General features: G+C 41.4%; 3 protein-coding genes across 3 annotated transcripts; 1 reads left to right on the top strand and 2 right to left on the bottom strand.

Annotated features, from left to right (window-relative positions):
• Nucleotides 1–4,713: 4,713 nt before the first annotated feature.
• TIGAR (TP53 induced glycolysis regulatory phosphatase) lies at nucleotides 4,714–24,984 on the top strand. The gene is made up of 6 exons (XM_045554562.1): nucleotides 4,714–4,797; nucleotides 12,364–12,401; nucleotides 17,602–17,723; nucleotides 20,891–20,968; nucleotides 22,289–22,399; nucleotides 23,248–24,984. The coding sequence occupies exons 1-6, from the start codon at nucleotides 4,766–4,768 to the stop codon at nucleotides 23,677–23,679; spliced, it is 813 nt and encodes a 270-aa protein (XP_045410518.1). The 5' UTR covers nucleotides 4,714–4,765; the 3' UTR covers nucleotides 23,680–24,984.
• Nucleotides 24,985–35,724: 10,740 nt separating this feature from the next.
• LOC123640149 (receptor of activated protein C kinase 1-like) lies at nucleotides 35,725–36,160 on the bottom strand. Its single transcript, XM_045554561.1, has one exon. It carries the CDS (start codon nucleotides 36,089–36,091, stop codon nucleotides 35,783–35,785), a length of 309 nt encoding a protein of 102 aa, XP_045410517.1. The 5' UTR covers nucleotides 36,092–36,160; the 3' UTR covers nucleotides 35,725–35,782.
• A 4,345-nt stretch (nucleotides 36,161–40,505) lies between these two features.
• FGF23 (fibroblast growth factor 23) lies at nucleotides 40,506–50,176 on the bottom strand. Its single transcript, XM_045554560.1, has 3 exons — nucleotides 49,865–50,176; nucleotides 44,151–44,254; nucleotides 40,506–42,851 (listed from the first exon to the last, which is right to left on the bottom strand). The coding sequence occupies exons 1-3, from the start codon at nucleotides 50,073–50,075 to the stop codon at nucleotides 42,411–42,413; spliced, it is 756 nt and encodes a 251-aa protein (XP_045410516.1). The 5' UTR covers nucleotides 50,076–50,176; the 3' UTR covers nucleotides 40,506–42,410.
• Between the last annotated feature and the right edge of the window lie 9,911 nt (nucleotides 50,177–60,087).

The following is a 60,087-nucleotide window of genomic DNA, read 5'->3' as shown; positions in this document are numbered from 1 at the left end:
AATGATATCTCTTTGGATCTAAGTGCTTTGAAATAGGATGATAGACAGGACTGGGCAGGTTACCTTGCTTGCAGGAAGCTCTCTTGAGAATGGGACTTTTGAGTTGATGCCTGAGGCTAAGAAGGAGACAGTCACACAACTATCTTGGGAGAAAGAGCTTTGCAAGCAGAAGGAACAGAAAACTCAGAGACTCTGAGATAGGAATGAACATGACTTGGTCTGGGTACAGCCCTGATGGCTGGAGCTAGATGAGGAGGGGGAGTGAAGAGAGAAATGAGACTGGAGACCCAGGGAGGGGCCACATCACATAGGCCTTGCAGGAACCTGGATCTTATTCTAATTGCAGTGAGAATCCACTAGAGAAGTTTTTTGAAAGGGAGGGACATGATGTGATTATAGGGACATCACTTTGATGGCTGAGTCCCAGAGTAGAGGCAGCAGAGCTATGTCAACAGGCTGCCACAGTCATCTCCGGACAGAGGTGATGGCGGCTCAGCCTAGGATGTTGGAAGGCCAAGAAGCAGTGGCAGCCTCAGGACATAATTTGGTGATAGAGCTCATGGAAACTTTTTTTTTAGGGTTTCAGATAGATAGCTTTTTTATTTATTTCCTATTAAAGATGTGGACAACACAATGAATATGCTTGCTTCAGACATATGGAGAACTCTGCATCCTGTAACGAATCAGTCCACGTTATTCACAAGCACACACAAAACATTTATACGAAATGACTATGGATCAGTCCACAAAGCAAGTGTCCATAAATTTCAAAGATGTAAACCTTTAAAAATCTTTGAAGTTCTAGAGATTTAAGTCTACAACTATTTTCATATTAGTATCAGAAAACTCCTAAGGAAAAAAAACTTTCAACTTTAAAAAATGATAAACAATAAGAATGCAAATTTCACTGACTCTGACTAATAGCAGGCCAGCTTTTGGTCACAATGTGATTAATTTCATTCTTAATGCTATTGTTGAAAGTATTTAAAGGCCCGGGGAACTGACCCCAACCCACATTCTCCTCCAACATTCCAAGTAGATCAGACTTTTTACACTTGTCTCATCCTCAGTGAAAACTAAATTTAGTGTAGTTAAATCTTTATTTGAAAACAAGAGTATGCAGTACTCACTGCACTATTAAGCCTGCAGAAATCTAGGACAAATTTGATCAGGAATGTAAGGTTGAGGTAAAGAATCAAGGATTACATGAGCAACCATGTATGAATAGATGGTGTTACCATTTACTGAGATGAGAAAGACTTGAAGAGAAGCTGTCTTTGGAGGTTAAAATCAAAGATTCTTTGTGGACAAAGTTGGCTTGAGAAGTCTATTAGAGATCCAAGTGGAGATGTTGAGTAAGTAACTGGATAAATGAATGAGGAGCTCAGGGGGAGTCCAAGCTGGGGGAATACACAAGCCTATACCCCAGGTAGGATCATCCAGGAGAATGCATGGTTGAGGAGAAAGAGGGCCAAGGGCAGAATCCTGAGATACTCCAACATGCATGGTCCTCATGGCATTGCCTCCTCACTAAACATTCATATGTACTCCCACATTTCCCATCACCCTTACAGTTAGGTAGGGCCATGTGTGTAGCTCTGGACAATGAATGAAGGAAGCAACTAAGAACTGGTTCAAGACCCTCAATTTTTCTCATCTCCTGCCTCAGCAATCATGAATTCTTATGTTAAGGTCAACATGTCTGTCAACTCTGGTACCTGAATGTGGCCCAAAGATTCTTTCTGATCCATGTCATACACATAGCATTAAAGAGAAATAAACCTTTATGTGTTAAGCCACAGAAATTCTAGGGTTCATTTGTTATCTCAGCGTAACTTGGCCTATCCTGATTAATTCATAATTCCATTATGTGATGTGCCTCCAGAAAGCATCGTTTTTCATTGACAAAAAAGGCATATGTGATTTGATAGGTTGTCAGCAAAAGTATATCAGTAGTTATTTCTAGCTTCTATCTAAAGTTTAAGTGAACTCCCTGTTCATTTTATAAGATGAAGGGCAATCCCTGAACTGTTGCATGAATAATTCAGGACAATGTCTGTTCTTTCAAAGATGCCTCATTTCTCAACCTGTTTTTCCCCCTGATTCTTAAAGTTATGAATACATTGGTTTTTAAAATGTATTTCTTGGATAATTTTAAAAATTAATATTGGTGTGTGCCTTATAACATTCTTTCTCCTTAAACAATAATCCTCTCCTGTATGTCAGCTTTTTGTAGATGTATGAGTCATTTGACTATTGATCAAAATATATATTCCTCATTCATTCATTCATTTGACAGATTTTAACTGAGCCTCTACTTAGGAGCCATGGAAGTAATGAAATAGAGCTAGCACTTACTCTAATGGTTTATAAGTTTTGATACTACCTGGAGTACACTTTACCTGGTGTCAAACTCAGTTCTGAGATTTTAAGAGATGGGAAATTAGTTAATCTCTTTGTATCTTAATTCTTCATCTGTAAAACAGAAATAATAACTCTTACCTTGCAGAGTTATCGTGAGTATTAAATGAGACAAAGTGGAAGGCTATTTTTATTCAGGCTTTAGAAATGCACTTAGACCACCTGAAAGAAAAAGGAGTTTTACTGTAAAAACTAAAATTTACCAGGCATGTGGTACCATGGCAGCTCAAGGGACTAGTGACCAAGTACTCTTTGCATTAATTACTTATGTCTGTGTCTGTGTATCTACTTTGTTCTTATATTACTGTTGCTTGTTCTTACCCTCTCCTCTGTAAACGTTTCTCAAACTTATTTATGGTTTCTGTTTCTTCATCACTTCAGTCTATATGCCCCTCTCATAGTCCTAACTTTATTTTATCTTTCTCCCATCCAAGTACTAACCAGGCCCAACCCTGCTTAGCTTTTGAGATCAGACGAGATCCAGCACATTCAGGGTGGTATAGCCACAGTCTATCTTATTGTTGCTTTCTGCGTCCACCCTCACAGATAACTACCTAGTTAATTTCATCTTTCAGTTGAAATTTACAGGAGGATTTGTTGTACTGATCCATTCATAACACATATTTGGAGTTTCTACTATATACAGGCAATGTACCCCCATTGTAATGTGGGCCCCACTATTAGGGACCTGTGAATTATCTCTCCACTGTCATTCTGAAAATGCTTCCTGTTTAGCTGGAAGCTGTTAGAGATGCTGAATTTGGCTCTCACTTCAGACTTACTAAATTAAGAATCTGCACTTTAACAAGATCCCCAGGTGACTTGTATGTACATTTAAGTTTGAGAAGCAATGCTTTAAACTTCCAGCTCTCAAAACTGCTGCCTGCATATTGGAAACAGCTGGGGATTTAAAAAACCACACATACTTATGCTTGGATCTTTCCCCTAGAAGTTAAGATTTAAGTTAAGAAGTTAAGACCTCTGAACTAGTCCTGTGTCACCACTGACCAGCTGTGTGATCCTAGACAAATTGCTTAGTTTCTCTCTAGGCCAGATTTCTCATTTAAATGAAGATATTATGGCCTACCTTGCCTACCTCAGAATTGTTCTGAAGGCCAAATGTGATAATACATGTGAAACTGTTCTGAAATGTGTGCCAATGAATCTAAGTATCTCATGTATCACTTAACTTCTCTAAACCTATCTTCTGATGTATAAGTGAGGATTCAAGGAAACAAATGCATTATCATCAAATATGAGAATTTAGGTAAAAATGCCTGGAAGACAATGCTATCTAGCTAACATTATTAAGTTTTATCTATGTCATTGCTAGGTACTGTTATCCCACATTTGCCTATCATAATAGCTAAAGATTAGAGGTTAAGTAATTCTCTCAAGGCTCTGAAAGCTGGTAAAGAGAAATTATTCACCTGACACTTGTTAACAATGTCAAGGAAGATTTTATTCAAGACTATTGAAATAGGGGCAAGGGGTTGAATTTGACTCCAGAATAAAACTGGGACCAGTGGAAATTTATGGCTGGGGGCAGGATGGAAGGGGTGAGGGAGAAGATGGAAAATCACTAAAAGGAGCTTGGTGAGATATTGAGGGTGAGGGGGAAGGGGAACTTGAGTAGGTATCAGGGGTGTTGGAAGAGGAGCTTGACTGTATCAGGAGTGAGGGGACCCTTGATAAACTGGCTTAGCAGGATTCTTTGGTAAAATCGGGCTCAGGGTGAAGCCTAGTTTAGAAGAAGGCTCAAAAGAGCCTGACTAAAGTCTCGTCAAGGAAGGAGTCTTTGTCAAAGCGCAGTTGGGACTAAAACTGGGTAGGTTAAAGTGTATAGACATTGCTGTCCCTGTTTCCCCAACGTGAGGGATTAATTGCTAAGCCCCACAGAACGCAGTTTGACGCTGTACACCTGTGAGGTTTCATCCACTGGCCAGCTATAAGACTACCGTCTGCATTCCAGCCTCAAATCGGATCAACCACAAATCAGAGCGTTAGCTTTCTTATCTACCCTGAGTCTGCAGGCTACCAGCTCGCCCGGGCAAGAATCCCAGCACTGACTCCGGGGGCGGGGCCCGCACGCACCTGCTGTGCGCCAATCACAGGCCCGCGCGCAGAGGCGCATGCGCCATATCTCTGGGCGGGACCTCATCTCTCCCCAGTCTCCTCCGACCTGTCGGCCTCCCACCGCCCTGATTGGCCTTCGGGAGATGACGCACCTGGCCGCCTCGGCCTATGGCGGCGGAGCCGGCCGGCGGGTTGGCGGAAGTGGTGTGGGGGAGGTGGTCCCGGGTGCAGGCGCGGCGAGGCCGGACGCGGGCGCAGGCGCTGGAAGATGACTCGCTTCGCCCTGACCGTTGTCCGGCAGTGAGTACTGCTGTCGCAGGGTGCCTTTCTCTCTCTTTCCTTTGTGCTTCGGAGTGGAGGGAACACTGATCTGTCGTGCCCTCTCGTCCCCGCTTGCTCGACCCTCGGAGGATTGGCTTGGAAAGGGCTCTTTTCGGGGCGCTTTGGTTTGGGCTGCCTCATGTCGACCCCTGCTCTTGCCCCAACAGCCCCTGGTGAGGACGGGGGTGCTTAGATACCGTCACTCTCGTGTTTTCAGATGAGGAAAGTGAGTTCCAGAGGAGGAAATGATCAAGGTTCTCAGTCACTTGGTGGCAGAGCAAAAACTGAAGAAAGACAACCGTGTCTCCAGAGTGCTCTGGGCACCGTTTTTGCTCCCCAGCAGATTCTAAAGAGTTTGCAGAATTTTTTGCTCGTCCTTGGCTAGTTCTGATGCTGGCTGCCTTGAGCTCTCCCCTTTCTCCGTCTCTGCTGTTCCCCCTCGTTTCCCCAGGCAGCCCCACAGGCATATGTTTCAGATTTATTTCTTCCCCCAAGAGGTCACAATTCTGGGAGAGAAAAAAACGGCCTCCGCCCTCGGCTCAGCAGAACGCATCACGCCGAATGTTTTTATTATCATAACATTACATGGAGCTGAATGCTGATAGGTCTTTATGCCTCTTATCTTTCTCCTCAGCACGTTATTTGCCAAGTGTTAATGGGAGGTGAAATTCAGAGTGGTTAAGAGTACAGATTTTTTTAAGCCCGATACACCTGGGTTGGAATCTGGGCTCCAGTTAAGGAGCCAGGTAGTCCAGGGCTCAGTTAACCGACTTAATCTTTTTGACCTCAGTTTCCTGATACACAAAACGAAGATAATGATAGTACCTATCTCATCGCGTTATTGTGAGAATTAAAAGGGGGAAAGGTAAATTGCATGGCACAACAGAGGGGAAGAAATATATCTGAAGATTAAATAATTTGTATTTCGGTAAAGACAGCTCTAATAAAAATGCAGTTGATTCTCAAATATGTATGCATAGTTTGTCAGACCAGCACTTTGAGTAGGTACTGTGTGCCAGTGGACTGGATCATACAGATAAATGAGACACCCTTTCTGCCTTCATGGAGTTCACAAAGAACACTAATTGATTTAACCTTGTCAAGGTGACTTTAACTGCTATCTTTTCTGTCCTCTCCTTCCTCTGTAGGAATATAATTTTGGAAATCATCTGAAATTGTCCTTTTAGGAGTCACAAGATGGTCATGACTAAATTAGAAATCTAGTTTCGTCCTATCTTTTTTCTCCCCCAACCCTGCTCGACTTTATAGAATGCTTTGGGAGAATTCTGGACTGACTTAAGGTTATACAGAAAATTGGTAGCAGAACAGGAACTAGAGTCCAGAGAGTTCTTTCTTCCAGGCTTAGAGCACTTCCTGGATGCCTGCCCCAGCCAGCACCGTGTCACACGTTTTACTGAAACTCGGGAGTTGTGGGGAATCTGGGTTAAGGCACCCCTTGAAAAGTCAAGCAATTCCTATTTAGATTCTTAATAGACAACAGTAACAAATATGAATATTTCATTCTCTTCCTGCTGCTTAACAAGGCTTGACTTGGAGGCCCTCATAGGAATAATTTAAAAAAGAAGTCTTAATAAGCGATTATGTGCCAGGCACTGTTGTGAGGTGAGGACTAATATCCTCAATTTGCAGATGAGGCAATGAGAAAGGCCATGTAACTTGCTGAAAGTCACAGGGCAAGTTGAAGAGGTAGGATCTGAACCAAAGCAACTTAACCACTCACTGTCTTTTGCCTTCTATTTTATTGTGTTAAAACCTAGTATTTGTATTAATAGATTATTGAATATCACCAAACATTTTTGAGGCTACTGGTTTTTTTTTCTTTTGTGACAGAATCTCTCTCTATTGCCCAAGTTAGAGTGCAGTGACCAGATCACACCTCACAGCAACCTCAACTCCTGGGCTCAAGGGATCCTCCTCTCAGCCTCCCGAGTAGCTGGGACTACAGACATGTGCCTCCACACCCAGCTAATTTTTCTATTCTTGTAGAGACAAGTCTCCCTGTGTTGCCCAAGCTGGTCTCCTGGTCCCAAACTCCTGGGCTCAAGCGATCCTCCCACCTTGTCCTCCCAAAGTGCTGGGATTACAGACATGAGCCACCACACCCTGCTCAAGGCGTCTTTTTATTCTCCTAATATAATTGTGAGGAGTGATAAGAATGGTTTGCTTTGTACTGTTTCATATGTAGGAAAATGGAGTGAAAGTGTCTAAATGACCAGTAGGGCCATGGTTTGCTGCTTTCCTGTCTGAGCTGTCCCCTTCTAGCCTTCAGAGCTCTCAAAGCTAAAAGCTGGAAGCTGGTGTTTCTTTCAGGGAAGGAAATGATTTCAGATTTGATTGATAATCACCATAGTTAACTATAATGACTTTTCGAAGAGTTGGATAATTTTACCTCTTCAGATAATGCAAGAAAGCTTTAAAGGAATTTAAGTTCAACAAAATCCTTTGAGTCTTGTGCTATTACTGTGTGTTTATCTTTCTTCATCATACTTTGAAGTGAAAGTGCCAGTGTGTATTATTTTTGGAACAGAATGCCAAGATTCCAAAATTCAAGTGTATCGTCGTCATCATTAAACTGTAATTCTCGTAATCTCATGGCATAGCATCATGGAAAACTCCAGCATAGGTAGCTTGCCATTACCATCAACTACAAAACACCATCAAAGGCCCTGGTTCCTTGAAAGATTATTTGAAGGTGTTTGCAATCAGTCACCTGTGAAATCATCCATTCACTTCCATTTTAACTAGCTCTTAAAACTTTACATTTTTTTTTGTAAACTAAATTTATTTTACTTTTAATGATTTAAAGATGATGAATTAGTATAGTTATTGATAGCAAAACTGATTTGTTTTTCTTACTGTACCTCTGTGGGTAGTTACTGGCTTTTTGTAAGATGGTAGTCATTGTTCTGGACATTAATAAAGCAAGCAAAATAATATTGGATTATCTGTAATTTAATACTTTCTTAAAGATATATGTAATTATTAAGTTACTATGATATTTGTTTTCTGGATATGGGGTTGATCAATTGGAGAGAGCCTTTGCAACTAGGACTAATCTATATTTAAACAAAGATATGTCATGAGTTGGGTATCTTACAAGTTTTTTTTCTCCCAAACCATCTAGTAAAAGTCTTGGCATTGCTAGCCCTTGAAATCTTCTGTATTTGCAAATGAATTAATTGGTGTTAAGCAATAAGAATTAAGCTGTAGTCATGATTAATATCAGGTGAAGCTTTACATTTTCATGTACACTAAAGAATATCTACTTTGAAAACTTGCCCCAAATGTATACTGGTTTCCCACGATTTGTCTCCCTTATGTGGCAAGCTGTGTATTGTCTGTTGAATTTGAATTCCTTGAAAGGATGTAATAGGGAAATTAAGCTTTCTATGTGATTTCTAAAGAAATGCCCCAGAATATAAATCCAAACTAACAAAATAAAATGTATCTGTTAAGTGAAGAGCAATATGGTAACCAACAAAATGAACGATGCATATTTGTAGGGCCTATAAATGGCTGGTCATAAGACAACTTCTTGGCATAAGCATTTGGATTCCTGCAGAGTCGGGCTTTCTGTTTTGGAAATGGATCACATCTCAGATTTTGAAAATGAGTGGTGTTATTCTTGACTCTTTCAAAATATATCCTTCTGACCTTTCAGTTTCCTCCACCTTCTCTGCTGCTATCACAAGTCAAACTTGGTTAAGGGAAATATATTAATAGTAAAACTGTTTTAGCCATCTACTTTCCTTTCCCACTCCCAAAACAAATTAAACACTTTCAAGGATTTATATAAACCTCTCCCATAAAGCTGATAAAAGCTATTAAAGTTTTTGGAAAAAAATTCTATTTTTGGATTCCTACTCTATAATATTTATAAAGTGATTTGAAGGCAAAAATACCGGGTAGAACTAAAAGTGAATGCCAGTGGTTGTTAATAATACTATCATATCTGCAGCAGTCTGTATTGACTTACAGTTAAATGGAATCCTTCATTATATCACAGCTATTTTTCTACTTTTGCTGAAAATCATTAGGTGGTGGGGCATTGCCTTTACAAAACTATCAAATTACTGAGATTCCATTTTTGATAAAATGACATTTTGACAGTCTAATCTTTTATTTTAATCTGAATCTTCCATCAAATCAGCTATTGGGGTTAAATTAAAATCCTGAACTAATCTTTTCAGCACATATACTAAAAGCAATCATCTCTGTTGAATTTGTGTGATTTGTAAAGACCTGAACTCTTTGCTGGCTCATACATGATTTTTTGGATAGCAAAATTATTAAATTTCTCCTCACTGCTCTCATTTTTTTTTTTTTTTTTTTAAGAAACTGGTCCAGTTTTTTTAAGAAACTGGTCCAGTTTTTAAGAAACTGCTCTGTCATCCAGGCTAGAGTGCAGTGACACAATCATAGCTCGGTACAGCCTCTCACTCCTGGGCTCAAGCCATCCTTCTGCCTCAGCCTCCAGAGGAGCTAGGACTACAGGCATGTGCCACCATGCCCAGCTAATTTTTCTATTTTTTGTGGAAATGAGGTCTCACTGTGTTGCTCAAGCTGGTGTGGAACTCCTGGCCTCAAGCAATCCTGCCTTGGCCTCCCAAAGTGCTGGGCTTGTAGGTGTGAGCCATCATGCCCAGCTGATTTTAAATTTATAAAGTGAGCATACTTCTTTGGCTTTTGCTGGAAATTGAATTGGATATGTTAAAAGGAAAACTTTATAGAAATTAAACTTAGCAGAGTTTGAGGAAAGAAATGATCCATGAATTGGGCAGCACTGAAAGCTTCACCCAGCAAGATGGGCAGGCGCTATTTAAAGACAGAAAAAGGAAGTGACGTACAGAAATAGCCTGATTGGTTACAGCTCTGTGTTTGCATTATTTGGACATCTCTGAGCAGTTTTCAGCCTGTAATTGGCTGAAAGCTGGGCTGCTATGATTGACTGAGACTTGGTTTCTTATTACACGAATATACTATCAAATTAGGTTGTGGTTTGTTTGTATATTAAGTTAGGTTACAGCTTGCTGTGTATGGAGGCAGCTTTAGACCAAATTTAATTTAAGAACTACAAAGGCACTGTCTAAAGAGGATGTTACTTTATATTTAAACAGCAGTTTTTTTTATTCTTGGTCTCAGAAAGATTATGAGGCTGAGACAAGAAGTGAATCTAATACATGGTAACTGGTTTCAAGATTAGAAATGAGAGATTCCCAGTTATTGCCCTGTAGGCTGCTGCTTTATCCATCTGAATGGTAGAGGTTAATGTTCTCTTTCATGTCCATTTTATAAGATTATGAATGAATTTTGGAGTGTAAAAATCTTTTATTAATATTAACAACAATGATAATAATGGCAAATCAGTGGTATTGGTTTTTACCAAGGCTTAAATACTTCTGTAATTTCTATTACACATTTATTTTTTTTAAGATAATGTATCCACGTATGAGAAATCAAAATAATTCTCCCTAGTCTCCCTGTTCCTCTTACCCTACCCCACAGGTGACTATGTTTGTTTTATGCCTGTCAGTCCACTGTTCCTTCGTGCAGATCCAAATGTTTATTATTTCCCTCCTTTATACAAAGGTAGCATTCTTTATATTATTCTACACCTTGCTTTTTCTACTTAATCATATATCTTAGTGATCTTTCCTTGTGTTGACATACCGACTCCTTTAAAGGGCACATTTATATAGTATTCCATTAGGGAGCTATACCACTGTTTATCTGTTAATGTAACTGTTAACAAGTGGTTATTTTGGCCATGATTAAGGAAATGAGTTCTCTATTAATGGACATTTGGGTTATTTACAATCTGTTGCTATTAGATATAATACTGTAGCAAATATTCTTTTAAATATAAGTAGACGTAGGTATTCCCAGTAACAGGGTTATTGGCTAAAAGGGTAAACCCATTTGTCCTTTTGATAGTTATTTCCAGATGGCCTTCTGTAGGCAAAGTACATTCACCAAAGTTTTATTATTTAATATTTCCCAGGATTTTCTCCAGGCACTGACCATGTTAAGGTGATATCTGGCTGTGCCTTTAAGGAACTGGAGCCAGGACAGACACACAAGTAAAAAGTCAACTAGCATATGGACTATAACTTTTGTTGGTAGTGCCAGGTTAAATGGGAGCCCAGAGTTGGGGTATTTATCATAAATGCAATGGGTAGATGGGGAATGGTACAGGGAGGGAAGACTACCTAAAAGAGCCAGACTTGTATTAGTTCTTAAAGAATAAGAATATATTAGCCAAGCCCAGTGATCTGTTTTGATAGGTACACCAGGTGATTCTCATGCACACTCCAGTTCGAAAACCATCGCTCGAGGCAGAGGTTGACAAATAATTGTTTTTATAAACAAGAGGCAAGGTCCTAGGCAGAGACTCAAGTTTGTGAAGTTTGTGAGTCTGACTTTAAGGTCTGATGGAGTTTCTTTCTGGATCTGAGCCAGTCAGTCCCATGTGAGATTTTAATTATTGTTTTAAACTAATGTTTCACTTAGAAACAAAGGAGCCATTGTAACCAAGGAAATGCAAATTGAAATCAAAGTGAGATGAATTGTTCAGATACCCAATTGGCACAAATGGAAAACTCTTACATGACTTGAGTGTTGGTGAGGGTGGTGCACCTGAGAGGTGGCACAAGTTGGTGTAACCACTTCGGCATTACCTGACAAAGCTGAATATTTACATACTCGTGGCCCAGCAATTCTAGTGCTAGGCATGGTTTGGCAAACATTTAATTAGAGCTCAAAAAAATTGAGCTCTAAATTCAACTCAATTCTCCTTGATTCTCCTTTGGCGGTTGCTTTTTGTAGGTCTACCCTGTTGTCCAGTCCTGCCCAGGGACCTTCCCCCTCCAGCCTCAGTTGCCCCAAGTGTTTTGTGACAAAGTTTCCAGTCCTTTCACCCTTCTGGTTGCTTCAGATTGTTTTGGTCTGTTTTGGTTTTTTAATTTTTGAAAGTGTAGTATCCAAACCTTGGTTCAGTTGGTCTGCAGCACAGCTTTCACTACTACAAAACATAACAGCTTAAGAAGATCTGGGAACTAGGAGAAGGAAGGGGCGTTCCGAAGGTTTGTGCACCTCCCTCCTACTTCTTCACATTCCCTTCCACTTGCTCAGTTAGTCCAGCAAGAACGCACTGGCTTCCACGTTTTGGTTCTGCTGCCTATGAAAGTAGTTTTGATCAATGTATTTATTTTAACAAGATTATTTGACTAAAATAGTATATGTATTTATATTTTTTAGTAGGATTTTCTACCTGCAATTCACTTAAGAGTGATTCCTGATCTATGCATCTTAATTTGAGGCAGTTTGAAATCCTTAGCTCATCATTAGAGTAGACAATTGCAAATATTAGTTTAGAATAAATTGTATTTTACAGGTTAGATTATGAAGTATGTTATGAAATTCATATATCTTTACGAATATCATTACCCTTCATTGCTGATGTGTTTTCACCTCTCAAAATAACATAATTTGGTAATTAAGTTTTTCTCCCTCTTTCTATTTTAGTGGAGAAACAAGATTTAACAAGGAGAAAATAATTCAAGGTTGGTATAATCCGATTGTTATTTTAGCTCTCTCCCCTAGTGTGATGTATGAGTTAATCGGATTTGCCAGGGTGGAGAGGGCTCTGCTGTGGATTGGGACTGCAGAATTAAACCATCATAACCACAGAATATGATCAGAGCAGTTGGTAACCAAGAGGAACAAATCTCGTAAGTGAACTGGATGTAACAAACAGTCTCCAAGTTATCCTTTATGTGTGGCTTCAAAGTGCCCAGTCAGCTGATTAAAGAATTATATTGGCTCTAGATGTCTTAAAATATAACTGTCTGGATTTAAAGTGATTTCATATTTGGATACATAGAGTTTACTGGCTGGTATTAATGGTATTTTTCTGCTAAGATAGTTCTTTTAATTTTAGTACTAAAAAAGAAGAGGTTTAAAAAGAGAACATTTATTTTCACACAAGATTATTTATTCTGAAGAGATTCTTCCTTTGTTCTGTTAACTTGAACTCAGCTTTCCATTGCCCTGGGATCCAGCTAGTCTGGCTTTTTAAGAATATCTCGGGTGAACTTTTGGCTAGATACCCTCTTTCAGTGCTGTGATTGTAAAAGCATCTAGTTTTGCTTTTTTTGGTTAAGAACTTCTGGGATTTACAGAAACTGATTTTCACACCCAGTGTGCTTGACTTGCTTTTCTGGAGATGAGCTGGTCTGATGCTTAAGTGTACTTTTTTTTTTTTTTTTCTTTTTTTTTTCTGAGACACAGTCTCGCTTTGTTGCCCGGGCTAGAGTGAGTGCCGTGGCGTCAGCCTAGCTCACAGCAACCTCAGACTCCTGGGCTTAAGCGATCCTACTGCCTTGGCCTCCTGAGTAGCTGGGACTACAGGCATGCGCCACCATGCCCGGCTAATTTTTTTTCTATATATATTTTAGTTGGCCAGATAATTTCTTTCTTTTTTAGTAGAGACGGGGTCTCGCTTTTGCTGGTCTCGAACTCCTGACCTCAAGCGATCCACCCGCCTCGGCCTCCCAGAGTGCTGGGATTACAGGCGTGAGCCACCGCGCCCGGCCTTAAGTGAACTTTTTATTTTAGATGTGTGCCCCACCCACATCACCCTTGGTACTGAAGCCCCTTACCACCTGTCCTTTGGTATTTATTGCTCTTGTGTCTTATTTCATGAGAAGCTGACAATGGAGCGTAAATAAATGTTTTTGTGTTTACACTTGTTTTTAGGTTTGTTTTATGTGCTTTTCCTGACCTTGTAGTTCTTGATGTTGTTTTGTTTTTTAAGCTTTCAAGGTTTATATATTTCTAAGTACCATTTTTACAGCATAGTCACAGTTTTCGTGTGTGGTAATTTCATAAGCATTCAACACCAAGTATTTTAAATTTCCATTGTGATTGACTTCCAATTTAATTGCTTTGTGCTCTGACAATATGGTTTATTTGATAATACTTTGAAATTTGTTAACGTGGTCAGTTTTTATAATTTTTCCATTATGTGCGTAAGAAAAATTTACTTTCTCTAATTGTTGGGATTGGAGTTATATATCAAATAACCTTATTGATTTTGTTTATCAAATCTACACTTTGCTAATTTTTAAAATTTACTAATTTTCTTGCATGATCAAGCAAATATCAATTTTTGAGTGAGATATCTTGAATTTCTTACTGTGGTACCCAGTTTATCCTTTAGTACTTGAAATTCTATCAATTTTATTTATACAGTCTGCTTTTATATGCATTGAGTCTATTTTATAGGCATATGCAAATTCAAAATTGTTACATCCTCTAAGTGAATTGTATCTTTATTTATATTGATCCCACAATCCTATTAAGACTTTTGTCATAAAGTCATGCTTTTCTCATAGTGAGATAGCTACTCCAGCTGTTTTGGGATTGGAATTTTCCTGGCATATATTTTTCCATCCCATTCCTTTCAGCCTTTCTGTGTACTCATGTTTTAAGTGTTATCTCATAAGTAGTATTTAGCTGAATTTTGGTTCTTCTTTTTTAAAAAAATTCGATCTTTTAATTGGCAATAGTAGTCTGTTTACTTTTGTTCTGGTTCCTGATATGTTTGGATTCTTTTTGTTGCTTTTTTCCCCCCTTTTTTCTAGTCTTCCTTTTTCTTCTTACTTTCTTTTACTTCTTAAGTGTTTTTCTTTTTTTCCTTATTCAGCCTTCTCTTACCTTCCTTACTGGCTTTGAAATGATACACCATTTTTATTCTTTTAATGGTTACCTTTAAATTTTTACCGTTTATACTTGTCACAGTCAGTTTGGGCTGCTGTAACATGTTACCTATAGATGGAGTGTTTTAAACAACACATATATTTCTTATGGTCTTGGAGGCTGGGAGTCCAAGATCAGGGTGCTGGCAGATCTGGGGTTTGGTGAGGGCCTGCTTTCTGCTTTGCAGACTATTGTCTGCTGGTTATATCCTGACATGACAGTTAATGTCAGAGAGAAAGGTCACTTTTTTTTTTTTGAGACGCACTTGCTCTGTTGCCCCTCAAGAGGGTCATGGTGTCAGCCTAGCTCACAGCAACCTCAAACTCCTGGGCTGAAGCGATCCTCCTGCCTCAGCCTCCCAAGTAGCTGGGACTATAGATGTGCACCACCACACCCGGCTAATTTTTCTATTTTTAGTAGAGACAGGTCTTGATCTTGCTCAGGCGGGTCTTGAACTCCTGACCTCAAGCAATCCTCCTGCCTCGGCCTCCCAGAGTGTTAGGATTACAGGCATGAGCGTGCCTGGCCTGGCCTGGCCTGGCCGTGACAATGGGCACTTGAAAGGACATGAATTCCATTCCCAAAGGCTCTATGCTGTGATCTAATCACCCCCAAAGGCCCCACCTCCAAATACCAGCACATTGTCGGGTAGGATTTTAACACATGAATTTTGGGGAGACACAAACATTCATTCTAACAATACCTAATGAAATATAATATTAATATCCCCTCTCCTGAAAACTTTGAAGAACTAAGATCTGTCTAGTATCTTAGTCCTGTCCTTTTTTTAACCAGCTTACATAGGCGTTATTGTCTTCATTTGTTAGACAATGTTTGTTTAGATTTGCATATATATGCCAGTTTCTCTGCTCATCATTTTTTTTTTTTTTTTGCATCTCAGACCTTCATTTCTCAAGTACATTCTTTGAAAGATCCCCTAGTATACATAGCTTGGCCAGTGGTAAAGATGGTTTTGATTAGTACACAGTTGTAGACTGATGGTTCTCTCAGCACTTGGAAGATGATTCTCTGTTGTTTGGTTTCTGTTCCTGTTAAGAAGTCTCTGTCAGCCACATGGTTTCCGTGGTAGGTAATCTGTCTTTTTCTGTAACTGCTTTTAAAATATTCACTTTGATTTCGGTATTCTTCAGTTTCCCTTAATATATCTAGGAGGGATTTTTTTTTTTAAATTATCCTGCTTGATGTACATTGTATTTCCTTTATCTGTAGACTTTTGTCTTTCCTCATTTCTAGAAAATTCTCTCTTCATTATCTCGTCATATTTCTCTCTTCCATTTCCTCTATTCTTTCTGGAGTTCCAGTTGGGTGTATGATATGGACTGAATATTTGTGTCTTCCCCAAATACATAGGTTAGAATCCTGACCCCTGGTGTGATGGTGTTAGGAAGTAAGGTCTTTGGAAGGTGATGTGGTCATGAGGGTGCAGGCCTTATGAATGGACTTACATTAATAAAAAGGATCCCAGAGAATACTCTTGCCTTTTTTCTGTCATGTGAGTTTACAAGGCGAAGTTGACAGTCTGCAGCCTAGCAGAGGGTCCTCACCAGCACCCACCCGTGCTATAACCTGATTCCAGACTTCTAGCCTTCAGAGCTGTGAGACATGTCTGTTGCTGAGAAGCCACCCAAGCTGTAGTGCTTTGTTCTGGCAGCCTGATTTAAGACAGTGCATGCTGGGAATTCACATTTTTTCTTTATATCTCTAATCTATCTGAGCGATGTCCCATCTCCTCATATCTGTGCTGCATTCTGGATAATGTCTTCAGCCCTGTCTTTAGTTCGTTAAACCTCCCCTCACCCAGGTCTCCCTCTATCCATTGAGGGTTTCCCCTCAGCAATTCTGTTTTTCATTACTAAAACATCTATTTGGTTCTTGTAGAAAACTGTCTTCTTGTTTTTGATGCTTCCTGTTAATTTCTTACTTTCGTGATTCTATCTTTATGTTTTATTTATAGTTATTTTATAATCCGTTTGCTGGTTTCAATGTCTGAACTCTTAATGGTTCTAAATCTATTATTTGTTATTTCTGCTGACTTTCATTCATGATGGATTATTTTCTTGTGTGTTGAATCTTTGGCTAAAGTATTATTTGCTCTAAATCAGTAGAAAATTTGTTAGCTTTTGTTGAGAATGATTTGCTCTGACTAGGATTTGCATTTGATTTGACCACTGGCCTGAGACTCCATTAGCCTTCTTACAGGATCCCTTGCTTCCAAGAGCATGAGTTCAGTCCTTCCACCTTGCTGTCCCATGCAGCAGGCCTCCTCCCCACCCCATAGCTTGTGCTGATACCACAGCAACCCTACTTCTCTTGTGTCAGTATTCACGTTCCAGCTCAGGGTGTTTTGGCTGCTTTGCCCCTTGGAGGTCTCCCTTACATCCTGTAAGCCCAGCGGTGCAACACACACACACACACACACACACACACACACACACACACACACAATTTGATTCTTTTGTAGTATATAGAAGGCCCCTTCACGGTGCTGAATCAGCCTTCCTCCTAGAAATGAAGATTCAAGAGCATTTTTTAAAATGAAGAAAGAGAACGAGAAGGAGAGAGGAAAGAAGAGTAATACCATTATAATACTGAACATTTGGACAATGCGGATAAGGCAGGAGAACCTTCTAGGTGATGACGCTACCACCCTGACATACCACCGGAAGATCAGAGCCAGCTTTTGTAAAATACAACTGGTGAAGAGTTGGGCAAACATGAAAAGGGAAAGGCTAAGACATGTATTCTCATCATCACCTAGTTCCCACTAGGCAAGCATTCTTTTGGAAAACATTTGAATACCTGCACCTTTATAGAGTTATATTGATAGCTTAGTATTACTTGCTATTGGCTCTCTGAAAAGTACTCAAGAAGATCTGTCATTAAAACATAGATAAATGTAACTTATATTCTCTTAAATGTGATTTACTTTGCATCCCTTATATATATTTTTGAATATTATTGTTGCTCTTTTTAATACCACAGGACAAGGAATAGATGAACCTCTTTCAGAAACTGGATTTAAACAAGCAGCTGCTGCTGGTATATTTCTGAGTAATGTAAGATTTACTCATGCTTTCTCCAGTGACCTCATGAGGACAAAACAGGTAAGTTTAGAGTCAAGGCTCATGGGTCAAAAGTCTTAACAATTGTGTACTCTTGAAAAATCTACCAGCTTCTGTAGGGAATTAAATCACAAACAGACATCACCCCTAACCCCCATCACTCTCAAACAGAACTTTCTTTTTTTTCCGTTTCTTTTTACTTTGTCCTTGTTTTTTTCCTATAATTTCTAAATTAGAGTAGCTTAGAAGAAAAGGTCTAACGAGAATACAGATAAGGTATCATGAGAGAAAGCCAGCAGAAACAATGGACAGTAGAAGTTAACCCACAAAGACATCAGATGTTCAGAATTATCAGATACAGTAAAAACAAACAAACAAAAACACTCTATGTTACTGTTACTATAAAGAAATAGAAGACATGTTAGAAATATCTTTAGGGAACAGATCACTATAAAAATGACCCCACAGACTCAGAAAAGAACCAAATCAATTTCTAAAAACTCAATGGATGGAGACTTTTTTGACCAACCAAGAGGGAATAATAGGGCTGGCATTTTGCAACCCCCCCCCCTGCCCCCCACCATAAACAAACTTAAAATTTGTGAGAGCCCTGGACAGAGACAGAGCTCTAGCAGTATGTATAAGGATCCCCTTAAATCTTTGGTGGATTATTAATCTGTACATGTATAGGGTGAAACTGCACGAGGCCAGGCCAAACTCAAATTCAATGTAGAGAACAATTACTGGGGCACTATAAACAAAACATTTCCTAAAGCTTACATAGGGTAGGGAATCGTTTGATTTCCCGCCAGCCAAAGTAGAGAGATTTTGTTGAATACATATAGCATATAGTAGAGATTCCAGAAAGATCACACCTTAATAGTAAGGCTGAACTAACCATAGGGGAAAATAATGAGGAGAGAAATAGAAGATACAAAAAAAAAAAATTTTTTTTTTTTAAAGAACCAAATTGATCGAGAGATGAAAAATAAAATATTCTGTAATGAAATTGTACAAGATAGGATTAACAGCTGATTAGACATTGTAGAAGAAGAGGTCAGTGAATGTGAAGACATAGCAACAGAACATTCTAAAATTAGCTATGGAAAGAAAAAAGGCTAAAATGGGACAAACAGAGTCTCAGTGAAGTATGGGACAATATCAAGCAATCTAATATACATGTAGTTGAAATCCCAAAAAGAAAATGGAGAAGTGGAGATGGGGGTGAGTGTGAAGATTTAAAAACTGTTTTTGAAGAAGTAATAACTGAGAATTTTCCAAATCTATACCCAGTGAAAATACTTTTAAAAAATTATCTGAAATAAAGAATTTTTTTTAAGTAAAAGTTGAGGGACCAGAAATAGAACCACAACATGGTCACTTGTTATTTTCTTTTTGTTTTTTTTTTGTTTTTTTTTTTTTGTCAAATTAAATTTTGACAGAGGTGCCAAGGTAATTCAGTGGAGAAAGGGTAGTCTTTTCAATAAGTGGTGATGAAACATGGGATAGCCATGTGGGAAAACAAGAACTTTCAGCCTTACCTCATACCACATACGTAAACTAACTCAAAATTGATTATGAAACAAATCTAAAAGCTAAATTTCTTTGAAGAAGCACTGGAGAAAAACCTTGTGACCTTGAGTTGGCCAAAGATTTCTTAGGGCAAAACATGAACCATAAAAGAAAACTTTGATAAATTGGATTTTATCCAAATTAAAATTTCCTGTTCTTTGAAGGATTAAGAAATTGAAAAGGCAAGCCACAGATTGGGAGAAAATTATAAATAAGTGTATTATATTATAATATATATAATATATGTCATCTATGAGCATGTGTATATATTTGACAGTGTGTGTGTGTGTGTGTGTAAATTTTTTAATCTGTAATTAGACAAACACCCCACTTGAAAGTGGGCAAAAGATTTGAATTTGACCGGATACTTGACAAAAGAAACTGTATGGAAGGCGAGTAAACAGGTGAAAAGATGCTCAAGCAGCACTGATCATCACAGAAATGCAAATTAAAGCCACAGTGAAATACTTTTGCACACACATTTGAATGGCTAAAGTTAACTGCATAAAAGGATGTGGAGCATCTAGAAGTCATACATTGCTAATGAGCATGTAAAATGAACCAACTGCTTTGGGAAATAGTTTGACAGTTTGCCATACACTTCCTTATCATTCAGCAGTTTCAGTTCTAGAACTTCATTCAGGAGAAGTAAGGATATATGTCCACACAAAGACTTGTACACAATTGTTTAATAGCAGCTTTATTTGTAATAGCCAGAACAACCCATGTATCCATCAGTAGGTGAATGGATAAATGAGCCATGGCATATTCGTACGATGGAATATAACTCAGCAATGAAGACTGAATTACTGATACATACATCAACATGGATGAGTCTCAGAAACATGCTAAGCAGAAGAAGCCAGACACGAAAGAGTACATACTGCATGATTCCTTTTATATGGAACTCTAGAAAAGACAAGGCTGTAGTTAGTTATGTAAAGCAGATTGGTGGTTGCTTGGGACCAGAAGTGGGAGGGATTTACAGGAGTTATCTGATTACTGGGGTTATCAGACATGGACTTTAAAAATAACCATTTAATACATAGGTGGAAGACAACATCAAGAATTTTAGCAGAGAACTGTAAATAATAAACTGTAAATAAGAACCAAATGCAAATTCTAGACTAAAAGTATAACTGAAATTAAGGCTTAATGGATGGGCTTAATGGCAATTTAGACACATTTACATGGAGAATTAAGGAGCTAGAACAGTGGTTAGTAAACCTTTTGTGAAAGGAGCCATATAATAAATATTTTAGGTCTTATGGTATGTATGGTCTCTGTCACAGCTGTTCCGTTCTGCAGGTATAGTGGGCAAGCAGCCACAGGCAATACATAAATGAGTGGTGTGGCTGTATTCTAATACTTCATTGACAAAAGTAGATGAGGGTCTAGATTTGGCCTGTGGGCTGTAGTTTGCTGACCTCAGAACTAGAGGATAGGTTAGAAGAGAATATCAAAATCAGGCATGAAGAGACAAAAGGCTGAGCAGTCTAGAAGAGAGGCAATTTTTGCAAAGTAAAATTATTGCTAGTTCTTTTTTATTCAATTAGATGACGTGTATTATTTCAATGTTTCAGCCAGAATGGTGGCTATTTTTATAAGAAAAGAAACAGTTGTCTTTCGATTTTCAGACCATGCTTGGAATTCTGGAGAAAAGCAAATTTTGCAAAGATATGACAGTAATGTATGATTCAAGACTTCGGGAAAGAGTAAGTAACTTATTTACATACTGTTCTTTACTATAAATTTTCAGCAAGCCACCTCAGCTGATTACATGGCTGAAAATTAAATGCATTCCTGCTAGGAGTGCTGGGGATTTGGAATCAGCAAGCATGTTAAGAATCTACCCTGTGACACTCACTGTTACATACTCTCATATATAGCATCTTATTTAATTATTAAAATTATGAGATAAGTATCTTAAATTATAAAAGTAAGTATCCTTGTAAGAACTTAACACAGTATGGAAGACTTTAAAGTAAAAGCGAAAATTATGGATATTGTATAATTTATGTAACTCAGTTACTACTAATGGACATGTAGGTTGTGACTAGATTTCCCACTGATGTAAAAAATGTTAAAATAAATGTCTTTGCAGTTAATTCTTTTTAAATCTATTTAATACATTTCTAGAAATGGACGTCGCTGAGTATGTACATTTTTTAAGGCCTTTATCCATACTGCAAAATTGCCTTCTAGAAAAGCTGTGTCAACTTATAGTCCCTTAAATGATCTAGGAGAAAGCTTTGTTTTTTTCCCATCAACACTTGATATTATTACTGTCTCTTTGATCTTCCAATTTGATAGCTTAAAAATGGTGCCATATTAATTTTTACATTATTGATTCCTAACAAAAGATCTCCATGTTTCCTGGCCATTTATATTTCTTTTGTGATGTAGTGTCCTTTGCTTGGGTGGAGTCTTAATGACTCTAGGAAGCTAATGAGCTTTGAAGTCACAAAGATCTGGGTTTAAATTTGAACTTTGCTAATTACTGGCTGTGAGAAAGGGCCAAGATGTGATGGCTCACCCCTGTAATCCTAGCACTTTGGGAGACTGAGGTAGGAAGATCGCTTGAGGCCAGGAGTTCGAGACCAGCCTGAGCAACATAGTAAGACCCCATCTCTACAAAAAATAGAAAGATTAGCCAGACGTGGTGGTGCACGCCTGCAGTCCCAGCTACTCGGGAGGCTGAGGAGCTAGGATCGCTTGAGCCCAGGAGTTGGAGGTTGCAGTTAGCTATCATAACGCCTCTGCACTCAAGCCTGGGTGACAGAGCGAGGCTCTGTCTCAAAAACAAAAACAAAAAAGATTTCAGCTGCATTTCCTAGGTCTGTGGCCCTCTACTGAGTATATTTCCATTATCAGGTCAGAGGAGGTATGATAATGTAAGTGGAGGAAACTAAGCTTATTCCTGGATTGATTGTTCGGAATTTGATTGCTATTACAAATACATTGTAAATACGCATGCATTTAATTGTTGCATTGCAAATTCATTTGAGGCACTTTTATCTCTTGGACCGTTGCAGAGATACGGGGTTGTAGAAGGCAAGGCACTGAGTGAGCTGCGGGCCATGGCCAAAGCGGCTGGGGAAGAGTGTCCTGCGTTCACACCGCCCGGAGGAGAGACGTTAGACCAGGTGTGTAGTACTGCCCGTGTCGCAGTGGCTGAAATCGGACTCATTTTGTTAATTAGATGTTTCTGAATTTTAGCCAACCAGTGTGAAAAATTGCTTGTGTAATAAAATAATACGGCACATACCATTTCTCCTTTTTAAATTATCCTTTCTCATTTATTGTTAAGTTGGCCGTCATTACTGATAATGGACTTAAGGAAATGTGTTATCAGATTGTAATTCTAAGAAAAATCTTTGACTGTGAAGCACTGGGGTTGGCAGTGGTAGTGGTGTTCAAGGAGGGTGATAGGCAAGTCACCCAAGAAGCAAAATAATTTAACACATGAAATCTTCAAGCCTCTACTGCTTCTTCAGCTCTGTTAGTGACATCACACTGTGCTTGTATTTGTTTGGAGTGTTGTGCTTTGAATTGCGTTATTGGTGTTTTTTCCCTCTGGTCTTTATTTTCATAATTTTCTTGTAAAGAGTTTGTATTACTTTTTAATAAGGGAAAGATCTGTTGCTGTTGTGTTCCAGCTGCACTGAAGGACCAGTGTAGTTTCCTGGTTGCCGTTACTTTGTGGGTTTCAGTTTATTTGCAGATTTCCCTACCTACACTGTGCGTGCTTTGAAGTCAGGAATGGGAATTGTGTCTTACTCATCTGTTGTGCCCAGTGTGAGTCCATAGTACAGCAGTGTGGTGGGTACTTACTTACACCTGTGAAACCGGGGTTTGGATGATTAGAAACAGATGAGTATCTGCTTATGAAGTACTTATGTTGACACAGTTGAAAAAACATCCAGTCAGTTATGTTTTAAGGAAATCATTAATGTCCCTTTCTTTATTGCACCTTTTCTTTCTTTCCTTACAGGTAAAAATGCGTGGAAAAGACTTTTTTGAATTTCTTTGCCAACTAATTCTGAAAGAATCAGCTCAAAAAGAACGCTTTTCCCAAGGAGCTCCAAGCAACTGTCTGGAAACTTCTTTGGCAGAGAGATTCCCTTTAGGAAAAAACCATGGCTCTGAGTTGAATTCAGGCGGCGGTGCGCGAGGGTTAGTAGCCAGCGTCCTAGTTGTGAGTCATGGCGCTTACATGAGAAGCCTGTTCGATTATTTTCTGACTGACTTTATGTGTTCCTTACCAGCAACCGTGAGCAAATCCGAACTTGTATCAGTCACTCCCAATACAGGGATTAGTGTCTTTGTCATAAACTTTGAGGAAGGAAGAGAAGTTAAACCAACAATTCAGTGTATTTGTAGGAGCCTACAGGATCATCTAAGTGGAACAGCTGAAACTCGCTAAGTTTAAAGTTACAACAAAATCTAAGAATTTTGAGCCCCTGAAGGAAATGCCTTTGGCTTTATTTACTTCTGTTCTCGGCTAACACTGATTTGGAAACCATTAAAAGCCAATTATAAAGTTCAAGTGGACTCACAGGCACATAAAACTTTAATGGAAAACCATTTAGAATTGACTTATTTTGTCTGAGTAGAGTTAGGCGTTTTCCAGGGTAATTTTACCACCCTGCTCAGTTACAGTACAGGATTACAAATGGATGAAGGAACTCAGTATTGCAAGTGGGGGATTAATAACTTTGTTACCATGCTTTTTTTCCATGTTGATATTTTTCTTTAATTTCTGAAAAATCTAGCATATCTTATTGATAGTTGGTAAAATACTGTGTTTTTTACTGTCTCTTCCAGTGCTTGGAAGGAACACTTTATAATTCACACTGCATATTTATGATGACTACGTTATTAAGAAAATCCTTCAAAGGAAAGAGTGTTACCATCATAAGTTTATGAAAAGTAAAATGACACTAAAATGCTTTACATATAAATCAACTGTTGGAGTTTGTCATTATGGAGGGCTTGAAGTATGGAAATGTGGAGGAATACAGTTAATGTTCGCAGAATTGTCTGGGAGAAAGAAATTAAAATATCATTTGATTAAAAAACATAAGGAATCTTTGAGCAGAAAATAAAAGAATATCCTTTTCTAAACAATTCCTTCAAAAGGGAAACCCGGAAAGCCAAAGAAAAAGTTTGACTAAGAAGAGAATGAAGAAAAATATCCACTTGCTTCTTATCTAACCTGTAGGCTAAAGAATTTCCAGTTTGAGGCAGGCTTTAAAGGAAGTAAATACTTAATAGTACACTCCATAGTAACGTAAGAATAAAAGAGGGAGTTTCCTTATGAAGAATGGTGCTCTGACCACATCTGTGGTTATTTTGTGGAAGGTACAGGTGGAGGCTGCCTTTTCTTTCCACCAGATGGCACTGGAGGAAAGGGATTTTGGTTAATTTAATTTTGTGCATAAGATTGGTCCTCCAAAAGTCCTTATCTAGATGAAGAAAGTATTTTACATGTAGTTGCTTTTAAGTCACCATGTTGATGAAGCTGTGTGAGTCTCAGCTTCTAAGAGGATTAATGCCAAGGTTGTCAGTTAAGGCTAAAATCACACATAGTCAACATTTACTTTAAGCATCATGTGAATCGTATGTAATGTTCAATATCGTACTGCTTTCGATGTGTCCAGCACAGCCAGTTTTCTACCAGCACTGGAACGGTGCCTGTGTTTGAGCACCAGAGGAAGTATACTCTAAATAAAAACTTGAAAAATAACTGAGAAGGACAAACAATAAATATCCCACTGCACATTCCTACCAAACAGAAGTAATCTTTCTTTCTTTCTTTCTTTTTTTTTAAAGAAACAAAATATTATTAATAAGATGTAAGTAGAGTTCCCTTTACCTAGTTCTCAGTGCTGTTCTCCTGCAGAGGCAATCACGGCAATGAATCTGTTCTTTACATTTTCACTTAGTATCTGTAAGGAAGTGTATGGTTTGGTGTTTTAAAGATGTACCTAAACATCATCAAGCTGTATGTGTTCTTTATTTTATTATGTCTTCGGCTATGTGTTGATATGTATAGATCTAGTTAATTATAAACCGTAGATTGAATAAATATAGCACATTTTGTTTATTTTTCTATTAGTGGGCATTTAGGTATATTCAATATTTTCTTATAGAAACAATGCTATAGAGAACAGTCTTTTGCATCACTCCTTGTGCTGTGTTAAAAGATCTACATCTCCAAGTTTCACAGGAGCCAAATGGCTCTGCAAAGTGGGTTTACTATTTTTCAGTCCCACTAGCAGTATTCAGAGTTCCTGTTTTCCACATCTTTGTCAACGCTTGATACTGTCTGACTAGTTTTTGCTAATCTGATAAGTAAAAAATGTCTCATTTTAATAAGCTTTTCTGTGATTGTTAATGAATCTGGGCATTTTTTTCATATGTATATTGACAATTCTGGTGTTTCCTCACTGGTGAATCACTGTTACATAGTCACTACCTACTGTTCCATCAAGCTGTTTATTTATTTCTTAGTGAGTTGCAGGAGTAGTTTGACTATTCTGGATACTAGTCCTCCCTCTGTTATATACATGGCAAATATCTTCCAGTTTGTTACTTGTCTTTTAGACCTGTGTATGATGCATTTTTTGTGTTTTTAATTTTTGAGACAAACCAATATATCTTGTTCTTTATGGGTTGTATTGCTTTTGGGTTATTTTTTTTTTCTGGTGTGTATCTTTAAGAAGACTTCTCTATCATGAGGTCATACAATAATCTTCCATTTTTTTTTACAGTTTTAGAGGACTTTTGAATGTCAAATCTTGAAATTATCTGGATTTTATTTTTTATAGTATAAAATAAAAGGTATATAGTATAAAATAAAAGGTGAGAATTTAATTTTCTGGAGTTTTTTTCCACGTGGGTGAAACAGTTATCACAACGTCATCGTTAAGACTCTGTCCTTTCCCAGTTGATTTGTGATTCTGCACTGTCACATCCTCACGCACTCATATTTGCTGGAGTCCGTGGACTCTGTTCTGTTTTAGTTAACTTTGTAGTCCCAGATCAGTGTCATACGTAGTTACTGTGGCTTCACAACTAACTATCCATAGGGTCAGTACTTCTTGTTCATTTTAATAGTTATCTTAGCTATTTATGCGTCTTTATTCCATATAAATTTTGGAATTCATGGTCAATTTCCAGAAAAATTCTGTTGCACCTTTTATTGGAGTCACATGTATTTATTCAATGATTAGTCATTCAATACGTATTTTTTGAGCTTGGCACACATGCCAGGCTACTATAAGAACTATTAGAACTAGTATAAGAACTGTGAATACATAGCAATGAACAAAAAATGGACTAAGTCCCCATGCTTGTGGGATTTATATTCTATCCGGGAAGACAGTATAACGGGTCAGGTTGTGGTCAGTGCTGTTGAGCAAACTAAGGCAGGGGCAGGGGAACAGACTTGCGGGAGGGATGTGGCTGTATTGGGCTAGCGGGGCAGGACAGTCAGAGCACTGTAGGGAATGAGATCTGATGTCAGGAGAGAAAAGAGGCGGAAGGGGCAGGGAGTGTCCTGAGGCGGGATCAGGCTTGACCCCTTTGAGCAAGAGGGATGGGAAAGTGACAGGAGGACAGAGCTGAGGGGAAGAAGCACACGGGCATGCATGCCCTGGCCACCTGTGCTAAGGATCTGGGCTTTGACCCAAGCGAGATGGGTTGCCTTTGGTCAGTTTGGGGCAGAAAAGTGAAATAACCAGACTTGTTTCCATAAGACCACCCTGGTTGCACTGTAGGGGGCATGGTAGGCGCACCATGCTGGAGGCAGGGACAGTGGCAGCCAGCTTCCTGGCTACTTGAAGAAAGGAGAGGTTGGCAGGGACCTGGCCAGACTAAGGAGCCTGGACGTGGAATTTCTAGGTTAGCTTAGGGAGGAATGCCATCTTTCCATCTATGAACATCATAGATCTCTCCATTTTTTCTGAGTCTTTTGTCTAATGAAGTTTTGTCATTTCCTTTGTAATGTTTTCCCTGCTTTTTGTTTTTTAAGACTTAATTTGTATAGAGAAGTTAGATTTCCAGCAAAACTGAGAGGAAGATATGAGTATTTCTCACATACCCTCTGCCCTACACAAGCACGGCCTTCCCCACTGTCAGCATTCCCCATGGAGTGGTGCATGTGTTGCAATGCATGAACCCATTATCATCGAAGGTCCACAGCTTACATGAGGATTTGCTATTGGTGGCGTGCATTCTGTGGGTTTGAACAAATGTATAATGACATGTACTCACCATTAAGGTGTCATGCAGAGTATTTCCACTGCCCTAATCCTCTGTGCTCCCCCACTCATCCCCCCTCCCCCTAGTCTTGCCTGTTTCTGTTGGGTTTAGTCCAAGGCCCAGCAGGAGGAATGGGCAGAAGTTTCCACTTCCAGGCTGCACTCCAGGCTCAGAGCTTCTAGCACAGCCTGTCCCTTGGGCTCCCTCCTGCCTGGAGTTCAAACCACTGTTTCCAATCGCCTGTTTCCTACCTTCATGTCCTTCCCACTACTCATCTACTCATCTTCATTTTCTTGTTTTTTTTAATGAATAATTGCTCATATTCAACATCTTCATTTTTGAATGCAGATTCCCCTTTATTGCTTTTTAACGTAAACTTTCTTGTGAAAAACATACTTTGCCTAACATCTTTCTTTTGACTAATTTCTGTAAGGGCCATGTCATTACTAAGCAGTGACATGCTCACATTAAGTATACTAAAAATTAGGTATACATAAAGTCAGGTATACTGAGAGTACAGTACGTTCATGTTTTCATCTCATGTTCATTCTGTGGCTCAGGCCTGTGCAGGAGATGCAATATTTGTCCATACTATTTAGGGTAGGTAAATATGTTTATTTTATATTATGTATACTTGCATGTATATATGTATTTACATTTACACATTGGGCTGGGAGCAGTGGCTCAGGCCTGTAATCCTAGCACTCTGGGAGTCTGAGGCAGTAGGATCTCTTGAGCTCCGGACTTTGAGACCAGCCTGAGCAAAGAGTGAGACCCCGTCTCTACTAAAAATAGAAAAAATTAGCCAGGAGCAGTGATGTGTGCCAGTAGTCCCAGCTACTAGGGAGGCTGAGGCAGGAGGATCACTTGAGCCCAGGAGTTTGAGGTTGCAGCGAGCTATGATGATGCCACTGCACTCTACTTGAGGTGACAGAGTGAGATTCTGTCTCAAAAAAACAAAAAATAAATACATTTACACATAATTGTATTTGTGTAGTTAAATGCTTCTGTTACGTATCTCTGCTGTATTAAGGTGAGTCGTAGCCTAATTGAAATCATCCTAGGTGAATACACTTAGACATAATTATCAGCTCCATTAAGCACAGGCAGAGGAGATGGAAGGGAAAGTATTCAGCACAGTGGTGCTGTAGGCCGAGCATCTAGAGTCAGACGCGGCACTCACCTGCCTGGACACTGAATGGGGCTCCTGTAAAATTTTCTTGAATTGTGCAAATGATGCTTTTTACCCATCTTTCTTTGGGTCCCCATCATTTTGGAAGTATAGCTTTCAAATTAAAGTATATTAAGACATTAGTTCCTTTCTCTTAAAACAGAGTGGCCAAGTAGATCATCCTAACAGGCAACTAATTACCAGTCCTTAAAAAACTTCAGATTTTCCCCCCAGTCTTCAGTCAGTTGGTTTATTATTCAGCAGTATGGACCGTGTGGGTAATTTGTTCATTGATTAATGTCTAATGAGACAAGGCGGTGACACTGAAAAGGTCTATTGTCAGAAGGCCTGGATTCAAGTTCAAGGCCTGGCTCTTAATAATTTTGTGGCTGACCAGGTCTCTCAATATCCCTGAGCTGCTCTATCCCCACATTAGAGAATAATTACAATAATGCGTGTATGTACATGTGTTTTGGTAACCTTTTATTTTTGATATATCAAACCTACAGAAAAGTTGTAAGAAAAGTGCAAGGAACTCCTGTATACCCTGTACCCACATTCACCACTTGCTTACATTTTGCCCCATTTGCCAAATTTGTCATTTGTGCTCCCTCTCCCTCCCTCTAACCACCTTTCCCCTGACTGATTCATTTGAGAATAACCCAGACACATCATACTCTTTTCCCCTGCAAAATTTCAGTGTGTATTTCCTAAGATCAAGGATGTTCTTACGTATAACACAGAATAAACATCAAAATCGGGAAATTTGACACTGATGTGATCTATTATCTAATCCACACACCATATTTAAAGTTGGAGTCATTGTGGCTGTTTTCTTTTTCTGAGTCCAGGATCCAATTCAGGACAATGTGTTGCATTTAGTTTTCAGGTCTCTTCATGCTGCTTTAATCCGAACTGTGTCTTTCTTGACCTTGTTATTAAAAAAAAAAAATAGGCCCGGTTTTGTGTTGTTGCATTATTAGATTTAAGGTGTATATTTTGTCAGAAGCACCCCAGAAAGGATGTGTGAGCGCTTGGGTCATGTCAGGAGGCACTTGGTGTTGTATCTACTAGTCTGTCCACTGTAAAATTACTATTTATCTGGTTTCTTATTAAACTTGCACTCACTCTCTCAGCCTCCATTGATTATTTTCTGATTCTATTTTTGCTTCCATGTTTATTAGTTCGCATTCTACACTAAGAGAGCTGTCCCTTCTCCCCTACTTATTTATATCAGTATGAACTCAGAGGTTCTTATTTAGTGGCTTATAATACAGTATTGTCATCATTTATTTTACACTTACATTGTCCCAAATTTATCCTTTGGGATCCCTTTCAGGCTGCCTCTTATGTTCTGTTGACATAGTCTCATCATCCGGTAAGCACTTCCTTACTTTCTGGCATAACAGGGTATTCCAGGCTCATCTCATTCTTTCCCAGCCCCAGCCCCAGAATCAGCTTTTTCTCCAAAGAGCCCTAGGATTTTGGAAATGAAATGAAAGAGCCTTGGTAGACATGGCAGTTAGAAACCAAAATCTGGGCACTAGCTATGCTCATTGCTAATTTGGCATTCCTTATTATTACTGCATAATCCAATGCATAAATATGCCACAGTTTGTTTATTCTTCCGTTGAACACATGGACTGTTTCCAGTTTAGGTCTATTATGAATAAAGCTGCTATGAATGTTTTTTGCAAGGCTTTTTGTGAGCATATGTTTTCACTTCTCTTGGGAAAGTAATCTTAAGAGTGGAATTGCTGAGTTACAGGGTGGGTGTAGGTACATTTTAGTTTTACAAGAAAGGTGGCAGACTTTTTCCCACAATGGTTATACTTTTTTATGCTCACCAACCTTGAGTTCTGGGTGTTCCACATCCTTACCAACATTTGATGATGTCAGTCTTTTTAATTTTAGCCATTCTACAGTTTTAACTTTTATTTCCTTTTAACTAATGATATAGAGCACTTTTTAATATACAGTACTTATTGGTTATTTATACAGCTTCCTTTGTAAAATGCCCATTAAAAAATTGTGTTGTCTTTTTATTGTTGAGTTGTAGGAGTTCTTTATATATTTTCATATATAAGTCCTTAGCTGTTTGTATATATATATGTGTTATGTGTGCATCTATACACACATATATATAGTTACATATAATTTTATTCCAGTCCATATATTTATCATAAAATATAATTTTATTTCATCATTTTTAATGTTTTTTTAAAATAAGAAGTTACTGATTTTCATAAGACTGATTTACCATTGTGTTTGTTTTATAGTTATTGCTTTGTCTGTCTAAGAAATCTTTGCCTACCCCCTGGTTATGGAGAAATTCTGTTTCTAGAAGATTTGTAATTTTTAACTTTTATATTTACATCTAGATCCATCTGGAATTTTTGTGTGTGGTGTGAGGTAAGTAGGTCAAGGTTCATGGTTATATTTACCTGGATATCCAATTGTTCCAGCAGCATCTGTTGAAAAGATTTTTTTCCTCTGAATTTCTTTGGCCCTATTGTCAAAAATCAATTTACCATGTAAGTGTCAGTCTATTTCTGGGCTCTTATTTTGTCCCATTTATCTGTTCGTCTATTCATATTCAAATAGCATACTGTCCTGGTCACTGTACATTTATAGCAAGTCTTGAAATCAAGTGTACAAGTTACCTATATACTTGTTCTTTTTCTAGTTTTTGGTTTGTTTGTGTTGGTCAATGTCAGGTCCTTTGTATTTCCACATACGTTTTTAAAAAATACAATATTTTTTAGAACAGATTTTAGTTTTATAGAAAAATTGAGAGGATAGTACAGAGAGTGCCCATATACCTGACCCAGCTTCTCCTATTATTGACATTGTATATTAGTGTGTTACATTTGTTATAATTGATGAACTAATAGTAATACATTATTAACCCAAGTCCATGGTTTATTCAAATTTTCTTAGTTTTTACCTAATTTCATTTTTCTATTCCAGAATCCCATCCAGGGTACCATGTTCTTACATTTAGTTGTCATGTCTGCTTAGGCTCCTCATGTATGTATATTATTTATTTCATTACCCTTGCTTATTTTAATGTGATAAAATATGTATGGATAACATTTACCAGATAAACTATTTTTAAGCATACAGTTCAGTGGCATGAAGTACATTCACATTGTTGTGCAACTATCCTTGCCTGTTTTTAAATTGATACATACTATATTAATTGTATATATTTATGGGGTACAGTGTGACATTTTGATACATGTATACAATATGTAATGACCAAATCGGGGTAATTAGCATATCCATCACCTCAAACATTTATTTCTTTGTGTTGGGAATATTCAAAATCCTCTTTTCTAGGTATTTGAAAATATACAATAAATTATTAACTATAGTCACCCTACAGTGCTGCATAACACTAGAACTTATTTCTCCTATCTAGCTGTAATTTTGTATTCAGTAACCTCTCTCCATCCTTCCCTTTCTCCTTCCCTTCCAGCCCCTGGGAGCAACTATTCTACTCTCAGCTTCTAGGAGATCAACTTTTTTAGCTTCCATGTATGAGTGAGAACATACAGTATGTATTTTTCTGTGCTTAGGCTCCTCTTGGCTATAATAGTTTCTCACACTTTCTATGTTTTTGGTTTTTTTAATGATCCTGGCAGTTTGAGAAGTACTGGTCAAGTATTTTGTAAGATGCCTCTCTATTGGAATTTGATATTTTTCTCATGATTAGACTGAGATTATGGGTTTTTGGAAGGAAGACCACAGAAAAAAAGTGCCATTTTCATCACATCCTATCAAGGGTACATACTAAAATCTGACTTATTTCATTTGATCAGTGGAGTCGTCCTTGGGCACCTGGCTAAGGTAGTGATTGTCAGGTTTCTCCGCTATGAAGTTATTTTTTCCCACCTTTCCATACTGTGCTCTTGGAAGTCGCTATATGCACACAAGGAGTGTGAATTTATGCTCCTTCTTTTTGAGGCTGGAGTATCTATGGGTTATTTGGAATTCTGCAAAGATTTACTTTTTATTCCCTTATTTAACCATTTATTTATATCATTTTAGACTCATGAATAGTTATTTTATACTCTGGATTATAATCCCGTACTACTTTTTTTGTTGTTGCTCAAAATGCTCCAACTTTAGCCACTGGGGGCTTTTTCAGTTGGCCCTGTGTCCCTTTGACTTGTCCCCATCAACTTGGCTTGGTTTTCTTAACACTTCCTTGCTTTCTGTCAGTACCAGACACTCCAGACTCCTATTACATATTTCATGTCACGTTCCTGGAAGCAGCCATTTCTCCAAGGAGCTGTGCTTCCTTTTATTATTGGACAATGGTATTAAAAACAAAAATTTGGATGCTAGGTGTGCTTGTTACTATTGGGGTATAGTTTCTTTTAGGCTTTCTCGGCTAACAGGGCAAAGGCAAATATGCTTGTATACTAATCCATTTATGTGTACGTATCTACAAATATTTCTCTATGTGGCCATCTGGATTCACTAACGAGAGCATAGTGCTTACGTACAGTTCCTTTTGCCTTTACTCTTGCATACGCCACTCATTTCCTAAATTGCTTAGGTCAGACCTTTGCCCCACAACCCCAGTGAGGCTGTTTTATACGTTTGTAATACAGTTAGAGTCTCTTGTTCCATGCACATTTTTAAATCAGCTTGTCCATCTCTGTGACAAAGCCTGCTGAGACTGTGCTTGACATCTTAACGATATTGAGTCTTCCAAATTAGGAGCACAGTGTCTCTCTCTATTTATAACTTTAATTTTTCTCAGCAATGTTTTGTAATATTTATTTTGTGTTAAATTTGTCCCTAATTATTTTTTAACTTGGTGCTCATTTGTTACAGCAGTGTCCCTAATTATTTTGTATTTTTGTTTGTCCCTAAGTATTCTATTTTTCTGACCTTGTTATGAATAGAATTTTTACATTTTCATTTAAAATTTTATTTTACAGGTGTTTGATGCTAGTACATAACATTCAACCTATTTTTATATATATTGATCTTGCTAAATTTACATATTATTTTTAGTTCTGTTCTTGTAGTTGCTTTGTAGATTCCTTGGAGCTTTCTACATAGATAATCATGTCATCTCAAAATAGGGACATTTTTATATTTGTATTCCATTTGTTTCTTGCTTTGTTGCACTGCCTAAGACTGCTAGTACAATTAAATAGAGGTACAGGTTAATCCAAAAATCTTAAATCTGAAATGCTCCAAAATTAAAAACTTTTTGAATGCTGATATGAGGTAGTGACACCTTTACATTCTGATGGTTCAATGTACATAAACTTTGTTTCATGCACAAAATTATTTAGAATGTTATATAAAATTGCCTCCATGCCATGTGCATAACGTATATGTGAAACATAAATGAATTTCATGTCTAGACTTGGGTCTCATCCCCAAAATATCTCACGATACAGTATGTATGCAAATATTCCAAAATCCTAAAAAGTCTGAAATCCAACACACTTCTGGTCTCAAGCATTTCAGATAAGGGATAGTCAGTCTGTAATGAAAGAAAATGTTTTTGCCTTGTTCCTAATTTAAGATCAGGCTGTTAAACTGTCTTAAGATATGATGTTAGCTGCAGGTTTTTCATAGAAGGACTTTATCAGATGAAGTTTTCTTACATCCCTAGTCTGCTGAGAGTTTTTGTCATAAATTGGTATTAAATTTTATCTAATATTTTCCTGCATCTATTGAACTGATATGATTTTTTTCTCCTTTATTTTGTTAATATGATTTTTAGATGTTAAACCAAAATTTCATGCCTGGGATACACCGTACTTGGTTGTAATGTATTATTATAATTTTTATATATTGTTGGATTTGGTTTACTATATTTTGTTAAGGGTTATTGTATCTATGTTCACAACAATTATTAATTTGTAGTTGTAGTTTTCTTTTTCACAATTTCGTTGTCAAGTTTTGAAATCAAAGTCATTCTGTCATTATAAAACAAGTTAGGAGGTAATACTCTGGAAAAGTTTGGGTAGGATTGCTTTTATTTGAAATGTTCAATAGAATTTATTAATGAAACCATTTGAACCTAGACTTGTCTTTGTGGGAATTTTTTCATAATTAATTTAACTTTTAAAAGAGATACAGGACTATTCAAATTTTATGTGTCATCTTGTGTCAGTTTTTGTAAGTTTAGATTTTTCAAGTAATTTATCCCTTTCACTGAAGTTGTCAAGTTTATTGCCATACCTTTATCAAAATGTCCCAAAAGAACAAATGCTGGCATGGATGTGGAGAAATTGGAGCACTCTTACACAGCTGGTGGGACTGCAAATTAGTACAACACCTGTGGAAAGTAATTTGGAGATATCTCAAAGAGCTAGAAATAGAAATACCATTTGATCCCAGCAATCCCACTACTGGGCATCTACCCAAAGGAAAAAAAGACATTCTATAATAAAGATATCTGCACTTGAATGTTTATGGCAGCACAATTCACAATTGCAAAGATGTGGAAACAACCCAAGTGCCCATCAGCACATGAGTGGATTAATAAAATGTGGTATATGTATACCATGGAATACTATTCAACTACAAAAAACAGTGGTGATCTAGCACCTCTTGTATTATCCTGGATAGAGTTTGAGCCCATCCTTTGAAGTGAGGTATCACAAGAATGGAAAAACAAGCACCACATCTACTCACCATCAAATTGGTACTAACTGATCAACACTAAGGTGCTCACATGGTAGTAATATTCATTGGGTGCCAGTCAGATGGGGGGTTGGGGGAGGGTAAACTTACAACTAATGGAGGCGGAGCACACTGTATGGGGGAAGGGCACGGTTGTAGCTCTGGCTTGGGCGAGGCAAAGGCATTCCATGTAACCAAATGTTTGTACCCCCATAATATCCTGAAATTTAAAAAAATTATTGCTATGAAGCTATTTTTAATGTTCACTCATTATCTTTTTAATTTCTGCAGGATCTGTGGTGATATCCCTTCTCTTATTCTTCAAATTGGTATTTTGTGTTTTCTCTCTTTTTTAATATTCTTGGCTAGGGATTTTTTTTTTTTTTTCACCAAACCAGTTTTTTATTTCTAAAAGCTCTGCCATAAATTTCTAGCAGGTGCCGATGGTCACCTGCCACACGCGTACCACCAGGTTGTCTGTGTAGCCAGCAAACAGAGTCTGGCTGTCAGCAGACCAGGCCAGAGAGGTACACTGGGGTGGCTCTGCCTTGCTGCTGGTACTGATAACTTCTTGCTTCAGTTCATCTACAATTATCTTGCCCTCTAAGTCCCAGATCTTGATGCTGGGGCCCGTGGCAGCACAGAGCCAGTAGCGGTTGGGGCTGAAGCACAGGGCATTGATGATGTCCCCACCATCTAGTGTATAAAGGTGCTTGCCTTCATTGAGATCCCATAGCATGACCTGGCCATCCTTGCCTCCAGAAGCACAAAGTGATCCATCTGGTGAAACAGTCACGGTGTTCAGATATTGGCTAGGGATTTTTGAGTTGTATTAATTTTTTCTTGAAACCAACCTCTCTAATGTTGTTTGTTTTCTAATTCATTCATTTCTGCTCTTACTTAATAATTTCTGTCTACTTCTTTAGAATCTAATTTTTATTTTTCCCCCTAGAGTCTTAAGGAAGAAATGTAGATTGATTTGAACCTTCTTTCTTTGTATATATAAGCTTTTAAAATACAGAGTTCCTTATAAGCTCTGCTTTTGCTGCATACCACAAATTTTGGTATGTTGTTTTCATTATCATTTAGTTAAACTTATTTTCTAACTTTACTTTTGATTTGTTCTTTGATCCATGTATTATATATAAATATGCTATTTAATTCAAAATATTTGGGGATTTTTCAAATATCTTGTTGATTTCTAATTATATGATAGAAAACCATATTTTTGTAAAATTTTGAACTTTTCGGTTACAATTGATACTTGTTTATTTGCCCAACATATGATCTATCTTGATGGACATTTCATTGGTACTTGGAAAGAGAATGTATTTTGTAGTTGTTGGATTTAGTGGTTTATAAGTGTCAATTAGATGAAGTTCATTAATAGTGTTGTTCAGAGATCTATATCCTTACTAACTTTTTGCGTACTTGCTTAATCATTTACTGAGAGAGGGATGTTCACATTTCCAGATAAGATTTGGACTTGCCTATTCTTTCAATTTTGTCAGTTTTCTTCATGTATTTTGTTGCTTTGTTTTTAAGGCATTAACCTTTCTGATTTTTATGTCTTCCTGATGAACTGGCCCTTATAATTAAGAAGTATTTCTCTTATCTTTGACAGTATTCCTTGACTTGAAGCCTATTTTTTATGACATTAATATAGTAAGTTCATATTTATGTTTGCTGTTTTCACTGCATATCTTTTCATTCCTTTCTTTCAAGTATGCCTTTTAGAGACAACATATAGTTGAGTATTTTTTTAAATCAAGTGTGACCATTCCTGCCTTTAGTTGTAGTGTTTGGCCCATTTATATTTACTATAATTATTGATGTAATTTGGTTTAGTCTTTCATTTCTCTGTGTGCCCCATTTGATTTTTGTTCTATTGTTCCTCCTTGCCTTCTTTTGGAATAATCGAATATTATTTAGTATTCTGTTTTAATGCCTCTGTTGGCTTTTTACTCATACATCTTTTCATTATTATTACTATCATTATTTTAGTGGTTGCTTGTGGGGTTACAATACACATCCTTGATTTATTACAGATTAGTTAGAGGTACTATTGTGTGACTTTCATGTACAATCTTGTAATTTTGTAGCCATATTTGTTCCATTTACCTCTCTCATCCTGTGTGGGAATTTTGCAGTATATATTAATGTTATAAACCCCACAATACAATGTTACAATTTTTGCTTTAAACAGTCTTTTAAAGAAATCAGAGGAAGAAAGTATACAGTAAATTTACTCACATATTCACTGATGGCTTTCTTTCTTCCTCTATTTGTAAATTTCCATCTAGTGTTATTTCTTTTCATCCAGGCAACAATTTTTCTTGGTTTTTATTCTACCTTAATTTTGAAGGATATTTTTGCTGTATGTGTAATTCTGGGTAAGTACCTTTCTTTTCAATGTTTTCAATGTGTCATTCCATTGTCTTCTGGCTTCCATTATTTATGATGAGAAATCCACCATTTTCCTTATAGTTGTTCCTCTACATACAAAGTGTCAATTTTTTTGTAGCAACTTTCACGTTTTCTCTTTCTCTTTGATTTTTAGCAGTTTGCGATACACCTAAGTGTTATCTTCTTTCTATTTGTCTAGCTTGGGGTTTTCTGAGCTCCTTGTTTTATTACATTTATTTTTAAACAATTTGGGGAAATTTTTAGTCATTATGTCTTCCAATATTTCTTATTCCCCAACTTTTTCTGCTTGTTTCCTTCTGGGACTCAACTTACACATATTTTGGACACCTTTATAATGTCTCACAGAACACTGAGTCTCTGCTCATTTTTTTAAACTTATTTTTTCTCTGTTCTTCAGATAATTTATATTAATTTTCTTTATTTTTAGGTCGTCTTATGTTTGGTTTCTGTGCCTGCATTTTCTTTTGGCTGTGAGCTATTTTTTCCCTATTTCTTCTCATGTCCAGTCATTTTATTTTATTGTTACTGATTGTAGATGATACCATGTATTGAGTGTGGATCATGCCATCTTCCTTTAAAGAAAATGTTGAGTTTTGTTCTGGCAGGCAGTTAAATTATCAGAAGATCTTCGTAGTTTTGTCAGGATTGGTATAATTCCCTGTTAGAGCAAGTCTATTTCAGTTTTGAATTTAGTCTTAGCATATACTCTCTTTCTCTGGGGCTTAGTCCTTACTTATGAGACACAGCCTTTTAAATGCTGATGAACTCAGTAAGGTCTCTTCACCCTGGCTTGGTTGATTTTCCAATGTTTGTCAGCATTGACCTCTGGTATCCCTCATTGTCCATCTCCTAGTGCTGTAGCAGGTGATCTTTGTTAGGACTTACGGTATCTTTCCCTGTGCGTGTGCTACCCAGTCTTTGGCCAAAGACCTGCAGTGAGTGCTCACACAGATGTCTGAAATCTCCCCTTTTCACAGCTCCGTCTTCTCAGCTGCCTTGCCCTGTAGAGTCCGGCCGCTCTCTAGGCTCAGTGAGATTGCCACTCTGCCTGGGTTCCACCTCCCTGTTCTGTGGCTCTCAGCACTCGTAAGGCAGAAAGCTGGGAGGATCATGGGACTTAACTGGTGAGCTTCCTTTATGCCAAGGATGATGTTCCTGTGCTACTCCATGCCTGAAAACAACTGCCTCATATATTTTGTTCCGATTTATAGTTTTTGGCAAAAGGGCAAATCTTGTATTGGTTACTCTGTCATAGCTAGAAGTGGAAGCTATGTGATTTTAAGTGTTAAATGAGTTAAGATATAAAAAAAATTCTGCATAAACAGTAAGTATCTATACACATGTGTGTTATAATGATATCTTTGTTCTGGAAGGATTTTTATAATTATGTGGACAAAATAAAGGTTGGGCCTTAAATACTAGAAACCCTATCTATGGTTAGGTCACTGAAGCTTCTAGCAGCTACATATATACAATGTATCATAAAATTGACTACACATGTGTCCACACACAGGTGACATATTCACATTTTTTTCCCTTATCCTCTCCCATCCTCACTTCATTATTTTTGTGTATATGTTAAAAGCTTTAGTTTTCCTTTCTTTAGTCAGGGAGGATTTCTACGGAAAGAGAAAGAAACTCTTCCAGCCTGTGCAAGGGAAACTTCCACAGTACATCTTTTTTCCTCTTCAATGTTTAATCCTCCTTCTATTAATACAGGGGGATGAAGACCTGTTTATCCCCAGTGATGATTTTAGTACTGCTTCATCTCTGTGGGTTTTCCGGTCCCGTGGGCCAGAAACAAAATTAAGAATCACTGGTCCCATCTGCCTTTTGTTTCTGAAATATGAACTTCTGAAAAAATACTGACCTACCTTGGATAAATCTGTTTTGTGTGACCAAAGAAAGAAAGCATCTTGGCCTGCGCTCCTGTATCCGTCCCAATGGCTCTTCCTTACTCTTCCCTATACTGTGGAGGACTTTGATATTCAGACTCTTAAAAAGGACATATTCCCTTTGTAGACTTTGCCAGAAGGTAATCTGAACACCAATCAAAATGGTGAACTCTATACTAAGCTCTTTTACATTACTTATTAAAAGGTAGTAACTGATGGCTCAAGTCAGGTAATGAAAAGCTGTAGGCACACGCTGATGGGAATCTGAATACAGAGAAATGTAAATGTGTAATAAGCATCTTTGCTTCCTGTGTTTTGGTAGCTGGATGGAGATTAAAGAAGGAATTCTGGGAACACCAGCCTCAGAAGGAGAAAGCATGGAGATTCATTATCTTGGTGTTCTGCTACCAATGCTTATAGGGCAGGAACCCTGTAAGTGTTAAGTACATAACATCTGTTTACTAAGACATTGATGTGGTTGTGCCAATGTGTATTTTTCAAATAAAAAAATTCTCTCTTTGAAGGAAACACTTTAGGACTAGAGTGATCAGAAATCCAATATTGATAAAAATTTCCTTGTTTTTAATGATTCTGTCTAGATGAATTAAAATTGTGAATCTGCTTATTAATGAAAGAAACCTTTCAATATTTTACGATTTTGATATCATTTTTCAATTTTGCCTTCTCTATATTTTCCCAATGTTCCCCTACCATAATCCCTTTTGCTCTCATATTCTGACATGTTTTCATGTAGCAATACAGAAAGGAGAAGCTAACAGAAGATGAGATAAAGTTTATTTTTCTTTTAAAAAGAAAGGAAGAAGGTGGGGTTACATTTTTATACATATCTATAAATATAGAATGATAAGCAAAATCTTCCAAATAAATAAATAAATATTGCCACGTGCTAAGGGACATAAGAAATTGTGCGGCTCCTTTGGCTCTGTTAAAAAGAAAACCCCTATGGTGGTGTTGCATTTGTGAGATTACAGCCAGTTTTCTAACAAGGTCCTTCTGGGATTTTTCATCTAGTTAACAGTATTGAGGAGCCTCCAATAGCTATTGTATAGGACAATATCCCTGACAGGAAATGAAAACTATTAAAGAAAATGTTTGCCATGTATGTCTATAAATTGTTATACATAGTTTTAGTGCTTCAGAATAGGAACTGGCCCTTCAAGTTCGGCTTAAAACCTTGTTCAATGTTTCTATGATAACTGAAAAGAATGAATCAATTTCTAAGGTGATTGGGTACACGATGACATTTAAGAAAAAGGTGACTGGGAAGAAGCTGTTGTTTGAATCTACTTTGCTGGTTAAGATTCTGCTCTTCAGGTGGTCATTCAAATAGAGGTAGGAAAAGAGAGGGGCCCTTTCGGGAAGAATCACAGTAATGGGGTACGGCTAGGATGAGGGCTCACATCAGTCCCACCTGCCTGGCCTTCTCAGCTGTTTGCTAGGTGAGGCTTTGTTTCCCGCAGGGTAGCACTGGGGCTCCTGGGACTGAAGGCTGTCTTCATTTAATGCCTCAAGAATTTCCAAGTGGAAATTCACACAGATGTGTCAGCCTAGGAGTGTTTTAACTAATCCCATAACAACTGCTACAGAGCACTAATGAGACCATGGTCGAGAGCCTGACAGTGTTCCTTTCATGACTCCTACAGCTTGTCCCCTGGCTAGTGGACTTCCTTTTCCGGAGTCCTTGATGTCATTTCACTTAGGGAAAAGGACACAATTTTTCAGTTCACAGAAAGTCTAACCCAGAGCAGTGCCAGCGTCTCAAGGCCCCCTCCCCAGTCACAGTTTTGTAATTTTTCCAGAATGGGTAACTACTCAAACTGGAAGTAGAGGCTTAATTAAATGCCTCTTAGGAGAGTCTGAATTTATTTCCATTTTGAAAGGCCAATCCTAGCAGGGTAGATTTTCATGAGCTGATAACGAACTCTATTCCTCAGGCCAAATTCACTAAAACCAAAGATGGGACAAGAGGCAAGGGTGTATCATGAGCCACTTGGGCACAGAGCAGGTCCATTCTCAGCCCTCTGGCTCCACTGCACAGAGGGAGACAGGCAGGCAAAGGGTGTCCCTCGTGGGGAGGTGAGTGTTCCAGCACGGTTCTGCCCCAGTCCACCCAGCATTCTAGGTGGCAAGTTTTGACCAGCTACCACCAATCTTTTTTGACAACTCTTCCCCAGAGATGATCCAGGAAGAACAAAGGCTTAAAATTAGTGTCCTCATCAGCTTGCCCAGTTCAGCTGCTAATGTCAAGGTTGCAAACCCACCTGTCCACAGGATCTGGGCACGAAACGATGCACGGGGCAGTGGAGAGGCTTCTGGGACTGCTTCTTCCGTACTTCCAAGCAGTGAGTTCCCGAACCCACTGCTTTTGCTTAATGCTAAACTGACTAGGAAGACAGGCATAGAGAAGAGAAATCCGGCGGGGGTCAGGAGGGAGGGATCCCTTCTTTGCCCCTCACTGAAGGGGAAATTTCTAGTTTACACATTGGGTTTCTTATTCGGAAAAGTGGTATATGCGGGGTGAGGAAGGCGGTGAAACGCAGCTGCTCTGGCCCCACAGGTTGACTCTCAGGGGACCTCCTGGGGCGGGGAGGCGAGAGGAGCGGCTGATTCCACAGTCACCCCACTTTCCCTTCCTGGGCGTGTGAAGGGAGCTGCCCCTGTGACGACAGGTCGGTTTGCTGGAAGACTGGTTAAAGAGGGTTCCTTTCGGGCTCCCTAGATATACCTGGGGAAGGGGCGGCACCGCTCCGGGCTGGTGCCCCCGGCGTGTGCGTTCACCCTGTTGCCTCGGACCACCCCCAGAGGGTCGCGGGCCACCACGCTGTTGTCCTCGGCGCTCGGGAGCTCCTGCGAGCAGGAGGCGGGCACCGGGGTGACCCGGGGCCGGGGCTTCAGCACGTTGAGCGGGTCCGGCTCCGCGTGGTCCTCCGCGCTCCGGGTGTGGCGCCGCGGCCTGGGCGTGTTGAAGAGGAGGAGGGGGACCTCGTTCCTCCGCGACAGGAACTGCGAGAAGGGCGGCGGGTTCGCGCCCGGCAGGAAGGCCTTCTTGGCGCGGCCCAGGCTGACCAGGAAGTGGTGCTGCGGCGACTGGTACACGTCGTAGCCGTTCTCCAGCGTCCGCTGCCTGAACCTGCAGCTCTCGGGGCTGAAGGAAGGCTGCAAGGCAAGAAGGCCGCGTGAGGGCTGGCGGGCGGCGACGCTCCTCCCGGGCCGGGGAGCCCGTGTTGCCTTCACCCCTTGGCCCGTTCCGGGGGAAAGTGCTTTCAACCAATGCGTCGCAGCTGCCCGGGCGCGGAATGTGGTTCCACGTTTCGGGCGTGGCCACCACCCTGGAGACCTGGCCCCGCGCGTGCTTTCCTTGGGCACAGCACCCTCCTCCCCACTCTCTCTCTTTTCCGGCCCTCTGCTGGCTGAAAGTTGGCGTGGGTTTGTCTCCTTACCTGGAGAAAGGAGATGGGACGGGCTGTGTAGGGTGCTGACGTCAGAGAGGCAATACAGTTTGGGGAGTAGTGACAGGAACTTTGCCAGCACATGAGCTGGCTTTGAGTTCTCACCCTGCCGCGAGTGCTGGGTCCTGCTGAGTGCCTACCAGGGCCTTTGCGTATTACCTCATTTAAACCTCAAACTCCTCCACGTAGTATTTACATCTGAGGACTATCTATATGCCTGGATGTGTTCAACAGATATTTATTTATTTCCTTATCTATATTTCAGTATTTGTTCAACAGAGATTTATCTATTCTAGCCAGATCCTATGGTAGATGCTGGGACACAGCAGTAAGGCAAAACAGAAAGTCTCTGCTCTCGAGAAATTTCTAGTGGGTATGTCTGGTGGTAAGAGATCCTGAGATGAGCAGTCCTACTGTTTCACTATCTCAAAATCCTCTGGAATATGCTGGCAGCCTTTAGTTTGGGAAGCCCTTTGCTTACCAATCTGAATGACCAGCTATCACAGTTGGGGCAGAGGTCATTAAATAGAGACCTGTCACTGGGGGGAGCTCCACAGGTCATGTGGTCCATCCCACTCCACTTTTTCCCAGAGAAGAAACTCAAGTTTGGTGACGTGAGGGGACTTGCCTAAGGTCACAGCTAGTCACAGAATCAAGAAGAAGCCAGTAGCGTCTCACCCTTTCTGATGTACTTTACAACGTGAATTCACATGATTTGAGGCACTGCAGCTATATACCAGGGCCTGTGCTAGACGGAAAAGTAGGTACCGACGGGCAGCTCAGACTGGGGACTGAGAGAGAGCCTGGGCTCCATGGCCAGACTGCCTAGGGTCACACGCAGCTGTGTGAACCTGAGCATTCGATACTTAGAGTGAATAAAGTGCTCAGTGAAAACATCACCAAGGTACACTGCAGATGGAATCTTTAAGCTGGAAAAAGTCTGTGTTCTGTCAGAGAAATTAGGTGATTGTTTGCAAATGGTGACCAACACAAAAGAGAAACTCACTGATCCAAAAATGTTGCCTCTGAAATCCATACAGAGGTATCTTCCGCTCATCACACCTGTGATCACCACAAAGCCAGCATCCTCCGACCTGATCATCAAGGCACCTGCGGGGAAAACATTCCGGTCAAAAAGTCCTGCACAGCCAGTTCCTACCTTCAGGCACTTCCTGAAAACCCACCTTCCTGAAACCTCCCAGGACTGAGTTTAAGGGTGGTGACGACTTCACATAACTCTTCCCTTCTACTTGTTTGGCCTCAATTTCCTTTGACAAACCCCCTCCACACACACGTACAGATACTCATTCGCCTCCTACTTCATCCTCTGGCCCATACGGGGCACTCTGAACTCCTAGCATTCTTTCACCTGTGCTGTACACATTTCTCTCTTTCTACCAGGACTGTCTTTATTTTCCTCTTTGCCTTGCTAATAACTTTTAATGTTTGTGGCTACATTCTTCCAAGCCTTCTGCTTTTGTGATTTAAAAGTCTACGCTGAGATGTCTTTCAAGGATCCAGCTTGTATATAGAGTCTGATCCTCCACCAATAGTCTGATTCATCAGTCAACACCCAATATGTGTCCAGAACTTCCTTCTCTGCTCACTGATGTCACTCATCCTTCAGGATGAAGCTCAGACTTCACCATCTCTCTGGAGACTTTCCTCATCTCTCTTATCAGAACTGACTGTTCTTTCTTCTCATTGCCCTCAGCCCAATGCCTGCACCTCTGTTCACTGGCCCTGCTTCAGCTAGGTGCACACATCTAGTGCCTTCTCCAAAGTGAGCTCCTTAGGAGCAGAGGGTATACGTATTTTTACGTTGAATAGATGCCAGTGGTGGATGGAATTTTCTTCTTGGACTCTTCTTGGGTTCAGTTCTTTGTTATTTTCTCAGTTGGTGGTGCCCCCTCCAGGTGCACTCTTTCATGGTCTTTCCGTGTCCCTTCTAGAAAACTCTCCAAAAGGGCCTGAAGCCCATTCATACGACTTATACCTTAAATAACTGACAACAGCTTGAAGCATGCCTTCTCTTGTATTGCAAGGGCACAATTAGACCATATAGTGATGCAATATAACTGTTAATTCAGCAAAACTTCTGCCCTAAATACTGCTTAATTACCTGAATTTTCTGTTAAAAAGAATTTCTTTAGGTCTTTGAGGCCACTTCCATTTGCCTACCACAGAATTTCCATGTGCATCTTGTCTGACCTCGCAGCCCCCGGGCAGGTCGTCCAGGCAGGGATTCTACTTCCCCTTCTGCGAGTGTAGCTCAGAGAGGCTGGAAAGGCCCAACGTCTGTGCCTGCCAAGGCATGGAGCCTCCTGGGGTGACTTAAAGCCTAAGGCTCCTCTCCTACATCATGGAGGCTCAATACAAAGACCTCAGAGGACAGCAAGTGGGCAATAATTAGACACTAGCTGCATGCGGATCATGGTAGGGACTGAAATTGGAGTGATGTGGGGCAGAGGGAACGAGGGTGGAGGCAAGCCCAGGAAGAAGAGAAAGGAAGAATGCCAGAGAGAAAACGTAATGTCTCAAAGTCTGGCTAAGGGTTAACACTGCAGGAAGCTTCTGGAAAGTGGGGTGGAGTATGGGAGGCGCAGAGGATGCTTAAATTCCTCCAAAATAGTGTCTGCCTATGTGTCTCAATTCTATGGCTAATTCTGTGGTAAATCCTGAGAAAAACATAAGGAATGTGTAAGAAATAGTTTCTATTCTGATGACTTTTCAGTCTACTTGGGGAAAAATATTACATTTAGTAACTGTTTTTGAGTGGTTGTGCTTTAAGTACTTTATATCTTTTCAACTCTCAAAACAACTGTTATTAATATATTGTTAGTATTATCAGTAATAGCATTGGTAGTAGCAGCATCCCAATTTAAGTGATAAGGAAACTAAGGTAGGATTGAAACTCAGGTTGGTGACATCTTCTTCCTAATGCCCTATGGTCTGCCTCTAGCGGGAATCATTGCAAGTATGAGAAGGAAGCATCAAGTGCTGAAATACATGCTGATGATGCATCACTTTTGGGGTCGGGGAAGAGGCACGGAACCAGGATGCAGGGGATGGGGATCCTGGTCCCACTTCTGGCACTTACTAACCTTGTAGCCTTGGGCGACTCCTTGCTCTAGCCTTAGTTTCCTTATCTGTGAAATGAGAATAATAGTAGCTGTCCTGCCTACTTTCATAGGCTGACAGCAAGAATCAAATGGGGCCAGGTGCGCGGTGCCTCACACTTGTAATCCTCACACTCTGGGAGGCAGAGGCAGGAGGATCACTTGAGCTCAGGAGTTTGAAACCAGCCTGAGCAAGAGCGAGACCCCGTCTCTACTAAAAATAGAAAAATTAGCCGGGCATGGTTGCACACGCCTGTAGTCCCAACTATTCAGGAGGCGGAGGTAGGAGGATCGCTTGAGCCCAGGAGTTTGAGGTTGCTGTGAGCTAGGCTGACGCCATGGCACTCACTCTAGCCCGGGCAACAGAGTGAGACTCTGTCTCAAAAAAAAAAAAAAAAAAGAATCAAATGAGATAATCGTTGTAAAAGTCACTTGAAAGTGTTGAGCAGATGGACGGCACCATGTAGTGTGCTCTGACCTGCCGCTCATGCTGAATCCTTGCTTTCTGACAGTCATACTGGCCTGAGGCTTGGGGTCAGAGTCGGCAGTGTGTGTGGACTTCTGCTGCCCAGGGCCAGTCCCAATAGGAAATGCCCTGCAGTTGCTGAGGAACAATGAGCAGCAGCTTAGGGGGCCACAGACTCCCAAATCAAACCAACATGAGCCAATGTGCAAGCTTAGAACCTATAAGAGAGACAGATTTCTTCCCTTTGCACTCTCAGAAGGCATCTTTGCACATCTGCACAGATTCAAGGGGGAGAATTTGGCAGAAGGAAGGAACAAGTCACTGTCTGCTGGAGCCACCTGTTTTACCTGTTGGAGCAAGCGGGCTTAAGGACTTTGCCTTCAGTGACGGTGGCATCTCCATGCACGTGACCTTGGAAGAGCATGAGATTTGGGATCAAGATGTCCTCTAGGTCACTTACTACCTGTGTGTGCCACTTATTTAAGTTCTGTAGTCTTTGTTTTTTCATACTTAAAATGGGGATAGTAGAAACATTCACCTCATTTTGTCATCTTGAGGATGTGATGAGATAATGTTCTTATCCACCATAAAGCACTTTCCAAATACTAGTCATTTTTCCAATTACCACTTCACCTCAACCTCTGCTATGAAAGCAGATTATCTGCTCCGTCCTATTCTCATAGCCAGTGGGTGACAAATAAGATGACAGAAGTCAAGTGCCTCAAGCTCCTCAGAAGAAAGATCACGTTGTGAAGAAGGGTTAGAGTCCGCTGTGCGTCTGCAGGGAGCCCATGGAATCTCACAGGCAGGTCCTTTCATTTCAGTGCAATGACCTGAAGATGGGTTGTGTCCTCACCTCTCACTCAAGAACTTACTATAGCAAAATAATCAATGAATCAAATCTCACTGGAAATGTATAATTAATTAGGAGGTAAAAGCCCTCAGACTTTTCCGTCAGTGTAAAGCATGGCTTTACATTCATTGCTGAGGTAATTGCAAGGCCTTCCCCAGACTTTCAGTTACTTGTGCTTCCTAATGCATTAATGTTTGCCTTTCCTTTCGAGTAACTTTTGATCTTATGTATATTTTTTCTTGCTCTTTTTTTGATGATATTAATACACATAATGGATTGAGCAGTACAAAAGGTTATATAAACTGAGAAAGTGGATCTCGCACCCACTACACTGACCCTGAGTCACCCCCATGTTAGCATTTGTCTTTACAAAGACACAGCACTTAGCTAGTGCCTATATCTGACAAAGCAAAATCACATTTCTATAAAAAAAAAATCTGACGTTGGTTCAGTGTATCTTGCTGCTTTCCAGTCATTTTAATTCACTCCAGCTAGCGCTCAGTGAACAGCCTGGGCCTGATGCCGGCAGGCACTTGAGGGAACAGGGCTGACGTGTGGCTGGTGGAGGCTGCGCCCCGCACACTCCCTGCCCACACAGCCACCCTGTGGAGCGCCTTTCAGCAAAAGGGTCCCGTGACTCTAGGCAAGTTGTATAAACATCCGCCCTTTCCATCTGGGGGAATCAAAATTATCCACCATAACCTGCTATCCTGAATTTTAAATCACATATAATCTTGCAGTGGAGGTAAGGGTGGCCCTCCATGAGAGGTGCAAAATTGGATTTCCTGAAAATTTGACAGTGAGCTGGGTGAGAAGGGATAACAGACCACGAGGTCCTCGAAGAGCTGTGTCATCCTCTTCAGTCACAGAGCTTGGTACAATGCCAGCCACACTGTGGGTCCTATTAAATATCTGCTGAATGACATGAGGGACACTTTGGTTGTCTCAAGTGTATCTAGATTGATTTCAGATAATTTTGCCATTAGACTCAAACTTGGCTTACAAGGTGTTGACTCCTAAGTCCTACTGTATCACCTTGTATTCTGGAACCTATTTGATATTTAGAGATAATTTTTCTCCGTCCTTCAATCTCCTATCAACATCCATTGAACCTGTGAATAGGTTTAAACTGTTAGCTTTGCATATGCATGTATAGCTTGCTATCAGGTTTAAGGACCTTTGATTCCTAGAAGAGTGAATGCCTTGGCCACAGCAAACTAATTGATTCATTTACTACAACAATAAAGAGCAAGTCATAATTCCTATAAAATGTTATCTTTAGTTAGAGATTGTGATTACTTTTTCATTCCTTTAATTTGAAATATATTGAATCACTTGCATTTTTCTGTATCCTTAGAGTCATTTTTACATATTCTTCTAAAATAGGAGACCCTGTCTTTTTCAATATCCACTCCCTATCCCTCCCCATTATCCCTTGTTAGGTGCACACAAAAGGGTCCTCATTTGGATCATAGCTACTGACTGACTTTTGTGAATTGAATTGTGATCCACCTCTCTACAAACCTAATCTTTAAAAATATTCCAGTTGCCTCATGGTGCCCATTGAGTTCCCAATGAGCTCGACTTCCTACTAATTGGACACCTCTCAGTTTCATAGAGAAGAATCATCAACTCATACTGGCACCTCTGATGCACCCAGTAAACCTGCTGGACTGAGGGATGGATGCGTGGACAGATGAGCTGGTGGGTGGATTGTGCGCTAAGTGCTCAGACCCACCAAGACAACATACCTAGACAGTGTCTTCAATATGTTTTTCTGGGAACTTTTGCAAAGCCAGAATACTAGAAGCTCAGAGTTGGAAAGAGCCCTTGAGTTCATCTATTCTAATTCTTAGTAGGATCCATGAATCTTCTTTACAACCTCCCTGATTAGCCCAGTCTGAAGTTTGTGAGCTGGAACCCAGTGTCTACTGATCTGTCTGGCTTCTTTTCCTCTTAGGCTCCCTGCCTTGCTTTCTATACGCTTTTTGAATCCCTGGGCAGAGCAAAGGGAAAGAGGCTGCTACTGTGGGAAGAAGGGTTTTAGTTGAGGCAGAAATTATTCATGCTCAGAGAAACCAGTAAATACTAACGGAGGATGGTGTGATAGTATCTTCCCCTAGGGTTTAAAATACACACATACACACGCAGAATGCCTGGCTCCTGGGCAGGAAGCGAGGAGGCTGGGCTAGTCCTCTGGTCTCCCCCTAAACCTCTCCAACCCCCCATGGGTGGGCACCAGGGCAGCTCCCCTTTCTTCCCAGCCTGAAGCCCCTACTCACTGTAGATGGTCTGGTGGGGTGTGCCATCCACGTGGCCGTCCTTGTGGATCTGCAGGTGGTAGCTGTTCCTGGCCGTGGCAGTGTACAGGTGGGTCAGGCCGCCCCAGCTGGAGCTGAGCAGCGGGGAGGCGTTGGGATAGGCTCCGGCGACGCTCACGCCGCACACACTGCACAGGGCACAGACCCAGAGCCTGAGGCAGGCCCCCAGCATCGCCGCACTCTGAATGGCTGGCGCTGACACCGAAACCGGACACTCCCTCTGCAGCCGGCCTGGCTGGCCTTTTCCTCCTCTTCTTCCTTGCAAGTAGCTGGCGTGAGGATCCGAGGCTGGATTCCCTCCTTTTTTCCCCCGGACTTTTAAAGGGTAGCAGGGTGACATCAAACAGGAAAAACTGTACTGTCCACATCCTCTCTGTTGTAATCAGCCCATTTGAAGAAAGTGCAGAGACCTCTGAGACCTCTCAGGCGCACGGAAGGCACGTCGGTTCCAGACACACACACCCCTCAATTTCAAGCCAACGCTCCAAAAAGTGAATGATGTGTGGGCAAAAGTTATCTGTGACTCTGGGTTGTCTTTTGACCTGTCCCACTTCCACCAGGAAGTGTGAAGGCAGCCAGCGGTTCCCAAAAAATCCAGCTTCAGCCATGCAGTTGACTGACTCCCAGGCAATTAATCTCCCGATGTCAGGTCTACTCATTGTGGTTTCCTTAGTTCTTTAACTCCCAGTCAGCAAGTATCTATCCAGCGCTTGCTCTGTACACAGCATCAGGGGGGTACCCTGAAGTAGATACCACAGGCAAATGGCATCCCGAGACACCCCCCCATGAAAGATACAGGAGCTGGGAGCAGGGGGACAAAACCCCAAGTTGCTGTCTTGGGGAGAAAGAAAACAAGGCCTGGAGGTCACTGAAAATGCCAGGGTTCAATTTCTTAGTTTCCCTAATTTGGACTGTCTGGGGCAACTGAGCTGGTAATGACAGTCTCTCCAATAGCAGGGGCACTCATCAGAGATCTCACGAGAACTGGAAAGGCTGCTGACTGAGCATCGGGGATCAGTGCCCAGGACAGGGTGTCCCCAGAGTTAGTGTCTACACATGGGTGCCCAGCTCTGGGACTGGACACCTGCTTGTAGACGCTGCTCACAGGAGTGCCCTCTGGGGAGCTACACCTGATGGGGGGAAGATAGTTTTAGCACCTACCTACAGGGGAGAAAGCTGCTGGAGCACAGGCCAGAAAAACACACCAGGAGGCTGCTGTGCTTCCAATTTCCCATTTACTGAGGACAAACCTTGTACAGGCATCGAGCTAGACAACGTGGTGGGTATAGGGGAGAGCAGGATGTGATTCCTGCCTCAAAGAGCTCAAATCTAATGGAGGAGGCAGATAAAAAGTGACTAACACAAAACATGTGCAATCATACAGGTGCAGGCGAAAAGATGACTTTCACTCCTCTACACCCGTACAGTTTTTTACCGTTTATAAAGCATTTTCATATTAACTCATTTGAACCTCACTGTAACTCCATGAGATGGGCACCACGGGCACTATCAATGTATTAGTATTATACATGAAGAAATGGAGATCTCAGCCTTCATATGTCCCAAGTCACCAAGCAATTAAATGGCAGAGCTAGGATAAGGTCTGACTCCCGAGCCTGCTTCTCCAGAGAATCACAGTGACAGCTAACACTTACAGAAAGCTTAGTAGTCCACTCGCTGTTCTAGGTGCCTACTTGTAGAAACTCATCTCATCTTGAGGATAACCCTTTGAGGAGGTGGTGTTGTTTCCTTTATATGGAGCAGGACATTTGGTGCATACAGTTTAAATAACTTGCTGGATTTGAATCTAGGTCTGACTCCAGACCTGCTAGGCACTTTGCAAGATGTCCAAACCCACACGGCATATTAGTTACAGCCCTGAGAGTGAGGCGCTTGCCAAGACAGTGCAAGGGGCGGTAAGGCAAAGCACTCGGGTTTTCTCCAGTAAATGCAGGCATTTACCCAGGGTGTCTCTCCAGGATACATGGTACCTGTCTTCCCAGGGTTGGATAGAAGATGTATGACATTTAAATGCATATGTATAAAACAGTCTTGTTTAGTAATGACCACAGAATGGTTCATAAATATAGTATCACATCTTAGCTAATTGAAGAAATAGCTAGCTTTCAGAATTGAAGTGCAAATCACTCAGGATCATGTGCCCTGCATTTCCTCTTCTGGTTGGGATGGTAAAGAGATGGGAAGGAACTGTGAAGCCATCAGCAGCTACCGAGAGCCTTCTCTGTGCAAGAGAGATGGAAAGGAGGGAGTTATAGAAATAATAAAAAGCAGGGCAAACATATCTTCCAGAGGCTTAAAATATAATTGAGCTGAGAAAAACTTTGTTCAACACAAGGCACGGTGTGAGAGGAGCTACAGGACTAGGACATGTAAGAAATGCTAATGGCATTCCTAAAAGGAAGAGGTCATGGTGGGCAGATGCTGTGGTCCAGGAGGCTTTGGAGGGAAGGAGGAAACTGAGGGAGCTTTTCTAGCCTACATATAGGACCAGGTGTTCCTGGCACCTGCCAAGGCCTGGTGGGGAAGGGAGCGTGGGTGTCTCGGGATGAGTCCACGGCCATTCAGTCATTCACTCTGTTCCTCGAGGGATTGGGGAGGCACCTCTCTGGCCGCTTCAGCAGGTCTTATTAGGAAAAAGAATTTATGTGCCAGCTTACTCCACTCCCCAAGGCTTCCCTCCAGGAAGAGCCCTGAGTGCTTAGCAGCTGGATCTAAAGGCAGAGTCCAGCCCGGGGGACTAGATTTATTTCTGGGGGGAAATGGGAAAAGAAGAAGTATTTCTCACTTAAAGAGGGAAAAGGAAGGCGCAAGAATCTCAGACCAGTTCTTCCCATCTGAGATATGGAAAAACTGAGAGCAGAGATGGGGATTCCCCCATTAGCATGCAGAGACAGCCGCCTCCCCACCAGTGGTCCAAACCTGGCTGCCCAGTAGAATTACTTGTGGGGCTTTAAAACTGCAACTACCCCAGGACTTACCTTAGTCCTACTGAGTCTGCAGGGGCAAAACCCAATTTTTTGTTCTTTTTTCAAAGTCACCTGGGAGAGTCTAATCCACCACACTAGACGTTACTGATATGAAAGTACTTATCAACAAACAGGTTTGATTGAGTCCCAACCATGCACTGGAATTAGTACACAAAAGACCAAGGTCTCCTTCAGTGACCTAATAAATTTTCCTTTCCCTCCTATGGTTTCCAGCCTAACTGCAGGTCAGGATGTAAATGGGCCTTTCTAGGGAATTTGAGTACCAAATAGTAAATCGGTACCATGTTCCTATAAGCAGCCTTTTCTTTGAGCCTGGTGTGGGAGGGTGAGGGAAGGGGGAGGCCAGGGCACGTCGGTTCCTGTTCTTTGCACCTAGAGGGCACTACTCTGTCACAGTTCAGGTCGGAGGATCTGGGAACTAGTGTGCCCTTAGGAGCCCAAAGTGAAACTTGGATAGAGATGCGAACAGGAAGCCCAGGGAGGAGGCCGCTGAGTTGTGCTTTTTGGATGTCACTGTCCTTGGTTCCCAGGTGGCTGCCTGGGTGCGTCAGAGGGCCTGATTCCTCGATAGGTGGGGAAACCTGTTTGTCTCCAGCCCAGCCTGGAAGCCCCTGCCCTGGCATCAGGAGAACCCATCCCGGGAGCTGTGCGGGGCCTCTAGTCCAGTCCCTGCATGTACGCTCATGGGATCAAGGCTTTCACCGTGGACTTGGACTACAGGAGCCCGTGCTCTTGCAAGTTCATTACTTTCCTCCATCTCCTGACTCTCTTTTCTCAGAATCTGCTCTGAGAAGATATTGAGGAGGATTGCCTCTCCCGGATCGTATTCTCTCAATGGGAAGACCTGACCACAATTTTCAAAAAGTAACATTGGCTTGACTGTCACTGGGCTAGGATGGAAAAATGTTGGAGGGATCAAGACAAAAGAAGAGCTGGGAGATAGGAGAGGCAGTGCTCTCAGGGCAGCTCACAGTTGTCTTTTCTTTTTGAGACTCCATGCAGGGCTCTGTCTGCAGAGGGTGGGACCTGGCAGCCCTCGGTCCTCCCTCTCTCACCGCCCCCACCCTCATGATCCCGTCTCCATCATTCCAGAATGGTTTCGCCACCAGCTCACTCTCTCAAGGGATGGTCTCATCAAGACAGCGGCAGAGGGAAGTCTAAGCCATCCTGGAAGAATGGTGGTTTCTTTGTTCTTGAAGTTCTGTGGGCAGTGCCATTCCTGTGTCTTGTCTGAAAATGCCATTCTCGTGTCATCTTGACATGAAAACATGCTCCCTGGTGGCCAATTGTATTCTCCCTTCAATGTATCTACTCAATCAACACATAACTTTTTATCAAAAGCTTGTTATATGACTAGCACCTTGTCGAAAATCTTTAGAGAAGCCTAAGAATAAAAAGTACAGTCCTGATCTTACGATGTGCTGGGCAGAAAATACTTTGCACTTGTCCAGATTTCACAATCTGCAGTGTATATTAACACCTGCTGTCTCTTTGGGTGCTCAAAGCAGTCCTGTGGGCTGGGCCAGGAGGTGCTTGGAACGATGTTCCCCAAAGCATCCTGGCTCTTGATACACTTATTCTGTACCATAGGAATTTAAAAAATGGAAAAACAAACAATATTTTTTTTTAGATCTGTATTATTGAAAAGTAAATCAATGCAGAAATCTATGAAATAGAAAGTGAACATCCACTATAGTTTGCACCCTCTAAAAGTAAAATGTTATCAAAGGTAAAATATTGATTTGGGGTATACACAAATATATATACTTATGTATGCACTTTTATGAGCCAAAATTGAGGACATGCTGTATACAGAGCAAGCTTACTTTGTCCGTGCCAGCGTCTATTTTGACTGTCTTTCCTGGTCAGTATGTTTATCTCTGCCTTATTCCTTTTAATAGTTACATTGCATTCCGTCGTATCCCATCTGAGAGTGGTCAGCTCTTCTGGAGACTTTGTTTCTTTCTAAGCTCTGTCCAGAGATTTTGGGGTGGTTCCCAAGGCCACAGAACTTCATATTTATATGTATATATTTATGTATATGTATATCTACACACACATATATATGCATGCACATACATGCATATGTACACACACACACATACATACATAATAATAGCCCTGCATGGTATGGCCCTGGTGGCTGGAGTCACAGTTCTCTGTCATGAGAACTTACTCATTCTTAGTCTAGAACTAGTATCTCCCATAGAGTCAATCTCCTTCACTCCCCTTTTTCCCTCCAAATGAGGTGTTCCAATTTCTCCTCCCCAAGACAAAATTTCCAGCTTATTTTTTTCATGGCAATCTTTCCAAAATAAAGGACCATGAGACAGCTTGTCTTCAGGGCAGGCCCTGCTCCAAAACCCTGGGCAAGGGAGCCTAGAACTCCAGCAAAGTGGGACATTTGAGCCTAAAAAGGGGTTCAAATCCTCATAAAAGGTGGAGGTGCTTCCCCGTGGTTTGCTGGGAATGTTTTTCCCTCCTGCCACTACTGCCAATGCATGTCAAGCTTCCAGTGACCTTGGAAAGACCACACTTGTTCATTCATAAATAGTGACACCGACAGCTGGTAAGGGTTGCTGATGACAAGCAGAGGCATCTGAGTGCTGCTTAGTGAAGCCTTTTGAAAATAAACTTTGCTTTTCAAACATGTGACATCAAACTTTGCCACCTATTTTGATGCAGAGCATAAAAGCTTGTATAAGAATAGCAAATGTTTGGTTGTATTTAATTTAAAATATGCACATCCGAGTGCTTGTTTACTTAGAAGTTTAAAGCTGTTCAAGAGCATGAAACAGCCAAGTCTACGAATTCTGAAGAATGTCAGGAGAGATGTGAGGGAGGGTGTGGGAAAGAGGCGGTTGAGAGTGCGCCGATGAAAAGATGGCTGGAAACCAGAGGCAGGAAAGCCCAGGGACTGATCGACAGCAGGTGCAGATGAGATGAGTCAACTAAGAGCTAATTATGTCACTTGGTGAATGCTTTACACAGCGAGCGTGGCAAGACGTTAAGGGCTGGGGCTGAACATGTATGACCGACACTGCTATGTGCTGTCATTTGTGGGTAGTTGTCACTTGGCCCACTGTCTGAGACAGCTGCACAGTGAGGAGAGTGGAGTACAGGGAGGGCACACTAAGCAAGGGACTGGAGCACGGGGGACTTTTAGGCAGTGGAACTATTCTGTGTGATGCTGTATTGGGGGTACATGACCCTATGTGTCTGACAAACCCGTGGAACTGTACAACACAGAGTGAACCCTAATGTAAACTGTGGGCTTCAGTAAGAACGTGTCCATAGTGGTTCATCACTTGTAACAAATGCAGCACACTAATGCATGATATTAATAGGGGAAATTGCAGAGTAGGGAGAGGAGGTATATGGGAACTTTCTGCACTTTACCCATAATGGCTCTGAAAAGCTTAAGTCTATTAAAAAAAGAGAGAGCAAAATTTGGCAATGAAGTTTGCCTCAACAGGTGTCAAAATTTCTTCACTGCCTGGAATGGTTCATTCTGGAATCAGAGCAATGAGATGTGCAAAAACAGCATATAGTTCACCGTGTACAGATAGTTTCCTTTCCTTCCTTTGAAATAAGACACAAGTAACTCTCTCACCCATGACTGTCACATGGATGAGCTTCCCTGACAAAGCTGGAGCTCATTTCCACTTCTATCTGTACGTGCAGCCTTAGCACAGCTCCCCCTTCCCTGCACCTGGCCCCAGCTGCAAAGTGGGGGTGTGGGATGCGTGGATGGAGTCGCTTCTGAAGTGCCTCTGCACCGGTGCACTCTGGGAGCTCCTCTGCAGGTGGGGCACCGCCTCGTTTTCCAGCCCTGCCCTGTTCACCACCTGCTACCCTCCATCACCTGCGTGTGGCTTACCCACCTTGTCCATGGCATCAGAAGTGTTTAAATTCCCTGCAGGTGGATTCACTTCTCCCCCCACCCCCTGCCTTGCTTAAAATGCCTACACTGGATTAGGGATAAACTCAATCTAATATATAAATCCTATATATTATCATTATATCATATATTTGTAATAGTTTAATAATGTATGTCACTATAACATTAGTCTCAGTCCAACAGATTTCCTCAAAGATAAATCTAAATATGTAACTAGACCCCTCATACATTTCAAACAAAATACAAGTGGCTTCTGCAATATTGCTGAATGCACACCCTGCTGGGTCGCCTTTGGCACGTATAATCAGAAGCTTATTTTTCCAGGACGAAAGGAGGTTAAAGAACCTCAGATGCCCTCCGCTGGGGAGCCCTAGCAACCTGAAGGTCATAGCAGAATTCAAGAGCAAAGGACACAGAAGTCCCAGCCCTTGATCAATAGCTGAAGCTTTTCCTTCCCTCTCAACTCCTCACCCCTCCTCTTTCCGCCTACACCCTCTTCCTCCTGGACACACGCTCCCGCCCGCCACAGCCGGCAGGAGATAAGCCATCCCACGGGTGGGGGAGGCCGAGCCTGTGTGCGTGATCTCACGAAAGTTTCCCTTGGGGGTGATAAGAGCAGGGACAGGCAAAGCTGGGGGACTAAGTCAGAGCAGGGGAGTGGGGAGTGGGAACGGCTGCTGAATGAAGGTTTCTAGGGTACCCTTTGCTGATTTGTGCCCTCCGCTCCCCAAACCCTGCACGTACTCTGACCTCAGGAGTCTCCCTGACTCTCCTTTCTTTCTCTTAGTCACTCTTTACCTTTCCCCAAAAGAACTATTTTTACTTTATATTGGAATAGGGCTTTTCCACATACTTTCGGGACAGGTACCTCGCTTGTTCCTCCCAGAACTAGTCCACCTGGAGAGCCCCCCCCCCCCCCCCCGCCCCCTCAGCCCGCGGTCGCTGTGACTGCGGGGCTCCCGCTGGCTAGACCACCGCATGGCGCCTGCCGGAGGGACCCAGTCCCCAGCTTCCCCAGCTTCCATTCCCGCCCGGGCACCCCCACCTGTCCTCTTCGGGCCTTTCCGAGTCGGACCCCGCCTGGAGTTTTCTGAACGTGGGAGACTCGTGACATCGGAATCCATTTCCTCCCACTTCCTTTCCCGCCAATGCCCCCGACCAGGGCGACGACGCAGGGCTCTCTCCCAGCCACTGTCCTCTGTGTGTGTCACAGAAACGTGGAGTCTCAGAGTTGGACGTTGGGAGCCTGGACCCTGGAGACCCCCAACCTGGTCTGCTTTCCCAGTGAGGAAGCGGACGCCACGCGGCCAGGTCAGGGGCAGAGCTTAGCGCCAGAGTCCAGCTTCCGACCCTCAGTGCAGAGGCCCCCTCCGCCACGCCCGCTGCCGGGCGTTCGCTGGGACAAAGTCACCGCACGGGGACAGGCCTCCTGGTTTCCGATCCTGCCTCACGGCAGGGAGCTGACGCTTCCATCCTCCTTGCGCAGGTGTCTCATGCCTGCTTTGTGCCTCTTGGGATACCGGCTGCTGTGGCAACGGAGCAAGTCGCGTTTGGACATGGGATGGCCCTGGGCAAGCAGACCCTCCCTGCCTCCGTAGTCACAGCGCTGGCCCGGGCGCGGGAAGGCCCGGCTTCCCGCAGCTTCCCTTGCCCTCCTCTCGGGGACACTGACTCCCTTTGGTGCCCATAGGGAAGGGCTTGAAATCATTCCCCGCACAACTATTTTGACTCCAGCCCTGATCTTACCCTTGCTGACTGGTGTCACGCAGCGGGAAGGGCCAGCCTTGGGGGCACGAGCCGCCCTCACCTTCACAGCCTCTCCCTGAGCTTTGCGGGTAAAGCGTTTCGCCCCGGCTCTGACACCGGAGTCCCGCGGCCTCCAGTCACGGGGGTACTGACCCTCCCCTAGCGTCTCTGCAGCCAGAAATTAGGCTGCTGAATTTCAAAAAATACAGCCTTCTTCACCAATTTGTAAGAATTTATGTCTTAGTTGTGGCCTTCCAATGGTCTCTAGAGACCTCCTTTATCCACAAACTAATATCACTTTTGGGGGAGGAAAGGGGATTATTTGTGTAAAATTCCAAGGTAGAGCTTCTTGAACTGTGTCCTGAAAGTGCCCACGGGTTAACAGGTGAGTAGAGGCAGCGACTGTCATGGCCGGCAGTGGCTGGAATGCAGGCTGCTTGGTTGCCTCTGGAGTCAGGAGTGGCCCGTGTGCCCTAAAAATATTCTCATTTCCTATGTGGGCCACGGTGTGCAAAGAAGGGAAAGCCCTGCTCTAAGGCAGACACACGAGCCACAGGCACTACAGCAGCCACAGTGACAAAGTGCTTTTTCAGATCTACTCTTTGTCACATATACCCCTACGAAGGAGGCCAAGGTGGTGTCACAACATGGCATGTTTAAGTGACATGCCCAAGATGACCCATGGTTGAAGCTGGGACTAGACCCTGTGCTGTAAGTCTCAGGCATGACAGAGTGATCCCTCACAGTTGCCAACAGCAGTACCAACTGCACTGTTTCTACGAGCACCCACACATTCTTATTTGATCTCCACAACAACCCCAGGAAGTATGAGGAGCCCTTCTTTCAAGTAAAGAAACTGAGGATCAATTTGTGACTTACCCAAGGTCACACACCTAGTATGTGCCACAAGTGGGAGTCAAAACCCTGTCTTTTTACTCTGAATTCAGAGCTCTGTCAAACATACCACACCCCTTCTGTGATGTCCCTGCTTTCGAGCAGGTGTCTTTAGGACTGAAGCCCTCAGGATGGGAACATGGTGGGCAAAGGGCAATGGACCAGGAGAGGAAGGGGCGCACTGGGCACAAGTGGTCTTCAGGGTGAACCTTGGATAATTCTTTTCTAGGTGGGGACGAAGGAGCAATGGTTAGAGCCCTGGCTTACTCTGCCCGCGGGGCTCTGCAGGCTGCTGTTATCCCACTCTGTTCCTTTGTCCAAAACCAGAGGGAAGATGGTCATGCTTGCAAAGGCAGGACACTGCCCAGGGAAGGAACAATAGAAACTTGGGACTGCAGAGGAGGTGTGTCTGCGTGTGAGTATGTGTGTCTGTGTGTGTGTGCGTGCGTGTCCACACAGGCTGCCTGATCTGATTGGTGTTCCAAGGCTGCCCGACAGCCCCCAGCCCACCCTCTCAGGATGCCTGGGGCTTGTCACGCAGCCCACGTCGGGGAGCAGACATCCTGGTTCCCACTCACCTCGTTGGAGCCTGTGACCCAGGCCAGCCCACCATGTTTAGGACTCTGCACATCCGG

The sequence above is a fragment of the Lemur catta genome, chromosome 6, assembly GCF_020740605.2.
Source record: "Lemur catta isolate mLemCat1 chromosome 6, mLemCat1.pri, whole genome shotgun sequence".
Classification (NCBI taxonomy): Eukaryota; Metazoa; Chordata; class Mammalia; order Primates; family Lemuridae; genus Lemur; species Lemur catta.
The sequence above is the reverse complement of the archived record's forward strand: the minus strand, read 5'-3'. Positions and strand labels throughout refer to the sequence as shown.

Bases quoted from the DNA above. Each gene is read 5' to 3' on its own strand.
- TIGAR (XM_045554562.1), top strand. From the start codon at position 4,766: ATGACTCGCTTCGCCCTGACCGTTGTCCGGCA. The intron at 12,402-17,601 runs GTTGGTATAATC...TTAATACCACAG, and splicing joins CAAGGAGAAAATAATTCAAG to GACAAGGAATAGATGAACCT. The intron at 20,969-22,288 runs GTAAGTAACTTA...GGACCGTTGCAG, and splicing joins ATTCAAGACTTCGGGAAAGA to AGATACGGGGTTGTAGAAGG.
- LOC123640149 (XM_045554561.1), bottom strand. From the start codon at position 36,091: ATGCTATGGGATCTCAATGAAGGCAAGCACCTTTATACACTAGATGGT.
- FGF23 (XM_045554560.1), bottom strand. From the start codon at position 50,075: ATGCTGGGGGCCTGCCTCAGGCTCTGGGTCTGTGCCCTGTGCAGTGTG. The intron at 44,255-49,864 runs GTGAGTAGGGGC...TTTTCCCCGCAG, and splicing joins ACCCCACCAGACCATCTACA to GTGCCTTGATGATCAGGTCG. The intron at 42,852-44,150 runs GTGAGTTTCTCT...CTTGCCTTGCAG, and splicing joins GAGGCAACATTTTTGGATCA to CCTTCCTTCAGCCCCGAGAG.